The following is a 72,089-nucleotide window of genomic DNA, read 5'->3' on the forward strand; positions in this document are numbered from 1 at the left end:
AAAGAAAGAGAATCGGCACCACTATGAAACTTCATTTGATAACCATATTAGCAAGGCTCCACTATTGATAACAACTCGACAAGCCAGAGGAACTCACTTACCTTGATCAAAGTAGGGAAAATTTAGCAGAGAAAAGAATATATTTGGCTAACACTAAGATAAACCCGAATAAGATGAGAGGGAAAGAGTAAGCGGTATTCGAGCAAGGATCCAAAGAAAGAAACACAACAGAGTAATGGAGAAGGGGTCAGAAAGAAAGAAAAGAAGGGAAAGAGTTTCGGCACAGGCTAGAGAGTGAACTGAAAGAGTGTATTCGGCACAGAGCAAAAAACAAAAGGGAGAAATAGCAGGAAAGAATTTCGGCTTAACCTGAAAGATGCCAAAAGAAATCGGCACCAGAGGGAAAATGGTATTAAGAGAACAAAAATGCAAACATGAAATAGTCTAAGAACAATTCGGCACCTACACTCTTCCTAATTTCCGAAAACACACTTCCCAAAACCCTTTGGTCGAAATTGCACTCACAAGCACCCCTATTCGGCTCCAACTCCTTCCAATTCAAATCCCCAAAATCTCTCCCCTTATCACTCCTAAATTCATGCATTTGACTGATTCAAACTCTCTCCAACACTTACACGCCACTTTTTTTAGCTCCTTAGTGGCGTCACTTAACCACTTTGCCAGGGGCTCTCTTGTGTCACATTTTACCCACATCTTTTGATAAGGCCACCTATCCAATGCCCCTAACTCCTTAAGTCCAAACTTCAAAAATTCTACCAGGTTTTGGCCAACACATGGGACTTCCATAGGCCCATTTACACACTCCAATTATGAATTTCACAACCAAATACCAAATTTTAAAAATTTTACCACATTCTTGGGAATTACGAAAATCTTGAAAATTAGGGTGTTACAACTCTACCCTCCTTAAAGAAATTTTGGCCTCGAAATTTTACTTGATCCAAACAGTTGAGGGTATTGTTGACGCATCGCCTCCTTTGACTCCCAAGTAGCTTCTTCTTTTCCATGGTTTCTCCAAAGTACCTTCACCAATGGGACTGACTTTCTTCTCAACACCTTGATGTCACGATCAAGTATCTACACAGGTTCTTCTTCGAAGGTCAAATCTGACTGTACCTCAACTTTTGCCACTGGCACGATATGAGTAGGGTCAGAACGATATCGCCTTAGCATGGACACATGAAAGACATCATGAATATGATCCAGCTCTGGAGGTAACTCTAGCTGATAAGCCACCGGCCCTATCTGCTTAAGGATCCGATAAGGCCCAATGAACCATGGACTCAACTTGCCCTTCTTACCAAACTTCAATATAGGTGAAACCTTCAAAAAAACCATGTCCCCTACAGCATACTCAATATCCTTATGCCTCAGATCAGCATAAGACTTTTTTCGATCCGCTGCCTCCTTTAACCGATTCCTGATCACCTTAACTTTGTCTTTAGTATCCGCTACTAACTCCGGTCCAAGTACTTGCCCTTCCCCCAACTCTGCCCAACAAGTAGGCGAAGGACACCTTCACCCATACAGTTCCTCGTAAGGATCCATTTAAATAATTGCTTGATAACTGTTGTTATACGCAAACTTCGCCAACGGCAAGTAATCCTCCCAACTACCCCTAAAGTCGATAACACAACCCCTTAACATATCTTCTAGAATCTGAATGACCCTCTTTGACTGCCCATCTGACTGAGGATGAAAAGCCGTACTAAAATCCAATTGCGTTCCCAACGCCTCATACAACTTCTGCCAAAACTGAGATGTAAACCTTGGGTCTCGGTCAGAAATTATCGATACTGGTACCCCATGCAACCACACTATCTCTGCCACATACAACTTGGCCAACCTCTGAAGTGAGTAATCGGTTTAGACAGGTATGAGATTGGCAGATTTCGTCAGCCTATCCACAACCACCCAAACTGAGTCCTTCTTGGAAGGTGTCAATGGCAGACCATTCACAAAATCCATAGTTACCCTTTCCCATTTCCAAAGTGGTATCTTCACTAGCTGTAACAATCCTGAAGGCAGTTGATGCTCGGCCTTTACTTGTTGACACGTCAAACATTTTCCCACAAATTCAGACACTTCTCGCTTAAGCCCAGGCCACCAATATAGCTCTCGCAAGTCTCGATTCAACTTACTCCCTCCTAGATGCATAGCACAAGGTCCACCATGAGCCTCTCTCAAAATCATCAATCTCAAATCAGAGTCCTTCGGCATACAAATTCTTCCTCGAAAATAAAGAACCCCATCACCATTTAATTCAAAGTCTGCATTCTCCCTGTAACACCCCTATCCCGTATCCGTCACCAGAATAGGTAAAGGGGCATTATCGGACTTGAAACTCATATCAGAACAGTAAAAATTTCAAATATTTTTTTAATAAAGAACATTCCTTTAGGTAAATACTAAAGACAGTCAGGGATACAATTTAACTTCTATAATTACACATTCAAAAGATGCCATTTTCGCATGGCTTATATACATTAACCAAAATATTCTTTGGCCACTGGTCTATTCTTTACATGCCATAAAATAATTCAAAACATAACAGTAACAAGCAGTGGATAGTGATAGTGTGACTAGTTGCTGACGATCCCCGAGCCTGTAGCTTCCAAATGAGATCTATAAAACAGAGGAAACAAAGTAAATGGAGTAAGCATTACAATGCTTAGTAAGTTTTAAGCAGTGTCAACAGATAACAATCAAATTATAACATAGTTGTTCGTGCTTTTATTTCACTCTTCCTTCGGGCATACCATCCCTTTACCGAATATGCACATCTCATCATATATAATAGGCAGATAAACTTTCACATAAAAGTGAGCTCATGTGACATAGATATATTGTATAATTTCACATAACCCCTCACACTGATCCGATGTCACATAATCATAGGAATAGTCTCATAGATTGCTCACGTATGCATCACATAACTACCTTATGATTTAGTTCAAATCAAGCTCACATATAAACTTGGAGTACATACCTGTTCAACCTTTCGTATTGAATATATTTATAAGCAATTCTTATTGCGAAGTCTTATAGCTTTAAACTCTACTCGGATTATCGGCGAGACCTTTAGCTCAGATGAAATCTCCACACAAAGTCAGCGGGTCTTAACCCAGACATAATCACCACATATGGTCATCTGGTCTTTAATCCCGGGTTTACATCATAGAGTTTCATGCATATTTATTCACATGTTACAACATTCACATCGACTATCATATCTGTAATTCATTTACCTCATCAAATATCTAATAAAACACACATTCCGCCGTCTGTCATTTGGCCACAATATATATACACATCTCATACATATCTCACATTAGCCATTCGGCTTCGTCACATATATACACTTCCACGTTTATCACATTAGCCATTCTACCTTATCACACATATGCATGTTCACATTCATCACATTGGCCATTCGGCCTTATCACACATATGCATGTTCACATTCATTACATTGGCCATTAGGCCTTATCTCATTTATACACATTCACATTCATCTCATAAAATCCTAAATCAAAATATAAATTTTAATGTATTCACATCACAATTATCCAAATATACTTCACATACCACATATACTTTTATGTATACACTTTGTCTTGGCTGAATCTACATCTATCATTTTCCAATGAATAATTCAATTTCATGCCATACTATCATTTCATATTCGAATACTTATAAACTTACAATTTCACAAATTTTAATATCAAAGATCCATCTAACACTCATATATCATTTTACAATATCACAATTTAGAATTCACGTATGGGTTTAATCAATAGCTTATGAGCAACTAAAACAAGTTTTATCCATGTTTACAACATAACCACAAATTCTCTACAAGCTGTTTTCCTGAGCAACAGTCGTTAAATTATTTGTAACTGGGGCTACGAAATTCCAAACTATGTGCCGTTAATTTTCCATGAAAATAGACTCGTATACCCTCTATCCAAAAAATTTTCAGAATTTTTGGTTTGGCCAATCAATACCAGATTTTTCTTAAAGTTTCCCCTATTTTAATGCTTGACTACTCTAACTACTCTTCACTAAGAATTTAATTTCTCATTGTACCGAATTCAAAATATGTTTTCGTTTATTTTGTTTGAAACTATACTCATTAAGGAGTCTAAGCATATAATTTTATCGTATATTCATTTTTGTACGATTTATTATGATTTTCCAAATACTGAACAGGGGATTTCGGAGCCATTCTGACTCTGTCTCACACAACTTTGAAAATCTCATTATCGGCAACCCCTTTACTTACACGATTTCTTTTATACGAAACTAGACGCATCAAGCTTTAATTACATAATTTATTCAGCCTTTAACTCAACTCCCACAATTTATGGTAATTTTTCCAAAACACGCTACTGCTGCTGTCCCTAGCAGATTTATACAATTTACTCTGTAAAGTTCTCATTCACATATTTAAAACATAATATCATATATGTCGTCATTTGTAAAAGTCATTGACCTTAACGTATATACATAATTCATACTCATCCCGTTTTAAAACTTAAAACTTACAAAGGAATCAAACTCAATTACTTAAGAACTTACCTCGGAAATTGCCGAACGATTACAGATTGACTATTCGGTTAGGTAGCTTTTTCTCTTATCCGAATTAGACTCCCTAAGCTCTTGAGCTTGAATAAACAAATTGAATCTATTACAAACCAATTATACAAACTCATGGCCGAATATAACAAGAAGACTAACTAGATTCTACTAGCCACTCATTGCTCTATTATTAACCTTACTTAATTATAAACACATTCAGCAATTACCTCAACCTTATTTAATACAATTAACACCGAATTCCTCATGTAAAAAGTACCATTGCCGAATATCATTTAGTTCACCTTAATCCATCTCATGATCGAATGCCTTTAAGCTTAATATCATGGTATCGTAACTCAACATTTATCAATATGTCATTAACAAAATATGCTCATGTCAAATTTACTCCCAATTACATCTCAAAATTCAACAAGCTTATAACTCATTTAATAATTAAATTTCATTTCAAAGTATCAAAACATTATCAAATGTATGCTCATCCTAAATGACCGAATGCACATTAACTAAGCACTTAACAATTTTCTTTAGCCATTGAATTCATTCGGCAATGATAAGGACAAATTTAACAAACCTTAAATTTAACTTATAATTGTACATATCTCATTCAAAACATCCACACCAATTTATTATCCAATCAACCATATCCGAAAACCTATCATACAATTAAAACCCTTGTTCAAATTATTATTCACTATAATTCTATGGCCGAATCCCTCAATTAGTTAACATAGCCTCTTGTTTTCAATCTAAACACGTATATACAACCTAAATCCCTCTTTTAACACATAATTCACTATCTTGGAACTCATTTCCTAACTAATTTAACTTAGTCCAAAGCCGAATGCTATTTGAGCATTAAGCTCATGTTCTTTTCATTATTAAGCAAGTATTATAACTCAACTAACTTCATTAGCCGACTACTCAAGCTCATTTGAGCCACATATAGTAATTTAGTTTGTTTATACTCAATTAGAAACATTTCTCCTTACAAATTATAAAAACATACACAATGTAACCCATTGAGCTCATGATCGAATGCTTCATGCATCACAAACACAAAATCACATACATAGGTCATTTTAGGAGCTTTAGAACCAATTTAAATTTCTCAAAATCATTGACATCATATTTGGGACCGTGGCCCAACGCAGCTCCTGGTATAATGTAGACAAGATGGCAGATCTGCAGCTTAGCTTTTCGCATTGATTAAAGTCTACTAGATGTAGTATCCATCTTACTGCACCAAATTTCAAGATTTATCAAGAATTAAAATTCCCCCAATTAACCTCATGATGAATGCCCAGGCATATTGTTCTATGACCTCCTCTATTGGGTCTTTAAGAAGCTCTTCAAAATTATCCTCCAACTAGTTGGTCGATATCTGACCACCATCAAACTTGTTCGAGACCTTCCCCAACATTTCTCTGCAGAGGTCCACTTTCTCAGGGATGATCAATGATCCCATGAAAACTGGCCCATCCATTGGCAGATTGAGTTATAACACTACATCCTCGAGTGTAATTGTACATTTGCAGCGTGGAAGGTGGAAAGTGTGTGTTTATGTCCTCCATCTTTCCACCAACCCACTGATTAGTGTAGGATCTAGTTTGCAACCCCCTAGCATGTGAGACGTATGCAAGAATCTAGCCTATTGCAAGTAGCCACAAATGTTAGGGATCGGAGGCTTTCCCATATTATGTATGAACCCCTCTAAAACACGATCATCTATCTATTTATAACATAAAAAATTATTTCAATTTCTCAAAAATATATTAATTAAATTTAACATAATTGAAAATAACGAAATTTAAATTTTCATCTTATCACTATTGTTGGGGTAGCGAAAATATGCTTGTCGGCGAAACAAATTAGAGAGGTGGCCATTCGTGAGAAATTAATCCGAACAAATAAAATACGAGATAATTAAAATATATATATTTAAATGAGAATATTGATAAATTTAGAACAAAAAAGATTGTGAGAGTTTAAGAGAAGAATATGAATGAAAGAAATAAAATTTGGAGGGTATTTATAGGTTAAAAAGAATTGAGCGTTGGCCCCTCTTAATTTTTTTTACCGTTACAATGCCAACACTCAAAAATCCGTTATATATATATAAAGTAGAGTGCTATGGTAAGAGCATGAGAAAACGCTACATTACATCAAGTTCGTAAAGAAGCTAATTAAGCAAAAATAGCAAAAAAAAAATATTCTTCGTATGAACGTATCAGATCAGGAAATTAGCTATGCTGCCAATTCAGTTTTACAAGTCTTTTTCCGTCTTTCATTTATCTTTTTCTTTCAATATTATTCAATTTTCTGATATATGTGTTTTTTTGTTTCAAAAAGTATCGTGCTAATATGCTTGCATAAAAAAATAGTTTTGAAGGTAAGAATCCATCAAAATTATGTTCAACAAAACTATTCCAATATGTATGAAAATGATAGACTTAGGTTGTTCCTCGGGTCCTAACACATTCATGGCTATATGGCACATTATTGACGCTGTCCATAGGATATGTCAACAAGAACAGTTGAAGTTACACGAGTTTGAAGTGCTTCTAAATGATCGCCCAGAAAATGACTTCAATTTTGTGTTTAAGTCAATGCCATGATTCTATGATAGGCTTAAGAAATATTGAGGAGATACAATGCAGGAAAAGTGTTTTATAGGAGGAGTTGCAGGTTCTTTCTATCACAGACTCTTTCCAACCTGAAGCCTGCCTTTGTACATTCTTCCAGCGTACTTCATTGGCTATCAAAGGTTAGTCGTGATAGTCCACCTGCATATATATATATATATTTTTTCTTTCAATGAAAAACAAATGATATTCTCTTCAATACTTGTTATGGCTTTATTTTAATCTCATTCAATTTTGATCATATGCGTAGCTCCCAGTTGGGTTGGAGAACAATAAGGGGAACATATATGTGGCAAGATTAAGTCATCCTAATGTTATCAAAGCTTATGCAGACGAATTTCAAAAAGACTTGACAAGTTTTCTAAGCATGCACTCGAATGAAATAATACCCCAAAGCCGTATGGTGCTAACCTTTTTGGTTAGGAAAAACCCTCTGATGAAGATTATGGTTGGGAGCTTCTTGCTAAATCCCTTCTTGACTTGGTTGCATAGGCTATATGTTTTATTTATATTTTGGTCTCCTTATAATTCATTTAAATCTAAAAGTAATAAATTAACTTAAAGTGTTGTAGAGAGTTGTAAAAGAGAGAGATATGGATTCATTCAAACTTCCATTATATACATCTTGCAAAAAAGAAATAGCTGAGATCGTTGTAAAGGAAGGATCCTTCGAAATCAATGACTTACAAGTATTTGTAGCAGACAATGACCCTCTAAGTAGAGATAAGCAACTCTGTAACAAAGACTCGAGTTTCAACTTTTATACAAAAATGGGGGAAAACAATGCAAATACTGTAAGAGCTGGTTTAGAGACTATTCTCAATATTAGAGTATAGACTCTGTTAGTCTATTACTAATTTGTTATACAGGCTGGAATATTATTAATAAGTGGTTAGCAACAGTTAGTAGTAATAGCTAGCCATACAAGTATAAATACTATCCATGTATTGATCAAAGGCAAGCAAATAATACTAGTAAAAGATTTAGTGTGTTCATTCTATTTTCTTTGTTATTCATCCTAATACAGTTTTTAACATGGTATCAGTCGTCTGATTTCCTAGAGGTCGCTTCTGTTGTAGATCCATAGCCAATTCCACTGATTCTACTTCAACTGGTCGTAGTAGTCTCTCGTTTTCCAATTCTCATTTGGTTCAATTGTTTCCTCGTCACGACACTGTGAAGTTAGATAAAGGAATTTTGTGCAATGGCAACAGCATATCCGATTGATCATTGAAGGTTATGAATTGATAGGATTTTTATAAGGGACGTTACTTACTCCATCTCAATACTATTCTAATTCTAGCATCGTTCTCATCTGAAATTCTTCTATTGCAGAAAATTGTTAATATGCTTTTGGAGCTTGAAAGTCGTCAAACTCGCGTGATGCATGACATCCCCTTTCATGCCCATATGGTAGAAGTCACTTCGACTACATCGGTGGAGGACTTCATGCATGGTGGTCGTCCTTCCTTTAGTACTCGTGGGTGAGGTTTTAGGTCTCAACTTCAGTGCCAGATCTGTGGCTGCTATGGGCATCTGGTGCAACAATGTTATTATTGCTTCAACCATGACTACGGTGGTCTGTCTGCTCCGACCATGGCGCGCGCTTCTCCTATTCGTGCTAGTCAAGAGTCGTGCGACAAAGTGTTTGGTGCACTTGGTTAATCTAATGGCTGGTATACGTCAGCTCGCCCTGGCCCAGATCAGTTTAGTGGGCCTGGCCAGTTTGCTAGTGCTTTTGTAGCGGAATCGGTGCGTTTTCCCATGGCCCCTCGTGGGAAGGGTTGCCACATTTGTAAAACAACTTCTCATATGTGCCAAGTCTACTGCTTGCTAGGGTTTCAAACCCTTTTGCGCCTAATTTTCTTGATGGAGCAGGCCACGTCTTTGGGTCTGATGCTAGACCAGACCTGCATTATAGCCAAACCCGAAGTCAGCAATTGCAGCAGGAATTGGGCCAGAGCTTTGGGCCATTTTCTGGCGTTAATAAGCTGCGTGTTTCAGGCTAGAATTTTAGGTCGTCTGGTCTTGGTGGGCAAGTCAGTGCTGCTCCTAGTCTTGGACATGGTTCCCTTCGGTCGAATGCTAATTTTGTTGGCCTTGACGGCTCTCTTGGGCATGGCCAAGGGTTTGGGCCCACAAATGGCGATGGTTCTATGCAAAATAATGGCTCATGTGTTCTGTGGCAAACTAAACTGAGGGCACGTGTTATTGATTTTGATTCCTCCCCGTAAGTTGGGTTGCCCCGCATTCCTTATTTTCACGCATTTAATTTTTTGACCACTTCTGGGTCCAATGTCAATACGACTTAGTATGGGTCCAATTTTGATAGTGACAATTCCTACATTCCTATGTCTGTAGGGACCTCTCGTCCTGGTGTCCTGATTCGGGGGCTACGCATCATGTTAGGAGAGAGGCTTCTGCCTTAAACGAGTCCACGTCATACTCAAGTACATCTTCTCTTTTCATAGGTGATGGGACTCCTACGAATATTTCGTGAGTTGGGAATTCTATTTTGCCTACGAAGACTAAGTTGCTTTATCTATCTAATGTTTTATGCTTGTCGAATATATGGAAGAATCGGCTATCTATTTCTTAGTTTGCTAATGAAAATAATGTGTTCTTTGAATTTCACCTGTCTTATTGTGTTATTAAAGACATCTAGACTCAGGATATTTTACTGTAAGGCCACACTCACGATGGGCACTATTATTTTTCGCCGGTTACTCCTACTCTATCTGTTACTGTTCTTTCTATTCACAACACTAGGCTCTAGAATCGCAATGACGGTGATAATGTATTTGTGTTATGGCACCACAGACTTGGTCATCCGTCTCCTTCGGTTGTTAAACTTGTTCTTGATAAGTGTCAAGTTGTTTCAAATCAAACGTGTCTTGATAATATTTGTATTGCAAATCAAAAGGGGAAGTCTCATAAATTGCCTTTTCAAGTTCTACTACTGAAGATACAGATCTTTTTTATTTGATTGTCTCTGACTTATGAGGACCTGTGTTTGTTTTCTGTGGGAATAATATGTATTATGTTTCATTTATCAACATGTGTAGTTGTTTTACTTGGATTTATCTCATTCAGCGTAAGTCTTAGGCGGTTGACTGTTTTATTCAATTTCAAAAAATGGTCAAAACTTAGTTTGGGAAGGATATTAAAAAAATTCAAAGTGATTAGGGCGGTGAGTTTCCTACCTTCATGTCTGTTATGGCTAGTCATGGGATAATTCATTGCCTCTCCTAACTATATAAATCTGAGCAGAACAGTATAACTGAACGAAAACATAGACACATTGTTGAGATGGGCCTTACTCTCTTAGCCCAAGCAAATCTACCCATGGATTTCTAGGGTTACGCATTCTGCAGTGTCGTTCATCTCATTAATCATCTACCTACCTTGGTTTTAAAAGGTTAGTCTCCGTATCGGGTTTTTATGGCCATGAACCTACATGTGATCATTTACAGGTGTTTGGGTGTTGTTGTTTTCCATATCTCCGTCCATTTCTACATCACAAGTTGGATTTCCGTTCTTAGCCCTGCACATTTTTAGGGTATAGTTCTCAACATAAAGGATATCACTGTCTCACACCGGATGGTAAAGTCATTGTCTCTCATCACATTGTGTTTGATAAACATTGATTCTTATTTTCTTTGGATGATGCAGACACCATCCAGCCAAGTCAATATATCTCTACATATGTTCCTATTGTTCAATCTTCATCTCGTCGCTCCACGACATCTGCGTTTGTTCGACCCACTTAGTCTTCGCCTTCTGCTCCTAATTGTAGTTCCACGCCATCTGCTTCAGTTGACTCTTCGACTAAATTGGGATCTACTTGTAGGTGCACTGGCTCTCTACCTTGTCAAATGAATCTGGTCAATTCGGTCCGACTACAATTTCTTCGGCTGATTCGTCTATTCCTCTAGGGAATACTCATAACATAGTTACTCGGTCTAAGGCCGATATTTTTAAACCCAAGGCTCTGTCTATTGAAACTGTCGACTATGAACCTCGCACGATTGAGGAGGCGCTTGCTAGTAAGGATTGGCAATTAGCAGTCCAAGCTGAGTTTGATGCTCTAATGGCAAACTCAACCTGAGAACTTGTTCCTTTACCTCATGGTCAGAAAGTGATTAGGTGTAAGTGGCTTTTCAAAGTAAAAAAAAAATCCTGATGGGACTGCTGCTTGGCGTAAATCTCGGTTGGTAACAAAAGGTTGTTCTTAGGAACCTAGGTGTGATTTTAAGGAAATATTTAGTCTGGTGGTTGAACCTGCTACCATTCGAACCATATTGCCTGTTACTGTCTCCAATGGTTGGCAACTTCGTCAAGCTGTTGTGAACAATGCCTTTTTAAATGGTGATCTCACTAACGAAATGTTCATGCAGCAATCTCCGGGCTATGTTCAGTCTGGTCCAAATGCTGAGTCCTTGGTGTGTCGTCTGACAAAGGTATTATATGGATTACAACAAGCTCTACACACCTGGTTTGATAAATTTAAAACATTTTCTTGTTTCTACTGAATTTTTGTTATCCAAATCTGATGCATCCCTGTTTGTTCGAGTTACGACCGTATCCACTATTTATGTTTTGGTCTATGTGGATGATATTATTGTTACTAGAAGTACGACTGACGGTATAAATGACTTTATTCAATAGTTATATAAAGAGTTTTCTCTTAAAGACATGAGAGATCTTCACTACTTCTTAGGCATTGAAGTCACTAGATCTTCCAATGGGAGTCTTCACTTGTACCAACGTAAATACATTCGGGATCTGCTTGACAGGAGTTTCTTGGCTAATGCGAAGAGTGTTCACACACTGATGATCAATCCTGCTAATTTGTCTAAAGATGATAGAGATCGTCTCGTTAGTCCTACTAAATATAGAAGACTTGTCAGTGCATCACAATATGTGGTCTTGACTCGATCTGGTATTGCTTATGCAGTAAATCGTGTCTGTCAATTCATGCATGCGTATACTATAGTACATTTGGTGGCTTTGAAACGAATCTTGAAATATTTACGTGGCACTATTGATCATGGGTTAGTTCTCTGTCCATCCAACAGTGTAACGCCCCAATTTTCAGGAATTCTGTGAATGTTGGCATAAGTTTAATTATGTTAGTGGGCCTCTAGAAGGCCCAAGCTTAAGATAGAACCCAACAATTTTAGTTGATTTTTGTTCCATAAGAAAAAGGGGGCGAAATTATGAAATAAGACCTATGTGAAAATGTTTGAAAATGCTATAGGCTAATTTGTAGTGGCCAAATAAATAGGAGTGCAAAATAGGAGGATTTGCATGTCAAACCTCCCATTTTACATATAGTGGCTGGCCATCATGTTGTTGAAGACAATATGTGCACTTGATATCCATAATTTATGGTACAAATTGATAAAAATTGATAATATTAGGTAAATGTTTCATGATAATGGGTTAGGTAAATGTTCCATGATAATGGGTTAGGTAAATGTTCTATGATGGGCATTTCATGTCTTTTGTATTAAAGAATTAAATGGATGAAATATGAAATTTTATTAAAAGAAAACGGGGTGAAAAGAATAAAGTTTTGTCCATCTTTGTTCATCATAGCCGAAAGTTAGAGAAGAGAAAGGAGACACTACAGGAAAATAGGGCTTTAGCGACGTTTTTAGTGGCGTTTTATCAAAAAACGCCGCAAAAATTGTAAAACACAGAGCAATAGCGGCGTTTTACCAAAAACGCCGCTAAAAACAGAGCAATAGCGGCGCTTTAGTAAAAACGCCGCTAAAAACCAGAGCATTAACGGCGCTTTTGAAAAAACGCCGCTAAAAACCAGAGCATTAGCGGCGCTTTTAGAATAACGCCGCTAAAAACTAGAGCATTAGCGGCGCTTTTGGAAAAACAACGCTAAAAACCAGAGCATTAGCGGCGCTTTTGATAAAACGCCGCTAAAAACCAGAGCATTAGCGGCGCTTTTGGAAAAACGCCGCTAAAAGTCATATAACCCCAAAAAAATCATAAACACTAATCTATAACCCCTAAAGCAATAATTATTAAAATTTATGGTTATACAATATATTAAATATTTTCTTATATAATCGTAAAAGAGATAGTATTGAATTTAAAATATTGAATTAATTATCATTATAGTTTAAGGTTTATGGTTTAAGATGGTATAGGGTTTAAGGTTTATGAGTTAACTATGGTTTAAGATATATGGTTTAGGGTTTAAGGTTTAGGAGTTAACTAGTATTTGAAGGTTTATGATGAATTATAGGTTTAGGGATTATGATTTAGGGTTTAGGGGTTAGGGTTGGAATTTAAGGCGTAAGGGTTTGGTGTTAAGGATTAAGGGTTTAGTGTTTAGTGTTTATGGGATAGGGGTTGAGAGGTTTAGGGTTTAGATTAATTAGTATTTTTTTATTTATATATTAAATGATTTCTTATATAATTGTAAAAGAGATAATATTAATTTGAATATATTAAACTTATGATTATAGTTTTAAATTATTTAAGAGATAATAGATAAACTTTATATATATTAAATGGTTTAAGATTTAATCTAAAAATATTTTGATATATTAAAAATCATTCAATTCAAATTAATTCCTCTACACTTAATTTATTTAAGTGAAATTTAAACTTAAAATTTAGTCCTTATATTTTAATTTGATTAGTTTTAGTCCCTGTATTTTTCAAATCGATCAATTTTATCTTTTGTACTTTTCAAAATTTAAAATTTTAGTCATGATCACTCAAATGATAGCAATTATATATGTTTGGTTAAATTCTGCTATTAGTCTTGATATTGTGCATAAAGTTGTATGTTGAGTTCATGTTATCCAATTATACTTTATTATGTAATGTTTTAATCAAAAAGTTAATAATATTAACTATTTGGATAAATTAATAATATTATAAAAATATATAGACTAAATGATATTAAAAATTAAAGTATATGCAAAAAAATCTGAAATTTAAATATATTAGAGAGACCAAATTAAAATTTAACCATTTTAGTAAATAATAATAATAATAATAATAATAATAAAAGAGAAAAAAAGAAAGAAAAAATTATTGGGCTGCATACTTAGTGGCGTTTTTGAAAAACGCCGCAAAAGATATGAATTACCGTCGTTTTCATAAAAAACGCCACAAACATCCCCTTTACTTTCCCCAATTCAGATTATCCCCGAGCGTTGGTTCCTCAAACTTTGAATCTCCAAATCCCCTAAAATTTCCCCCAATTCGATATCCTCAAATCGGTTTCCCAAAATCCCCAAATCAAAATACCTTTGATTTTCGCCGAAGTCCCTTTGATTCTCTTTTTTTTTTATCATTTTCATTTTCTTTTATCATTGAAAGAAAATAAAAGAGGAAAAAAAAAGTTCTGATAAACTTGAATGAAGAATAGATGGCAAAATCGTTGAAGCCAGCGTCCTCCGATGAAGAACTGTACAATGGTTCGAGTTCATCGAAGAGGAGCGAATGAACGCTCATGTCAACGGCGAAGAAGACGATGAGGAGGAGATTGAAGCTGTTGCTCATTCCGCCGACGCCTCCGACAAAGATGATGACGCCATCCATGAAGAAAACGCCGATAATGCTGATGATGTAATTTTACGATTCTGACACTCTTTTATCTTTCTTCTTTTACTTTGGTTTCGATTTTTTACGATTTTAGCTTTCGGACTTAGCTATTTGGTTTTAGGGTTTGCTGTTGATCATAAAAAATTATTTGTTTCGGATTTATTTTTTCTATGTTCTTTATGTTTGCCAGAGCTTTATTGTTCAAAGAGGTGATAACTGGTACTACTATTGTGTATCAAATGCAGAGCTGTAAACATGAGAATTGGAATGTAGTCGCTAAGTACTTAACAGAAAATCTTCCCCTTTTGCTCACTTCCAAGAATCTAAAAGATGTTAATGATGTATTATGTATGGTATTTAGATCAACACCTTCTAGTTTGAGGGATTTCATCAAGTGGATTGCAGAGATTCAGAGACAAGATGATGGCAGTACCGTTTTAAGTAAAGAGGAGAAAGGAAGGGTTGCACTCAATGTATGATGGGCATATTTGTTTATCTTTCAGTAAACTACCATTTATCTTTTTAGTTAATTCCTTCTTTATGAGTTACATCTGCAGACTGTCTTCCAACTTTGCTCCAAGAGGAGGTAATGTCTGGTTTCTTATATATATTTTTCTTTGTTTTTTGTATCAAATTCTTCGTTCCTTTTAGGAATTGACTTTATGAGTTTTTCTTAAACACCAATTTCCAGACTCTTCTGGATATCACCCCCATTTTAGACAATTACTATAGCCACTTAAAGCTTTTCACATATCCTAACAAATAGTCCATAGGCTTTTGGCTAAGAATTCAATAATCTTTCATGGTCTTGCCTGTTTGATTCTTGTTATTCAGTTATGATATATATTTTTTCATTAGAAGTAAAAAAGTTTATCTCAGGATGTTTGCTTGACAGGATCTCAATATCTCTCCCTCATCTTCTTGATTTTTTCTTCTTAGAGAATCTTGTTGAAGAACAATACTGGACAAACTTCTGTATTGGATTCATTATGAAAATCATTTGTGTCATTTACTACTAATATTTATACATCAACCACATTTACAGGTCAGTTTCCTGTTTCTTTGTCATGGATGGATGTATTTACAGGACTGAGCAATGCCTCCCATACACAATTTAGCAATTTTGGAAGCTCTCATTCTTCTAATTCAGCTCAGCATCAGCCAGTCTCTGTGAATGAGCAGTTGGAAGAGAAGTGGTATGCTAGTCCAGAGGAAATCAATGAAGGTGTTTGCACAATTTTATCTAATATATACAGTTTGGGTGTGCTGCTTTTTGAGGCACAAAAACCAATTGTTCTTCTATCTTTTATTTGTTTTCTTATCTATTTTTTATCTGCGTGGAAGAGAGTGGATATTTGTATTCGTTCTAAAAAGCAATTTGATTGTTTCTTTCAGTTGCTTTGTCAATTTGAATCTGAGAGAGCACATGCTGCTGCAATGTTGGATCTATGCCATAGGATTTTTCCTCTAACTTTTCTATCAGAAAATCTCAAGGAAGCTGGATTTTGTCTTAGACTACTTCACCCAGAACCTTCTTTGCGCCCAACAACCAGGTACTACAAATTGTTCATCGGTGCTAAATGTGAAGCTCTAGAATCTTATAACTGATGTTGGATATGGAGACTTTGAAAAAGTAGCATGCCAATGTGTAGGCTAGAATTTTAAATGCCTTAGTGATTAGACTATGATAATTATATATATATATAGTAAGCTATATCTCTATGATAACCTATGTATCTTGCAAAAAGCATCAGTGAATTAGATGATGAATTGATTGGAGAATTATATTCCATTTATTATTGGTGGAAAGAACAAGAATAGAAAATTAACAAACTATAAAAAACAAAAATGTGAAGTAGTCATCTTGGAGATCTGCATGGAATTAAATTTCAGGTAGCGGTATGTTGATGAAACCATTTTCGGCTTTATTATTTTATGGCTAAGTCTTAAGCATTAATGCTTACGTTAGTATAAACTTGCTTTCTTTGTGCTTGTATTTGTAAATGTTAGGACCCTGATGTCCATTTATAATTCAATATAGGATTCTAAGTTTATAGTTGTTGATATTTATCAGGGATATCCTACAATCCAAAGTACTTAATAGATTCCAAGAAGTATTTGCAGAAGAACTGTCGTCATCCATTAACCGAGATGATACTGAATCAGAATTATTATTGCATTTCCGAGATGATACTGTCGTCATCTCATTTGGTACCTTTCTTTTATTCCTTTTATTTAAATTTGATTTCTTCAATAAAAAATTTCTTTTGATCTCTTACTGGGTTTTTGGGTTTCTGTTTACCTTTTGATTTATCTGCATGTTTCGATCTGGTGTTCATTGAGATCTTTATGGGTATTTGTGGTTTTGAGATTTATTTTTGATTGACTAAGCTAGATCTGTTGATGATGGTCGTGATGCTCAAGCTATGCGTGTAAAGGAATTCTTCGCCGATCCTTCTCATTTTCCTGTTGATCAGATCTCTCGCCACAAATCTCTTGGAGGTACTTTTGTGTTTCTTTAATTCCTTTTTCTTTTCAAGTATGAAATCGGGAATGACTTAGACATATAAATTTATTTCTTTTAATTTTTTTTTTTGGTTTAAATATGAACTGTGTTTTTAGTGTTACTTATTGTTAGATCAACATGTAGAGAAAATCTGATTCCAGCAGTGTTTTGTAAAAGTAATAACAGAATGGAACCTTATAAAAATTGTTGATGCCGGTTGTCAAGGTGACGGTGCTAAATGCAGGTTTCGGGGTGGCTCTGGGTAAGGGTAGAAAAGCGATAAGAAGGAAATTAGGAAATGTAACGGTAGGAGAGTGTTAGGAAGGATGTTAGGTAGGGTAAGGGTAAGAGGGAGACTGTATATGAACTAAGCTCACCAAAATCTCGATCCTGATCGGATATCAACAAAAGATAAGTAAAAAAAAAATCATCTTTTTTGGAAGAATGAAACTTATGATTTTATTTTTTATAATAAAGTAATTACATTGAAATTACTGTAGTATTTAGTTACTCTTTAAACTAGTTATATAAACTTCTTAGGAAGTGAAAGGTAATACAATTAATAACTAATGGAAGTTACATTTATGAGGTAAAGAAATTTAAATTTGTTCTCTTGGCAGTTGAGAGAAGGTAAAGAAATCAAGGTTCTGCTTGGTATTGAAATGTTTTCTTTTGTATATGAAATGGTTCCTCTCACAGCATACGTGTGTTGTATTGCATTCACTTGTCAAGGCATTTACCATCATTTTAGGCAATACATGTTCTATATATCAAAGAATTCTTATGCTGAGATGTAGCTACTTAATTAGTGATTATGATTACTGCATGAGCTTGTGGTTCCAGTAATGTTGGAACTACAACCAGAAAGTAGCATTTTATGTAAACTATTATGATTACCAAATGGATTTATAGGTTCCGGTGATATTAGAAGTACAAGCAGAAAATAGCAAATTATGAAAACTTCATCCAAGATAGGAGAAAAGGAAATGGTTCTTAATTCCAGTTGACATGGAAATCAAATTAAGCAATTAAATACAGAAATTAGATTGCACCTCTGATAGTTTGGGGGTTGGGGTGCTTAGAGCGTGAGATTAAAGTATCTGCTTAAAGAAATAATCGTTGGTTGCTGGTGTTGCATGTTTCTACCCATTTATCAATGCTCTAAGCCCTAGAGCAAAAGTCCATTTTCAATTTAGATCTGGAATAAGTGAATCTTACTGATGGTTTCATCTAATATAGTTCTTGAAATTCAGTTGTAGACCCTCAAAATTTGCTAGAAGAGAAAGAAGCAATAGAAGAAAAATTAGCACTTAGTGACTATGAATTACGGTTAGCTCGAGAAGATGTTATGAAACTGAAGACTGAGTTACAAAGGAAAGTAGATCTCCTTCGGGATAAATTGAGTAGTAAATTTTCTTATTTATTTGATATTTGAATGGATGCACTTGATCTCTGTTTGGTTGACACTTTTGATATTTGTCTCTTGTTTTCTGTTCATTTTTCTTTTTGTTTTCTTTTTACAGAAAAGAAAAAATGGAACAACTAGCAAAATAATCAACTAAACTCTTCTTCTTCTTCTTCCATTTTGTAAATGATATTTTAAGAGAAAATTTGATCTCCTTGTATGACCGAATTTTTAGCATGCTGTTCGATTGAAAGAGTCTCTATTTATGACTCTAAGAATCATTAGAAGCACCAAAATGGTCAAGACTGCTACCTGGTTATATAGGTTTACTATTGGTGAGGTTCTTGCGGTAAAGGTAAACACTGAGGAAATTTTTCTTTTTTTCTTTTCACATCCCATGAGAGATGTTCCCTTCTCTACTTTAGGCCCATTAAAGGCTAATTAACGTAAAGATCTGAATTGTGCAGTAAAGGAATATTTGCTGATAGATGGATATCGATTAACTGCAATGACATTTTGTGAAGAGGTATCTATAACATTCAGTAGTGTTTTCATCTTGTTACTGCTTTTTATTCTGTAAATCTGCACTAGCTAGCATTAAAGGACCTATATAGCTACAAGGGTTGATCGTCCTATGCTAAAAGCTTGATGCAAAATTCAATAAACTGAAAATTGTGGAAATTTTGAATTATTATTTGGGAACTGCAAGAAGAGAGTTCTTGCCCCACAACACCAGGGTTTATATTTTCTGAACATGAAGTTAGTTTGAAAAATAGAAAAGCCTGACTGGGAGTTATTTGCATTTGATGTTAGAACCCAAGTTATCTTCTTTCTTGATTTTCTGGCCGGAAGACAAGCTTTAACAATTTATAGAGTTCATAGAATCTGATTTTCATATTTTCTTTGTGGTATATCTTTATCTTTCTCTAGCACAAATACATTTTGAGGCCCCGAAGGGGTATGAAGCAGCTGCCTAAGCTGGTGAATGTGCATATTTCACAGCTAATTTGTTGTTTAACCTCAGGTTACAGATCAGAACCTTGATGTTTGGGCAAACTCGCTAGCATCTGTGCCTGATGCCTTGTGCCATTACTATTATCAGTACCTGTCTTCAAGTTCGGAAGCTGCTGAGGTAGGCAAGCTGTTTCTTACTATTCATACTGAATCATACTGAATATTTTCATGTTGGAATGTTCTAGCTGTTGTCCTTTATTATCATCTTTTTTTTTCTTTTTTTAAATTCTTGTATTTGCTCTAGTTTTGTTGCGTGATTGTTTGTCTATTTTGTATTTTTTTGTTGTTAGTTTTGTGTTATAATTTGTTCCAAAGTTAGATTTCAAATCTTTAGATTTATAATTAGGGCTTATTGGATTTACTGGTATTTTTAGTCAAATCTAACTGTTCATCAGACCTTGATATTGCTTTTGTGCTTGTAATTTTAGATATTAGAACTAAAGAATAATTTCTATATAACGTTAAACAACAGTAGGAGGTAAAATATAGTTTGGGGTGGAATTGAGCAAAGGCTTCAGAACTGTGATTTTGAGTTGAGTTTATGTTTACTCCTTGATTGTACTAATAATAATTTGTCAGGGAATCTTATGCATTGGCTTTCTCAAACGTTCTCGCCAGCAAAAGGAAATTACAAGGGAACAAGCAGTTCAAGATCTGGAGGTAAGCTATGAGAGTTGTTCAAAACTGGCATTTTGGTCTACATCTTGCCTTGATGATTTCTTATTTATGTATTCTTTTGTTTGATCAATTGGAGGTCCAGTCATACTCTGAATGCTTCTTTTTTATATTCAAACCTCTTTTACCACATTATAATCAAGTGTTCTTAAGTTGACAAATGAACTGTAAAAACCCATTCTTGTCGTGCGTTACAAGTGATTGTTGTTAAGATACTTCTTGTTAAGATATTGAACCCACAACCTTTCAGGAGTCTTGAACAGTTCATTTTAAGGATATTTTCTAACATTTAATACATTACTTACTTTAACTGAATTCAAGAAAAAAGTGATGCATTAATTACACGGCATTGGTTAACATTTCTCTTAAGAAATTTATCAATAAACACCTTAACATGATAAGAATATTGGAGATTTTACAATATGGTATTGATTTGTAGGGTATTTCAGGCCAATATTGTGAAAGTATCACAGCTATGAACTAATTTTCTCATCAAATACAGAGAATAAGAGAAGAACTTGAACAATTGCTGTTGGCAGAAAGGGTATGAGAGAATGTGGGTGATTAAGTCAAATGGAGAAAGGGACATCATGTCTTTGTTGTGTGCAAGTGTTTTCTCCCTGAGACAGGCAAGGAACCTGACATCAAGAATGGTTCAACTTAAAGATGCTTCCTTGTACTCATTCTCATCCTTTGTATATTTTTTGATCTTTCTTCAAGTAGGATATTAAGAATTTCCTGTACTATTCTTTCTGGTTGCTTATAAAATTGTTTGCTCATTAGAACCTTCATTTTCTCTTATCTTTTATTTATTTGTGTAAATCATTTTTCTATGTTTAGTGACGCAATGAATCTTTGAACATAATTTCTGTTGAGTTACATATAAATGATTTTTTAAAAATTGTGTATGGTTTAAAGTTCAAATTTAAAAAATAAAACATAATATAATATTTATTATAGAAAATAAATATTATTTAATTAAAATATATATTTTTAAAATTTATAATTTTTAGCGGCGTTTATGAAAAAAGCGTTGCTAAAGGTCTGTTATATAGCGGTATTTGTGAAAAAGCGCCGCTAAAGGCCATGGTCTCAAACAGGTGTGTAACTAACACCCTCTTTCTTAGTCTAGATCAGCAAAAGCCGAAAAGTTGAAATGCCGAAAATCGATATTTTGTAGATTTGCGAGTGTACGAATGCTCGTGAGGTAAATCGATTAATGTTTTTGGTAAGCTGCAATGTTTGGACTGCAAAGTGCATGGTTTCTGTGCCCTCGATATTTTTGGGCTTAATGCGCCAAAATTAGAATGATGGGCCAACGGGCCCAATTCGGTAAGAACCCTCGGTAGTGATTCTGTTAGTACGTGAAAGGTAGGAATATGCATGAAAAACCCTAAAATAGATAAATTATTAAAATACCTTTAAAAGTGAAAAATTTACAGTTTTACCCCTAGGAGATAAATTACTGAAATACCCCTAGGGTTAAATTGACGTAAATGCATGTTTGACTGTTGTTATTTACTGCATGCCATGTTGTTATTATCTGATGCATGGGACTGGGATATTGATGGAGGAAGTACTGAAAGTGGCTTGTCCACGTACTGGAGGCTTTGCCTCAATTTACTGTTAATTGAGCAGTAAGGCTGCAACTGTGGAGTGTTGGGCTGGGTGGGTTGAGCTATTCCCCACATGGAGTGTATGGCTGGTACGTGTGGAGTGTAGTGGTTGGTGGGTTGAGTAGTCTCCCCAAATGGGCTTGTATATGTTATTGATGTTGCATGTATTTTGAAATGGGCCTATGGGCCATACTGTTATCTGAATAAGGGGCTAAGGCCCAGTTTATTGTAATCTGAAAAAGGGCTCTGGCCCAGTATCACTGTTACCTGAATGGGCTTAGGCCCAATGGGCTTGAGCTGACTTGGGCTTTGAATGGGTTTTCCTTACACATTGAGTTTCCCCAAACTCACCCCTTCTTTAACCTTGCAGGTGAGCCTTGATGTGGGTGACTTGGAGCCGGAGGGGATTCAGAGTGGCCATTGTGAATACTTTTGGGTTTGAAAAAGAGACTGGTTTTCTTAAGTTATTTTTAATTACTATTTAATTTTTGGGTTGTAATAAGGCCATTTTAACTTTATTTTCTTCTTTGATTTTCTGGGATTATATTATTTTAAACAACTATAAATTGATGGATAATAATTCAAATGGGCTAGACTTAGGGCGCGATTTCAAAACAATACTTTTTTTTTAAATAACACGACGTCACGAATATTCGATTTACCAAAGATAATCACTCAAAGAAATTTCAACTTGTTATAACCAAGTGTGGCAGTGGATGTGGGCATGTCTAGGATTGGATCCAATCGGAGAGCTTGGTACTTAAGCAGCCTTCATGGCCCACCTTCTCTTTTCCGGTTTCCTACCTGGTGCCTAGCTTCCATTCACTTGGTTAGTTTGACAAAAGTCGGCTTTTAAAACACTGAAAAGGGAACACGAGTTTTTGACTTCAATGTGGCACGTCGGATTCGGGCTTAACGTCTGGGCCGGGTTTGGGGTGCTACAAACAGGCTGTCTTTAGTTGGTTATGCTGATGCCAACTGGGGACTAGATTTTGATGATCACCGGTCAAGAATAGGCTATTGTGTGTACTTTGGCCATACACTTGTCTTATGGTGTTCTAAGAAACAACAAGTTATTTCTTGCTCCACGGCTAAGACGGAATATCTGAGTCTAACTACAGCTACTAGTGATGTTATTTGATTAGTCTCCTTGCTAACAGAGTTACAGCTTCGTTCTGCAGATCCACCTGCTATTTGATGTGACAATTCTAGTGTAGTAATAGTCGCAGCTAATCCGATATTGCACTCCAAATTCAAACATGTTGAGCTTGATCTATTTTTTGTTCTCGAAAAGGTAGCTGATGGTTCTCTCATTGTCGGTGAGGTACCTGCTTGTGATCAAGTCGCTAACATTCTCACAAAACCACTGTATGTCTCCACTTTTGCTTGGTTTCATAGTCTGCTTCAAGTCTTACCTATTGAGAAGCTTAGTGAAGCTAGGTAAATATTAAAGTATAGACTCTGTTAGTCTATTACTAATTTGTTATACAGGCTGAAATATTGTTAGTAAGTGGTTAGCAGCAGCTAGCCATACAAGTATAAATACTATCCATGTACTGATCAAAGGCAAGTAAATAATACTAGTAAAAGATTTAGTGTCTTCATTCTATTTTCTTTGTTATTCATCTTAATACAGTTGTTAGCATTCAGCAATCATTTTAGAGATGCTATAATTGACGGGTTATTCACAAGGTTTGCAGCACATGTAGCAGATGCTCCAAATAACTCGATGCATAAAATAGTTATTCATAGGATGTGCTTTTAGCCACGCCAACAAAAAAACTCAGCTCTTTTGGTCAGATGGTTAAATGTTAGTATTTTTGTCCTTTAAGTCCCGGATTCAATTTCTCTCCTACTCACATTTGTATTTTTTAATCCATGTTGTTTTATGTTTTTTTTTGAAATAATTATTTGATTTTATAATATTAGAAATCACCATACCCCACAATATAGGTGGAGAAAATAAAAATTTGACATATAAATATTATATATAAAAAATATATATAAAAAGAATCGGTTGATGTTTTTAAAAAATAATTACATATTTATTATTTGATTTTATAAATAAAGGAGAGATGAAATAAAAATAAAAAAATGAAATAAAAATACATATTAAAATGCTTATAAGAGAAATCGAACTGAACTGACAGATGAAATCACAATTATCTAACCATCTAACCAAAAAAGGTAATGTGTTAAAAATATTTATTAGAAAAAGCTTAAAACAACATGAAATAGAAAATATAAATGTGAGTAAAAGAGAAATCGAATTTGAGACTAAAGGATAAAAATACTAACATTTAACTATCTGGCCAAAAGAATTGAGTTTTTTATGTGAACGCGCCCTATAAAACGTATTTTCACTAAACATTATTGAAAACACACCTTATCTAACGTGTTTTTCTTTCTCTCTTCAAAAATAGCATATATTGATAAATAAAAAAAAACCTATATTTTAGCATATTCTTAAAAATTAGCCAAATATTTGTGATCTCTTGGGCTTTTTTTTCCCAGACCCGTCCAAAAATATCCTCTCCAAACAGTCCCTTCTCTATAAGTATACCTCCCTTTCTCATTTACTCCCATAAGACATCCCTTCTTGTTTTTCCAACTTTTCTTTTGCATTTCTTTCTTTATTGTTTTGGTTTGCTGCTTTTTCTTTACAAGTGGTCAGGGTTCTTATTTTTCATTGCATAGGATGCTTAGTTCTGGTGGTGGAAGTGGCAGCTGTTCCAAGGACATGGCGGTGGAGTTAGGAGATGAGACGCATGTTTTAGTTGTGGATGATAGCCTCATTGATAGGAAACTGGTTGAGAGACTGCTCAAGAACTCCGCTTGCAAAGGTACAATCTTTCTTTTCTTTTCTAACCCTTTAGTTTTGGACCTTTTTTATTTCCAAGAATTTCATTTCTTTTGGTTGTGTTGTGTTGCAGTGACTACAGCAGAGAATGCACTGAGGGCTGTGGAATATTTGAGACTGGGAAATGATACATTGGAAGGCACTGTAAGTAAAACATAAAATAAAACTCCATCCCTTTCATCAAATCATAAAGATTGTGTCTTTATGTCTTTTCTTTGTTTTACAGGTTTCTGAGGTCAATATGATAATAACAGATTACTGCATGCCTGGAATGACCGGCTATGAACTGCTCAAGAAAATCAAGGTACTAAACATTTCATTACTCAAAAGTTGTTAATTAGTAACATTTGCAAGTACCCTTCTTTCATTTCACTCACCATTTTGAATTAAAACCAGGAATCATCCATTCTCAAGGAAGTCCCTGTTATAATCATGTCTTCCGAAAACATACCCACTCGTATCAGTCAGTAAGTTCTCGTGTCATTCATTGATGAATACGAATTATAATGTTAAAAAGATTGTAATGTATGTATATTGTATGTGGAAACAGGTGCTTGGAGGAAGGTGCAAAGATGTTCATGCTGAAGCCACTGAAGCGGTCTGATGTGAAGCAACTCAAATGGCACTTGATGAAATGCAGGAACTGAAGTTAGAGGCAAGAAAACAACAACTAGGATTCAAGAACAAGATTTGTAATGAGAAAAAGAAAAGAAGAAAAACTTTATAAACCCACATTTTTGTTTTTCTTAGTAGGGTGTAGTGAAAAAATGGGGGTGTCTATATTGTTTCCATTCTTCAATTTTTGTACGTCTTGACATTTCTGTTTTAAGCCAGATATTGGCATTGATACAAATATGATGATTCTATATACAATAATTGACTGAACGAGGTAACAAAGTCTTGTCAATGTTGGTAAAGAGAGATTCTATGTTTCAAATTCGGCTTTTACCTTTGCGGGTAACTATTCTGCTTATAATTTTATCATACGTGGCTTTATTAGGTAACTATTCTGGTTTGATTATAAATATCTTTTCATTCTGATTATAATTTATTTGGATTATATATTATTTGTAATTCTACTTTTATTTGGATATATATTTTTTAAAATTATACATTAATTTTAATCCATTCTTAAAATTTATGTATACAGTTATACATTAAATCATAATTTTTGTATTTATCCCTAAAATTTAAAATAATTTTTATTTTAAAAATAAATTTTAAAATATTTTTAATTTTAGAAACCATATATATCTAATACTTTTTAAATTTAGAAATAAAGTTTTAAATAATGTTAAAGCATAATTTGACTTAAGAAAAAAAAGGATCACTAAGGATAGTGTTGTAGGTAGAAGTAATGTTTTTTAAACCAAACTGATGATCAAATCAATGAGGTCATTTGTTCATCAATTTAATTAGTCTTATTAAAATTATTAAAAATATTAAAATTTTAATAAATTTAAAAAAAAACTCAGTCGGTTTTTTAACCAATTTAATCAATTTGTATTGATTCTTTCTCTAACTGATTCAAAGCTACTTTTAGGAACAATTCCCTAACTACTTTTCAATCCAACCAATCCAATGTAGGTCAAACAACGCTCGATAGAAGTGAAATAGTTAAAAATTATTACATAATATAAGTAAAATTATATAACAATCTTTTAAAAAATAAAAATTAATTTTGAACGGAAAAATAATTTAATTATTAGTAAATTTATTTTACATTAAATATAATTTAATGCAATATAGTAAATAAGAAATAAGAAGTTAATTTATTTTTTTGAAAAAATTAAGGGACTGGATATTTAAACCAAAAAAATTTAAATATAAAGAAAGTAATGATTTAATAACTATGGTTATGAAGTAAATATTAATAGCATAAAATGTGAAATGAGATGAGATGTAAATGTATATATATAGAGTAAAGATGAAAAATGATGAATGTAATTATAACTAGATATATTAAGTGAAAGGAATTAAATAGTATATGGAATGGTTAAGAAATTGTTAAGTTGAATGCAAATATAATGAGAAAGTAAGTGATATAGTTGTATACCTGCCTTGTGAAAATGGAAGTATTTTATATAGAATTGTATGGTATTAAAATTAGAATGGAATGCATGCATGTTTCATAACTTCACTTTCCTTATTTTGAATCATAGATTTACAACTCACAACAAATAAACAAATAATAACCCGCAACTAAGAATGGAAGCCAAAAGTTGGGCCTCCTGCGCATCATTGAACTACATCAGTTAATCCTACCCATCATGCTTACTTATCTTGCCATGTACCAAAAAATTTGAGAAAAAAGAGGTAAAACGATAAAGCTAATGAATATAAATTATCTATATAATAACAATGAATTTAGATTATCATTATCTCAATATATATATATATTTGTATTTTTAAAATTTAATTTAAAAATTATTAAGATAAAAAAATTTCAATATAGTTTGACAATTATTATATTTTTATATTTTTAATTTGAAATTTTATTAAATATTTAAAGATTAAGAAAGTAGATGTTATTTTTAAACTTAATATTTTAAAATGTTGGATGTTATGTTCATTTAGAATTTTTTTAATATTAAATGAATAAATAAATATAAATAAAGCTATTCGTATAAGTCTATCTTGTTATATATAATACTAATTTTATATCTCGTGCAATACACGGATTATTTGTGTGTTTTACAAAAATGTTATTATTTAAATAACAACACATTTTTTAAATTTATTCATGAAACAATATTTAAATAAGCTAAAAGTATGTTTAAGTTTTTGAAAGATAATATATTTATAATATTATGAATATATTTTATACAAAGAAAATTTGAAAGATAAAACTATTATAATAAAATTTAGAGATAAATCTGATAAATTATATATATGTTATAAATATCTTATTAAGTGGATGTCTATTATAATCAAGATAAAGTTTTGGTGTACTTTAAATTCTAGTAGTTATTAGAATTAGATTACTACTTCTATACTTCTTATACCTATAAATAGAGACTTTGATAAAGTATTGTAATACTCCTTTTGATCAATAAATTACATTCTCTATTACTTTCATATTTTATTTGTTCTTTATTCTCTCCATCTCTCTTTATTTTATAACACATTATCAACACGATGATTCTCTATTTTTTTCAAAATCTTTCGAAGTCGTCCCACAAATTAAATTCATTTTCACCTAAAACTTTCACCCTTACAACTTCATCTTCAGGATGCTGAAAGATTCAATCTTAGAATGGATGCTCGTGATAATAGTCAAGGTGATGACGATGATGTTAAAGATCTTCAAGTATATTTTACTATATTTTATTTATTCTATTATGTTTATTATAATTGAAGACTAATCATGACAACATTAATAAATAGATTTTGATTTGAAATCCACGCATGTTTTATGATGGTAATTATGAAATAAAGAATCAATGGAGGCATTTAGAAGTTTATCCTACTAGATTTATTGCATCCCCCAAATTGAATGTAAACATAAAGAAAATAAAAGATATAATTATGGACCACTAAAATTGGGAATATAGTAATAAATAAGAGAACAATGAGAGTTCTCAGGATAACTCTTCAAATGGTAAAGATAACTTATGTTATCAATGTGATACGAAAGATTATTGGCCACATGTGGCATATGCCCAAATATTTTGTTTTGTTAATATTCTTTAAGGAAGGATATGAGAATGTAGTAATAAATTCTATCATTATAGATAAAAGTATTTATCTTGTAACGCCCCAATTTTCGGGAATTCTGTGAATGTTGGCATAGGTTTAATTATGTTAGTGGGCCTCTAGAAGGCCCAAGCTTAAGATAGAACCCGACAATTTTAGTTAATTTTTGTTCTATAAGAAAAATGGGGTGAAATTATGAAATAGAACCTATGCGAAAATGTTTGAAAATGCTATAGGCTAAATTGAAGTGGCCAAATAAATAGGAGTGCAAAATAGGAGGATTTGCATGACAAACCTCCCATTTTACATGAAGTGGCCAGCCATCATGTTGCTGTAGACAAAATGTGCACTTGATATCCATAATTTATGGTACAAATTGATACAAATTGATAATGGGTTAGGTAAATGTTCCATGATAATGGGTTAGATAAATGTTCCATGATGGGAATTTCATGTCTTTTGTATTAAAGAATTAAATGGACGAAATATGAAATTTTATTAAAAAAAAGGGGTGAAAAGAACAAAGTTTTGTCCATATTTGTTCATCATAGCCTAAAGTTAGAGAAGAGAAAGGAGAGGAGAAAGCTCTTGAATGTTCGGTCACTTGGGGAAGAAAATTGAAGGTAAGTTCATGGTAGTTTGCTTTTATTTTGAGGTTCATGAGTTCTTCTTGATTCTACCTTAACTCTTGAAGCATATTTTGGTTTTTAGTTGTGTTGTGAGCATTTAGTCATGAATTAAAATGAAGGAAATGGTTGTTGTTTCATGTTCTTTTGATGAAAAATGGAAGATAGGTGAAGTTGAGCCAAACAAATGAGCATGCATGTGCCTTAGATGTTAAAGGGAAAAATCGGCTAACATGTTGTGCTTTAAAATGATGAAATGGAGATTATACTTAAGTAAAATCATAGATATGTGATGATTGATTGGTGATATACATGTTTATATAACATGCATGCAAGTTATGTGTGAAAGAGTGAATTTGGTAATAAATCTGCTTGGGACAGCAGCAATAACGTGACTTTGGAAAATCACCATAAATTGTGGGAGATGAATTAGAAGCTGAATAAATTATGTAATTAAAGCTTAATGAGTCTAGTTTCGAATGAAATAAACGAGAACATATTTTGAATTCTGTACAATGAGAAATTTGATTCATAATGAAGAGTGGTCAGATTAGTCAAACAGTGAAACATGGGAAACTTTGAGAAAAATATGGTATTGATTGGCTAAACCAAAAATTCTAAAAATTTTATGGATAGAAGATATATGAGTCTATTTTCAGGAAAAATTAACGGCACTTGATTTGGAGGTTCTTAGCTCCAGTTATAAATGATTTAGTGACTGTTACTCAGGAAGACAACTTGTAGTGAAATTATGATTATGTGGTAAACATTGACAAAAATTTGTTAATGAGTTGCTTATTGATTTCTTATAAGCTTACTAAGATCTGTAGGTGTGGTCGGCCGAATATTGTAAGGGGTTAATACGTAGTTTGTATTTGAATAGTTAGATTAACGTGTTAGTAATCCAATTGTAGGTGGTTCGCGTGTGGATCTCGTCAGCATATCATCGCAAACAGGTGTGTAACTGACACCCTCTCATAGACTAGATTGGCAAAAGCCGAAAAGCCGAAATGCCGAAAAGTCGGTATTTTGGGAATTTGCGAGTGTGTGAATGCTCGTAAGATAGTTGGGTTTGTATATTTGGTAATCTAAAGTAATAAACTGCAGTACGCGCGATTTCGTACATTTTGATAATTTGGGCTTAATGGGCCAAAGATCGGGTTCATGGGCCAACGGGCCCAATTTGGTAAGTATGCACGGTAAGTGTTCTGATAGACATAAATAGTTAGGATATGCATGAAAAACCTAAAAGTATCTAAATTACTATAATACCCCTATGTATGGAAAATTACTGTTATACCCTTAGGTGCAAAATTACCGTTATACCCCTAGGGTTAATTTTGACTGAAAAGCATGACGATCTGATTCTGTATGATGTATGCCATGATTATATATCTGTTGCATGGGGACATGGGTTATATTATGGAGGAAACGTCCTAGTGGCTATGCCACAATTATCTGATCTGGTGGCTCTGCCACATATATCTGTTCTGGTGGCTATGCCACAATTATCTGATCTGGTGGCTCTGCCACATATATCTGTTCTGGTGGTTCTGCCACAATATCTGTATCTGGTGACTTCGTCATAATATCTGGCAGCCTCGCTGCGATTTCTGTGGTGTGTAGCGGTTGAGTGGGTCGAGTAGTCTCCCCACATGGTGTAAGGCTGGTACGGGGGTGTTATGGATGAATCTGGGTTGGGTTTCTACATAAATATGTAATATCTGTTATGTTCTGTTATGGGCCTATGGGCTTTATTCTGAATTCTGTTCTGGGCTAAGGCCAACTTATTCTATTTCTGTGGTTTGAGCTGATATAGGCTATGGTTGGGTTAATTTACACACTGAGTTTCCCCAAACTCACCCCTTTTATTTTCATCCATGCAGGTAATCCCCAACCATAGTGGGCTTGGAGCTGTGAGGGAATTCGGAGTGGCCACCCGTTCTGAAAGTTTGATTTTCTTCTGGTGAACTGGACATCTTTTTATTTACGTTTGAAGTTTTGGGTTTTTAAATGTAATAAGGCCGCTTAATTATTTTTGATGGTTTTAATATGTATTACTAAGATAGGTATTACTTATTTTAACTGTTGAAATTGGATAGCTTTAGGGCGCATTTTCAAAAACAACAATTGATTTCAAAATAAACACGACAACAAGCAAAGCTTCCGCAATGAAAGTATTTTCCAAAATTAATCACTTTTCCTAAAAATGACTTAATCAAATCGGTTTCCTAGAAATATCCATGATGTTAAGGTGTGGCAATGGCGGTATGCATTCTAGGATTGGATCCAAAGGGAGCTTGGTACTTAAGCAATCCGATGGACTCACCTCCTCTTTTTCGATTTCCTACCTGGTGCGCAGCTTCCATTCACTTTAACCTATAATGAAATTATCTTTTAAAACACTAAGTAAGTTTTTCTGGATCAACAATATAAAATGTTTTGAACGCTTCGATGTGGCATGTCTGATCTGGCCATAACGTCTGGGCCGGGTTTGGGGTGCTACATTTAGTGGTATCAGAGCCTAGGTTGCAACAACTCGGCTGTGGAATGGGTTTACAAAAATAAAGATTTTCGAAAGCGAAAATTCTATAAAGAATGCGAAAAACTTGATTTTCAAAATTTAGATATTTAGAATGTGACATTCCGAATCTCCGGCCCAAGCCTGTAAGTATTACTCTGAACTCTTCTGAATATTTTTCTGACTTATCTGTCTGTACTGAAATCCTGCTAGGATACTCTAGATAGGATGATACTGAAACCATAGGAAAATCTGATAAGAGATTGAAACTGCAGCTAGACTTCGATTCTGCGAAAACAAACTCTGAACTACTGTCTGATTTATAAAACATCTGTAATAAACACTGGAATATTCATTGATGCATAAAAATTCGTAATCAAGATAATACGATATGAGTACAAGAGGCCGTGGACGGAGCCGAGGAAGTGCTCGAGCGAGATCTTCGTCTTCGAGACATATGCCGGCGGTGGATGCACTGGTACCACCGGAAACAGAGGTAGAGTCTCATGACCGCGGTACCGAGGATGATGCTTTGTCACAGGCAATGCTTTGTGTTCTGGAAAGGGTTGCCGATGCAAGTACGGGCAATGGAGTTCGGGGATCTATTTCTGAATGACTTCGAGCTAACAGAGCGAAGATCTTTAGGGGCGTGTCTGGTATAGCCCCGAATGTGGCGGAATATTGGTTGGAGGCGACAGAACGGATTATGGACAACTTGGACTGCTCTGAGGAGATTGTGAGTGGGGTATCTGTACTAAGTCCTTTGGGTCACTCGGTTAGGGTAGACAAACTGTATAGGGATGTACCCTTAGAAACTCAAGGTAGGATTTTCCCTGGAGATCTGATGAAGTTGCTGTTCGGAGAGTTTGATCTCATTTTGGGAATGGACTGGCTTGTTAAGCATAAGGCGACCCTGGATTGTGCTGCTAAACGAATGGTGTTAAGGACCACAAAGGATGAGGAGGTTATGGTGATAGGTGAGCGAAGGGATTATTTGTCCAATGTGGTGTCGGCATTGAGAGCCGAAAAGTGGATTCGAAAAGGTTGTGAGGTCTATTTGGCATTTGTAAGTCAATCGGAAGAGGAGGGACTGACAGTGGATAAGGTTAGGACCGTAAAAGATTTCCAAGATGTTTTTTCGGAGGAGCTTCCAAGATTGCCTCCGAACCAAGAAGTTGAGTTTGGGATAGATTTGTTGCCTAGAACGGCGCCCGTGTCCATCACACCGTATAGGATGGCACTGAAGGAGTTAGTGGAGTTAAAGGCTCAAATTCAAGAGTTGTTGGATAAGGGCTTCATCAGGCCAAGCGTGTCTCCATGGGGAGTACCGGTGCTATTCGTGAAAAAGAAGGATGGTACGATGCGGATGTGCATTGATTATCGCCAGTTGAACAAACTGACGATTAAGAATAAGTATCCACTGTCAATGATTGATGATCAGTTTGACCAGCTTAGAGGAGCTTCTGTATTTTCCAAGATCGACCTTCGATCTGGATATCATCAGTTAAGAGTCAATGAGGCAGATATCCATAAGACGGCATTCAGGACCCGGTATGGTCATTACGAGTTTCTGGTTATGCCATTTGGATTTGGACTGACGAACGCTCTTGCAGCATTTATGGATCTGATGAATCGTGTGTTCCAACCATTTTTTGATCAATTTGTAGTCATCTTTATTAACGATATCCTGGTATATTCTGAAACTGAAGTGAAACACGATGAGCATCTCCGTATAGTGCTGCAAGTGTTAAGGGAGAAGGAACTCTTTGTGAAGTTCAGCAAGTTTGAACTTTGGTTGAGGGAGGTAACCTTCTTAGGACATGCGGTCTCTGCTGAGGGGATTAAGGTGGACCCTCGAAAAATTGAAGCGATTTTGGAGTGGAAGTCACCTAGGTCAGTGTCGGAAATACGGAGTTCCTAGGACTGACAGGATACTACAGAAGGTTTGTGGAAGGTTTTTCTGTGATGGCAGCACCCCTGACAAAACTCATAAGGAAAGGAGTACCGTTTGTATGGAATGAGAAGCAGCAGGAAGCTTTTGAGAAGTTGAAGAAAGTTCTGACTGAAGCACATGTGTTAATTCAGCCGGAGTCTGGGAAGGATTTTAGTGTGTACAGTGACACATCACACGTGGGTTTGGGCTGCGTGTTAATGCAAGAGGGTAAGGTGGTTGGATATGTATCACGACAGCTTAAGCCTCATGAGGGGAATTATCCGACTCATGATTTAGAGTTGGCAGCAGTGATATTTGCACTTAAGATTTGGAGATATTACTTGTACGGAGAAAGGTGTATTATATACACTGACCATAAGAGTCTTAAGTATTTGTTGACTTAGAAGGAGCTGAACCTTAAGCAAAGGAGATGGATTGAGTTACTTAAGGATTATGACTGTTCGATCGAGTATCACCCAGGCAAGGCTAATGTGGAAGCCGATGCTCTAAGTCGTAGAGCTGTATCTGATCTGAGAGCAATGTTTGCTCGTCTGAGTCTGTATGATGATGGAAGTCTGTTGGCTGAGTTGCAAGTGAGGCCAACCTGGGTGGATCAGATTAAGGAAAAGCAGTTGAACGATGAGTCTTTGGTCGCTCGTTTCCAACAAGTTAAGGAAGGGGAAACTTCTGAGTTCGGTTTAAATGGTGATGGAGTTCTGTGTTTTCGAAGAAGAATTTGTGTTCCGAAGGACTCTGATTTAAGGCAGACAATATTGAAGGAAGCTCATGGGGGACTATGTGCCATGCATCCTGGAGGGAATAAGTTGTATCACGACTTAGGAAAATTGTACTGGTGGCCTGGACTTAAGCGAGAAGTAACGGAGTTTGTAGGAAAATGTCTGACATGCCAACAAGTGAAAGCTGAGCATCAATTACCTTCTGGACTGTTACAGCCGATGAAGATACCACTTTGGAAGTGGGAGAGGGTAACCATGGACTTTTTGAGTGGGTTGCCTTTGACACCATCAAAGAAAGACTCGGTGTGGGTGATTATGGATAGGTTGACCAAATCAGCCCATTTCATACCTGTACGTACTGACTTTTCGCTTCAAAAGTTAGCCAAGCTATATGTGGCGGAGATTGTACGACTTCATGGAGTCCCAGTTTCGATTGTCTCTGACCGGGATCCCAGATTCACATCTCGGTTTTGGCAAAAGTTGCATGAGGCGTTGGGGACGCGATTGAACTTTAGTACGGCTTTCTATCCCCAGACTGATGGTCAATCGGAAAGGGTTATTCAGATTCTGGAGGACATGTTGAGGGGATGCGTGATTGACTTTCGAGGTAGTTGGGAGGATTACTTGCCGTTGGCAGAATTTGCATACAATAACAATTACCAGGCGAGTATTCGAATGGCACCGTATGAAGCACTGTATGGACGAAGGTGTCGTACACCTAGTTGTTAGACCGAACTAGGAGAGCGACAAGTTCTTGGACCAGAGTTGGTAGCTGATACTGAGGATAAGGTCAGAATAATTAGGGACTGGTTAAAAGAAGCATCTGATAGGCAAAAGTCGTATGCAGATTTGAAGCGTAAGGAGATTGAGTACTCAGTAGGTGTTATGGTCTTCTTAAAGGTTTCTCCTTGGAAAAAGATATTAAGGTTCGGTAAGAAGGGAAAGTTGAGTCCGCGGTTCATTGGGCCTTATCGGGTTTTGAAGCGAGTAGGCCTAGGGGCTTATCAGTTGGAATTGCCTCCAAAGTTAGACAGGATTCACGATGTTTTTCACGTCTCCATGTTAAGGCGTTATCGTGCTGACCCTGCTCATGTCCTGCCAGTTGCAGAAATTGAAGTTCAGACTGATTTGACATTTGAGGAGGAGCCTGTGCAAATATTGGCTCAAGATGTTAAGGTTCTCAGAAGGAAATCTATCCCATTAGTGAAAGTACTTTAGCGTAATCATGGAATGGAAGAAGCTACTTGGGAATCAGAAGAGACTATGCGTCAACAATACCCTCAACTAGTTGGATCAGGTAAATTTCGAGGACGAAATTTCTTTAAGAAGGGTAGAGTTGTAACGCCCCAATTTTCGGGAATTCTGTGAATGTTGGTATAGGTTTAATTATGTTAGTAGGCCTCTAGAAGGCCCAAGCTTAAGATAGAACCCGGCAATTTTAGTTAATTTTTGTTCCATAAGAAAAAGGGGGTGAAATTATGAAATAGAACCTATGTGAAAATGTTTGAAAATGGTATAGGCTAAATTGAAGTGGCCAAATAAATAGGAGTGCAAAATAGGAGGATTTGCATGACAAACCTCCCATTTTACATGAAGTGGCCAGCCATCATGTTGTTGTAGACAAAATGTGCACTTGATATCCATAATTTATGGTACAAATTGATACAAATTGATAATGGGTTAGGTAAATGTTCCATGATAATGGGTTAGGTAAATGTTTCATGATAATGGGTTAGGTAAATGTTCCATGATAATGGGTTAGGTAAATGTTCCATGATGGGAATTTCATGTCTTTTGTATTAAAGAATTAAATGGACGAAATATGAAATTTTATTAAAAAAAAGGGGTGAAAAGAACAAAGTTTTGTCCATATTTGTTCATCATAGCCTAAAGTTAGAGAAGAGAAAGGAGAGGAGAAAGCTCTTGAATGTTCGGTCACTTGGGGAAGAAAATTGAAGGTAAGTTCATGGTAGTTTGCTTTTATTTTGAGGTTCATGAGTTCTTCTTGATTCTACCTTAACTCTTGAAGCATAGTTTGGTTTTTAGTTGTGTTGTGAGCATTTAGTCATGAATTAAAATGAAGGAAATGGTTGTTGTTTCATGTTCTTTTGATGAAAAATAGAAGATAGGTGAAGTTGAGCCAAACAAATGAGCATGCATGTGCCTTAGATGTTAAAGGGAAAAATCGGCTAAAATGTTGTGCTTTAAAATGATGAAATGGAGATTATACTTAAGTAAAATCATAGATATGTGATGATTGATTGGTGATATACATGTTTAAATAACAAGCATGCAAGTTAGGTGTGAAAGAGTGATTTGGTAATAAATCTGCTTGGGACAGCAGCAGTAACGTGACTTTGGAAAATCACCATAAATTGTGGGAGATGAGTTAGAAGCTGAATAAATTATGTAATTAAAGCTTAATGAGTCTAGTTTGAAATGGAATAAATGAGAACATATTTTGAATTCTGTACAATGAGAAATTTGATGTGGCAGTAACCTATAATGAAATTATCTTTTAAAACACTAAGTAAGTTTTTCTAGATCAACAATATAAAATGTTTTGAACGCTTCGATGTGGCATGTCGGATCTGGCCATAACGTCTGGGCCGGGTTTGGGGTGCTACATATCTTATTTGGTACTAAAAAAACAAATACTATTTCAATATTTGATAGCACAAAATTAGTCGAAAGCTCTAGAAAAGCTAATATATTAATATCTTGTGATGGTTAATCCATTGGTTTTAAAAGATATTTATAATGGATCTTATATTGAGATTTTGAATGAGGAGAATATTATATTTCATATGAATCACTATTGCTATAAATATCTATTTTTAAAGGATAAAAAAGGGAGGATTGAGTTTTGATTACTCTTGTTATTAAATTGAATTGATTGTGATTATCATTGTGATCTTCTTTTGTCATCATCTCCATTAAGGGGTTGGAAGCAAAATATTTGACTACAAAAAATCTATTTATGAGTAATAAAATATGATAATTCAATCTAAAGCTCGTTATGGTTGGATGCATGTAACACCTCAAACCCAACCTAGACATTATAGTCGAATCTAGAGATAACACATAGAATGGAAGTTGAAAATGACTTTGTCGGGTTAAAACCGTTCCAGTTAATTAGCCTTTATCTTAGTTCAAGGTAAAACGCATTTTCTTTATTTTATCTAAAATCATGCCTTTTTAGCAGAAGCTTTGGAATGCTTGATCAAAGAAAACCATTGTTTTAAACCAAATTGAGTTTTACCGTCTAGTCGTTCTAAAACCGTAAAGTAGTAAAAACCCAAAGTTTAAATCCAAAATAGTCCAAAGTCCCAAAAATTAAATCAACTCTAAATAAGTAAAAAAATTCTTAAAATTTACTAGAATAGTCTAGAATTTACGTGTGGCCACCGTTGAGTCATCCACTGCATTGATCCGTCAAGTTTGAGGGTTACCTGAACAGATTAAACAGAAAGGGTGAGCGCAAACTCAATGTATAATCCCCACAGAAATCATGCATACAGAATGCATAAGAATACAGTCATTTACAGTTCGGGCCTGAGCCCTTTATAGAATCAATTTGGACCTTAACCTAGTCAGATAAAGTCTCAAAATTATATTAGGGCCTTGGCCCATATCAGATACAGAATACAGATACAGTAAATCAGAATCCTACCCACCAACCTCTATACACCATGTGGGGATTTAATCAACCTACCCATCCCTACACACCATGTTGTATCGAGATGCGGCACATAATCAGAAATTTGCAGCAGAGCTGCTAGACAACAGGCTTAATAGTCTTTCAGACACTTCCTCCAAATATCATCAATAACCCACCCCGATGCAATACAACATACAAAAGATGTCATGCTATTATACAATTACAGTACATACATTCAGTTCAGTATAGATATCATGTTCAGTTAAAAATCATACAATCAGCTCACATAACTAGGGGTCTAAGTAAAGCTTACCAACCCTACAGCAGGTCCACAGTCAACTAGGGCGACCCGTGCAACCTTACAGAATATTTCAAAGAAATGGGCTCACACACCCATGTAGTCTGCCCGTGTGGGCCCACACGCCTGTGTGGCCCACACGATCCAAATTGGCCTTGGTCGTATGGATCACACGTCCTGGCCTAGAATCTCACACCCCCGTGTGGGCCACACGAGCCCACACGCTCGTGTGGCCCACACAGCCCAAATTACTGTAGCCCATGTCTCGCACACGGCCTTCTTGGCCATCACAAGGCCGTGTCATGCGCGCACGGCCTGGCTCGTCGATTGCACGCCCGTGTTCCATCACACGGCCTACCTACGGGCGACCACACACCAGTGTGACATCGATAGAAAGGTTTTCAGCTTTCACTAAAACCTCATTTTATGCATTTTCGGGTACACATCTGATATCGTTTTGTTGCGAAAATACTCCCGAGCCACACAACACCTAAAATTACCCAATATCACACGAAATTAGCTTTTAATAACGTTACCAAATCGAACTTTAACGAAAACAAAATGACTCTTAATCCTACCAAAATTCTTACTTCCAAACGATTAGCGAAGATTTCGTATACAAGGGCACTAATTAGTAGCCTCTAGCCCTTTGCACTTCTCCTAAGCTACAAAATGGAATTAACCATACTCACCACACTTACCGGTAACACACCCACATGCAGAATTAATGAAGTAGGGCAATTGATAGAATGTAAGAAGGAGAATAAAATCGATGATAAGATGAAAGGCTAGGAAAAATGACAGAGAACCGGAAAAGAAAAGTTCGCTTGAATTTTTGGGGAAAAAAGAAAAGAAAAAGGATTTGAAACAAACTAAAATCCCAATAGACAGCATATCCCCTCAATTTACTCCAACTAAACCCACTTTATCTCAACCAACTCAGAAACCTATTTGACTGAAACTCTTTCGATCAAACGAGCAAAAATAAACTCCTGCACTAGTGCAAGGATTCGAACTCCAAATCTTTCATACTCTAATACACACCTTAACCACCAGACTAGCAGGCCCATTCTGATTTAGCTCTGCAAACAATTAAACTTAAGCCTATTGCACAAGGTTAAAGCTTATATAAAAAAAATGCCAAAATTTGCCAAAGGCAAAGCTTGAACTCAAGACTTCTCACATACACCCAGAATACTTAACTACTGAAGTAGATACACAGTTGTGTTAATTAATAGCAACAACAAAACATAAAATTTTGGGGCGTTACAACTCTATCCCCTAAAAGAAAATTTCATCCTCGAAATTTACCTAATCAGAATAGATGAGGATACTACTGACGCATCGCATCCTCAGGTTCCCATGTAGCCTCCTCAGTGCTATAGTTCTGCCACAACACCTTCACTAAAGGAACGGATTTCCTTCTCAGAACCTTAACGTCACGATCCAAAATCTGAACCGGCTCTTCCTCGAAGGTCAGATCTGGTCGAACCTCAATCTCCTCAATAAGAACAATATGCGTGGCATCAGAGCAGTAACGGCTGAACATCAAGACGTGGAACAAATAGTGAATGTGGTCTAACCCTAAAGGTAACTCCAACTGATAAGCAACAGGTCTCACTCGTTTCAGAATTCAATACGGCTTAATAAACCTAGGGCTCAACTTGCCCTTGTGACTGAACCTCAGAACCTTCTTCCATGACGAGACCTTCATAAACACGAAGTCCCTCACAAAATACTCAATCTCACGCCTCTTCAGATTAGCATAAGACTTCTATCTGTCAGAAGTTGCCTTCAGACGATCCCTAATCAGTCGAACATTATCTTCAGTCTTGAAAACCAACTCAGGACCTAATACTTGATGTTCACCCAACTCAGTCCAACACAGAGGAGTACGACACTTACGACCATATAGAGCCTTGTAATGTGCCATTTGAATACTCGACTGAAAGTTGTTATTATAGACGAACTAAGCTAGCGGTAGATAATCCACCCAACTGCCTTAAAAATCAATCACACAGCTCCTCAACATGTCCTCCAATACTTGAATCACCCTCTCAGATTGACCACCGGTCTGAGGATGAAATCTAGTACTGAAGTCCAACCTTGAACCCAAAGCCTCATGTAGCTTTCCCCAAAATCGAGACATAAAACGAAGATTCCTATCAGAGACGATCAAAATCGGTACGCCGTGCAGTCTCACTATCTCAGAAATATAAAGCTTCGCCAACTTATGCAGAGAATAATCAGTATGAACTAGTATGAAGGCGCTGACTTGGTCAATCGGTCCACGATAACCCAAACAGAATTCTTCTTAGTGGGTGTCAAGGGTAACCCACTAATAAAGTCTATCGTCACACGCTTCCACTTCCAAAGGAGAATCTTAATTGGCTGTAGCAAACCCAAAGGCAACAGATGCTCAGCCTTAACCTGCTGGCATGTCAAATATCTAGCCACAAAATTAGTAACCTCTCGTTTCAACCCTAGAAACCAATACAATTCTCGAAGATCTCGGTACATCTTATTCCCACTAGGATACATAGTGTAAGGGATACTATGTGCCTCTCTCAGTATAGATTGCCTCAGATCGAAATCATTCGACATACATATCCGGCCTCAGAAACACAACACACCCTCGGAGTTTAACCCCAAATCCGTAGTGCCACCACTCTCAATCTGTCTAAACCGAAGACCCAACGACTCATCCTCCAACTATTTACTTTTAATTTACTCAATCCACGTCAGCTTAACCTGAAGCTCGGCTAATAAGCTACCATCATCAAATAGACTTAGATGAGCAAACATCGCCCTCAGATCAGTCATAGCTCTACGGCTCAAAGCATCGGCCACCACATTGGCCTTGCCAAGATGGTATTCAATAGTACAATCGTAATCTTTAAGCAGCTCGATCTATCTACACTACCTAAGATTTAGCTCCTTCTGAGTGAGGAGGAACTTGAGCCTTTTGTGATCAGTGTAGATGATACACTTCTCACCATACAGATAATGCCTTTAGATTTTTTGTGCAAAAACCATAGCAGCCAACTCCAAATCATGCATTGGGTAATTTTCCTCATGAGTCTTAAGCTGACGAGACACATATGCAACCACCTTACCATCCTGCATCAATATACAACCCAAACCGACATGTGACACATCATTATAAATGGTGAACTCTTTTCCAGACTCCGGCTGTATTAGAATAGGAGCTTGAGTTAGAACAATCTTGAACTTCTCAAAGTTCTCTTGTTGTACATCAGTCTACACAAAAAGAACTTCCTTACGCAGAAGCTTAGTCAACGGAGCCGCGATCAAGGAGAACCCTTCTACAAAATGCAGATAGTAACCCTCCAACCCCAAAAAGCTGCGGATCTCAGACACATTCTTCGGCCATTTTCAATCCAACACCGCATCGATCTTATGATGATCAACTCATATCCTCTCAACAGAAACTATATGTCCCAAAAATGTTACTTCTCGGAGCCAAAATTCACACTTGCTGAACTTCGCAAACAACTGTTTCTCACGAAGAATTTGTAGTACCATTCTCAGATGCTCATCGTACTCGTCTTCAGACTTAGAATACACCAAAATATCATCGATAAACACTACCATAAATAGATCTAGGTAGGGCAGGAACACTCAGTTCATCAAGTCCATAAATGCCGCTGGTGCATTAGTCAAACCAAAGGGCATCACTAAGAATTTGTAGTGGCCATAACGAGTCCTAAATGTCGTCTTATACACATCAGCCTCCTTAACCCTCAGTTGATGATAACCCAACCGTAGATCAATCTTGGAAAACACAGAAGCCCCTCTAAACTGATCGAACAAATCATTAATCCTCGGAAGTGGGTACTTATTCTTAATTGTTAGCTTGTTCAGCTTTCGGTAGTCGATATACATCCTCATTATCCCATCTTTCTTTTTTAAAAACAACACAAGTGCTCCCCACAGAGACACACTGGGACGAATGAACCCACAATCCAACAATTCCTGAATCTGAGCCTTAAGCTCTGTAAGCTCCTTCAGTGCCATTTGATTTGGGGCAATAGACACCAGAGCTGTACCCGGCAAAAGCTCAATCCCAAATTCCACTTCACAGCTCGGAGGCCACCCCAGTAGTTCCTTAAGAAAGACATCTAGAAAATTCCTTACAGTTCTGATGTCTTTGATCGAATAATCCCCAGAATCAAAAACACTTACATAGGCCAGATAATCCTCACAATCTTTTCGAACCAACTTTTCCGCTACCAATGCAGAAATCACATTAGTCAAAAAATCCTGATGTTCCCCAATCACAACTATCTCGTCGTTCCCCTCGGTTCTCAAAACAAGCCTCTTAGATGCACATTCTAGACTTACTCGGTGCTTGACCAACTAGTACATCCCTAAAATTAAATCGAACTCCTTGAACGGAAGCTCCATAAGATCAGCCAAAAATACTGTCCCCTGTACCTTTAACGGAATGTCTCTATACAATTTACTAACTCAGATAAATTACCCCAAAGGACTCACAACAGTCACCCCACAAGAAGTATTCTCAATCAGAATCTCTAAAGTTTCAAACTATAGGAGTGTGTAGAGCCTATGTCTATCAGTGCAAAATAAGGTATATTATAAATTAAAAAATACCCATAATGATATCTGAAGCATCTCGGTCCTGTCGGTGACGAGTAGCATAAGCAAGAGCAGGTTGTCTCGCTTTAGTATGTCCAGCACCACTACCTGGTGCTCTCTCTCCACAGCCCATACTGTTACTACCTGGTTGGCCCTTAGCAGACACTCTCGAACACGATGCTTAGTAGACCCACATCTCAAACATGCCCCATTCATCCTCCAACATTCACCCGGATGGCGTCTACCACAATGCCACAAGGCAAGATCCCAGTAGGTGCAACAGGGGGCCCAATTCTCACTGGCCCATCAGATCTGTCCTTTTTCTTAGGTCTCATCGCAGAACTCATGGGCTCTGAATCCCTCTTATTCTTACCCATCTATCTATCTTTGTTTTGGCGCTCAGCGTGCTTCACTTCCTTGGTGATCTTCGCCTTCTCTACCAATGCTGAAAAGTCACGCTCCCTCTGCGGAGTTATCAGAACCCTCAAATTTTCCCTGATTCCATCCTTGAAACGAACACAATGCTCATATTCGGTAGCTATCATGCTTTGCACATAACGGTCCAATCTCAGAAACTCGGCCTCATACTCAGCCACTGAACGGTGCCCTTGCGTGAGATTCAGAAACTCACATCTCCTAGCGTCAATGTAGCTTGCCCCCGCATATTTACCATGGAAAGTTTACTTATAGAAATCCCATTTCAGTCGTTCGGGTTGAGTGCCTTCCTTAATGGTCAGCCACCATTGGTATGCTTCGTCACGAAGTAAAGAGACAGCACCTTTTAGCTTCTGCTCGGGGGTAAAATCTAAGTCGTCTATGATTCTTTTCATGGCCTCCATCCAATACTCGACCATGTTGGGGGTGACCCTAGTGACACCCCAGAATAACTCAGCCCCGTTTGTCCGAAGTCGTTCTGTAACTGACCCCCGACCCCCAAATCTAGTATTGGGCCTAGTGACCCTCTCCAATATCCTGAGCATAGCTTGGGACAGTGCGTCGTCCCCAACCGTGTGGTCTTGAGACCCAGTCTCAGTCGCAGGTGACACCGGTGTCTCACTCGTGTCTAAATTAAACATGATGTCAGATGCCAAAGACTCAGCTCAAGCCCCTCTACGGCCTCTTCTACGGCCTCTAGTACCTCGTCTGCGGATACCTTATACACTCATCATAGATTCAAAGTTTATCTACATTAACAGTTTTATGAATTAGTTATAGTTTCGATATTTATTAAAAGATATTTTATGCAAAATAGTATCCGAAGTTTAAAGTTTGTTATCGTGAATCACAGTCTCTATCAGTCTTCCCTACAGTCTTAGAGCATACTAACTATAGCATTCTCACAGTATACTAATAGTATTTCCAGATAAAGCCTATCAAAGTTCAGAACACTTACAAGATCAGCGTCGGAGACTTGGTGTATCACATACTCAATCAAAATATTTCAAACCACTAACAAAAACATTTTTTTAAGACCAAATTTTAAAACCCAAATCCACAGCCGAGTTTTACAACCTGACTCTAATACCACTAAATGTAACACCCCAAACCCGGCCTAAACATTGTGGCTGAATCTGGTGATATCACATGGAATGGAAGTTCAAAATGACTTTATCAGGTTAAAATCATTCCAGTTAATTAGCCTTTATCTTAGTTCAAGAGAAAATGCATTTTCTCTATTTTATCTAAAATCATACCTTTTTAGCAGAAGTTTTAGAACGCTTGATCGAAGAAAATCATTGTTTTAAACCAAATTGAGTTTTACCGTCTAGCCGTTCTAAAACCGTAAAGTAGTAAAAATCCAAAGTTTAAATCCAAAACAGTCTAAAGTACCAAAAATTACATCAACTCCTAATAAGTAATAAATTCTGAAAGTTTATTAGAATAGTCCAGATTTTACGTGTGGCCACCGTCGAGTCCTCCGCTGCGCTGATCCGTCAAGTCTAGGGGTTACCTAAACATATTAAACAGAAAGGGTGAGTCTTCACAAACTCAGCGTGTAATCCCCACAAAAGTCATGCATACAGAACACATCAGAATACAGTCATTTACAGTCCAGGCCTAAGCCCTTTACAAAATCAATTTGGACCTTAGCCCAGTCAGATACAATCTCAGAAATATATTAGGGCCTTGGCCCATATCAAATACAGAATGCAGATACAGTAAATCAGAATCCTATCCACCAGCCTCTACACACCATCTCCGTGTAGCCCTACACACTATGTGGGGATTTAATCAACCCACCTATTCTTACACACCATGCTGTACCGAGATACGACATATAATCAGAAATTTGCGGCAGAGCTGCCAGACAATGGGCTTAATGGCCTTTTAGACACTTCTTTCAAATATCATCAATAACCCACCCTGATGCAATGCAACATATGAAAGATGTCATGCTATTATACAATTACAGTACATACATTCAATTCGGTACAGATATCATGTTCAGTCAAAAATCATACAATCAGCCTACATAACTAGGGGTTTAAGTAAAGCTTACCGACCCTACAACAGGTCCACAGTCAACTAGGGCGACCCATGCAACCTTACAGAATATTTCAAAGAAATGGGCTCACACGCCCATCTAGTCTACCCATGTGGGCCCACACGGCCTAAATTGGCCTTGGCCGTGTGGATCACACAGCCTGGCCCAGAATCTCACACGTCCGTGTAGCCCACACGACCCGAATCAGTGTAGTCTGTGTCTCGCACACGGCCTTCCTGGCCATCAGACGACCGTGTCATACGCGCACAGCCTAACTCGTCGATCACACGCCTGTGTTCCATTACACGACCTACCACACGGGTGACCACACGCTCGTGTGACGTCAATGGAAAGGTTTTCAAATTTCATCGAAACCTCATTTTCTATGTTTCCGGATACACACCTGGTATCGTTTTGCTACGAAAATACTCCCGAGCCATACAATACCTAAAATTACCCAATATCACACGAAATTAGCCTTTAATAACGTTACCAACCCGAACTTTAACGAAAACAAAACGACTCTTGATCCTACCAAAATCCTTACTTCCAAACGATTAGCGAAGATTTCATATACAAAGGCACTGATTAGCAGCCTCTAGCCCTTTGCACTTCTCCTATGCCACAAAATGAAACTAATCAATCAAGGGTTCATTAGTCAAAACACAAACCATACTCACCACACTTACCGATAACACACCCACACGCCGAATTAGTAAAGCAGGACAATTGATAGAATGTAGCAACTGCAGAACATAAAATTTTGGGGCGTTACAATGCACATGAAGTTGCAACAACTTTTTTTAGATATTTGAAGATTTTGGCATATTCCTTGAAGCGAATATTGCATATAATTGTTTAGAAATTATATTTATTTTGTTGACTTAGTGACATTAAAATATTCACATTGATTTGACATTTCCAATAGTAAATGTCATAATAGCACTTATATGTGGATACAAAGTAAAAGGAATGATAGTAATATCATTAATTTGTTTCAATTTAATACAATTGAAACACATGTTAAAGCAAACCAAAAGTTTACTGATACAAATGCATTTACTACTTGGCGTGACCAGTTAGACCATCCTAGATCATATATGATGCGAAAATTAATTAAAAATTCATATGTACATTCACTAAAGAACTAGAAGATCCTTTAATTTAAGAGAATTCTTATATGTTGCTTGTTCTCAGTGAAAATTGATTATTAGAAACTCACTAGCTAAAGTTGATATTTAATGTCTTGCATTTTTGAAATGAGTATAGGTCCATTCATCCACCATGTGGATGGTTATGATATTTTATGATTTTGGTAGATGCATCTATAAAATAACCACATATGTGTTATCAATTTGCAACCTGTCATCTGCAAGATTGATTGTTTAAATAATCAATTTCAGATCATACTATTAAGACAATTCATCTTTCTAATACTAATGAGTTTATATCTCAATATTTTATTGATTGAGTTTGAAAAACTTTTGTAAAAGTTTGTGCATAATAGTTTAGAGAAATTATTGATTGATATACATGTTGATTTATATATCAACATGAGATTGTGTTGATTTATGTGTTGTATGCATCAAGCCAATAAGTTATAGAACTCCCCATTACAATTGGTTTTTGATCAAGATCTAAATATTTCTCATCTTTGACTTTTTGTATGTGCATATATATTCCAATTGCTCCACCATAATGCACAAATATGGGTGAATCTTCAAAGAAAGTTGGGAATATATATTAATTACAAGTTTCTTTATATTATTAGATGTTTTGATTGTATTCGAGATTCAATTATGACATAATTTGTTATTACAATTTTGATTCGATAGTTTTCCCGACATTAGGGGGAGAGAAATAATAACTTGTAATGAGTTAGAGAGAGAGAGTAATTTAAACCAAAAGTTCAATAAGGATAACTCATTATAAGTTAACTATTAGATGTATTTACAAACTTAATAAGAATAACTAAGTGTTATATACCATCTAATATTTTTATTTGAATTAAAGTCTCACTAAGACAATCAGTTGGAATAAAATAATAGATTGATTGGTTCCAAATATGAAAATTCTTCTCGATGGTCATATAGTGGAGGCGGGTACTCCAGAAGAGACCTAAGACATAACTAATAAGTAAAACTTTAGAAGAGATTCAGGTACTTGAAACTGAATTTTAAAATAATGAAAATAAAAGATCTCGACAAGTTATGTCAATTCAAGAAAATGTGGAACCGATTAATAAAAGTAGTCGAAAATGATTTTGTATGCAATATTATTATTGAAATAATGAAATAAAAGGAAAATCTTGAATAAATCTATTGAGAAATATAGATATGAAATAAATTGATCAAAATAGAAAGACGCAACTCAAGTACAACTAAATTCGTGGAATTTTTAGACCAGTAGTCCAAATATCTAAAGGTATAGAGTCAGTGAAGATGCAAATAAAGTAGTTTTGCAAAAACGAAATAAAAATATAAAGTTTTTCACTAAGTACTGGTTTTGATTATGAAAAGATATAATATTCTTTTGTGGTGGATGCAATAACCTTTAGACATATTATTTTGACAATTTATAAAAGATTTAACTTGCATCTAATGGTGGTTGTTACAACCTTTATAAATCAATATATAGTAAAGTTTATATTAAAATCCTTGAAGGATTTAGAATGCTAGAAGCATATTGAAATTCTTGGGAAATTATTCATTTATATGAATTGAAGTTTGCTATGACTATTGTTGAAACTCCTAAAGAGATCAAAATATGTTTCCTCAAAAATTTCCCTCACTAATGATTTTCAAAAGAATGGTGATATAAATGCTTAACAATACATTCAAATAGTCATTTGAAAAACTAGTATTCAAAATTGAATACGTAAAATATGAGAAAGTATGTTATGTTTTTATGAAGGGAGTAAATAAGTGTTGTACTCTTTTTCCCTTAATCGAGGTTTTTTCTCATTAGGTTTTCCTAATAAGGTTTTTAATGAGGCAGCATATTATGCATATTATAGATTATGTACTCTTTTTCCTTCATTACGTTTTTATTCCACAAGGTTTTTCTTAATAAGGTTTTAATAGGACACATTATCTACCAATGAATATCCAAGGGGAAGTGTTAAGAATATCTTATTAAGTGGATGTCCATTATGATCAAGATAAAGTTTTAGTGTACTTTAAATTCTAATAGTTATTAAAATTAGATCTCTACTTTTTCTATACTTCTTATACCTATAAATAGAGACTCTGATAAAGCATTGTAATCACCCCTTTTGATCAATAAATTACATTCTCTTTTGCTTTCATAATTTCTTTATTATTTATTCTCTCCAACCCTCTTTACTTTATAACAATATAAATTTTTGAACGCTGCTTTTAGCTTCTCAATTATTTCTCATTTTCCCCCCAAATCAAATCAAAGATGACCCTAAAAAGATAAACAAATATTTGTAATCTCCTTGGGCTTTTTTTTTTCCATACCACATCTTCTCCAAATAGTCCCTTCTTTATAAGCATACCTCCCTTTCTCATTTACTCTCATAACACATCTATTCTAGTTTTTCCAACTTTTCTTTCTTTATTGTTTTGCTTTGCTTCTTTTTCTTTACAAGTGGTCAGGGTTATTATTTTTCATTGCATAGGATGCATAGTTCTGGTGGTGGAAGTGGCAGCTGTTCCAAAGGCATGGCGATGGAGTTAGGAGATGAGCCTCATGTTTTAGTTGTGGATGATAGCCTCATTGATAGGAAACTGGTTGAGAGACTGCTCAAGAACTCCTCTTGCAAAGGTACAACCTTTCTTTTCTTCTCTAACCCTTCAGTTTTAAGCCCTTTTTTCCCCAAGAATTTTATTTCTTTTGGTTGTGTTGTGTTGCAGTCATGGATTTAAATAGTGGACCGAAACCGCTATAGCGGCCGTTATATAGCGGTAGCGGCATCGTTCAAAATCGCAACGGCTAAAAATAACGGTGTAAAATGGAGTCACTCCGATAGCGGTGGGTCGCGGCCGCAATTTAACGGGTAACAGCCAGTCACGGCAATAACGGGCCGCTATTCCCATTATATCCCGTTATAGTAAATTTAAAAAAAATCCATCTCCCTCCTCTAAATAAAAATCAGCAGAAATAGTGAAACACAATAAAACAAAAGGGAATATATTCCCCTGCAAAATCAGTGTTTTCAATAAAAAAAAGTAAAAAGAAAGACGACCAAATAAACAACAAAAAAGCAATCAAAATTCAAAACTCCTTTCTCATATTTCGGTCCCTAAACTGAAACCCAAACGGCAAACAAAGCAAACTGATCACTTGCACATTCAAAGACTGATAATCTTCAAGTAAGTACCTGAAACTTTGTCTTGTTGATTCTTGCTTGTTTTTGCAGCATATTCCAAGAACTTGATAGAGCTTTGAGAGGATAATATGAGTTTTGAGAGGGTGATAGAGTTTAGATCACAAAGTGAATCAATTCCTTACTAATCGTAGTAAGATCGAGAAAAATGAAATCAATCCAGCAACGGAGATGAAAACGAGCAAGAGAAGCGAGATCTTGGAAGCTGGAACTTTAGGGCCTCTTCTTCAATTTTTCTTTCTAATATTTCTGCCGTTTGATTTCCTTTTTTCTTTATTTTTCTCAATTTTATTTTCCTTTACTACTAGCCAAAACCAAGGCACTGTTTAGGCTACCAATGTTTTCTTGACAAGTCACTCTTTAATGGGAGTAATATTTGACACTTTGACTTAAAGTTAATATGTTGTAAGACTTGAAATTAAAGCTCATAAATGGAATTCATTATAACTGTTAAACATATATATATATATATAATCATTTTTAAAATAAAACCACTATATATTATTTAATGAGAATGATATCCTCACTATGTTTATTAAAGTTAATATAAAAAATGAGATTTAATTTGAATGATAAAATTGAGGATTTGAAAGTTTTTAAATTTGATTATTGTTTGTATTTTTCTATATGTATTTTAGATTTAAATTGATTTTTTATGTGTTTTGTATAAAATGTAAAAACACTTTTATATTGTAATATTTGCTACTTTGTAAAAAGGTTATGTTTTTTAATTAATTTCCATTCAAGTTAGTGTTTAGTTGACTCTTGACATTAACTTATCGACAATTAAGTATAATATAAATATTTATATTCTATTTTTTTAATTTTTATTGATATAAATTTTTTCATATTAATAATTTATGAAATTAAATTTTTACATACACATATGGAGTTTTAATAATTTTCTTATGTAATTATATACTATGTTAATGCAACCATAAAAAATCATCTATACTATAAATTAAGGAGTTGATTGAGTTGATGTAACCTAATAACCGAGACCAAACTCAATTAGAAAATTATTATCCATTCATTTTATAAAATAACAAATATTATTTCGAGGTATTTATATATTTTTATATTTGATAAATTTAGAAAAAAATACATGCATATAAATGTAAATAATGACATTTGAAACCCAACATTAAAATCATCTTAACTTTATTATTTCATGCCCTTAATTTTCATAGCAATTTTTTTATAAATATATTACGTAAATGTTTTCACATGCTGTTTCTATAAACTAGTATAAACTAGTAAGTATTTAAAGTGGAAAAGAGTGAATCCCACCTCTCACACCCATCCTCTTTTAACTTGTTGAAGCAAAGTATATTTGGGTTAATTTATTAGAGTTTGGAGAGATTTTACAGAAAATGAAAATTACTTTGATAACAATCATATTATTATATTTTTTAATATGAAATCTTCAATCTTATCAGGTTTATAATTTTAGTTTATATGTTATTTTTTAATTAATATTGTAATTATAATTTATAATGATAATTATTTATTATTTATTATTTTAAAATTTCATAACTTTCATAATTTATTATTTATTATTATGTATGGATTATGCAATAAATTTAAATTTTCCATGTTAATGATGTTTACTTTTTTTTGTATTATATTGTTGATAATATAAGTAATGAGTTGCTTATATTTCTAAATATAATTTTATGTTTCTTATATATAAATAAAAACAAAGCATGCCACAACATGAAGAGTTCCCGACTAAAGGATTGGAGGGTGCACCAAGTAATGATATAGGTTGGCACTTTGGAACTCCAGTGCCAAATATGAAAGGAAATATCGTATGTAAACTTTGTGGTAAAGTTGTGAAATGAGGAATAACGTGATTTAAAGAGCACATTGCTCATAAAACTAGCAATGTTGCACCATGCCCTAATGTTACTGGTATGTGATACTTTATTATTATTTTTAAATGTTATTGTAAATTTTCTATAAAGATTATATATAATTGATAATAGTATGAAGCGTGAATTATTTTTATTTTATTAACAGGTGTCATTAGAGAAAGTATGATAAATATATTGAAAGAAAGCAAGACAAAGAAAATAGACAAAAAGAGGAGAAAAGATGAATTCTTATCTCAATTAAGAGAAGATGAGGATGAACACTAGGAATTCGTTGATGAGGTTTCTACTATAAGGCAAGCAACTCGAGAAAGTATCCAATCACAACACGAGTGGCATAGAAGGGAAGAATTCATACGAAGTACTGGTGGTTGGAATAACATTTATGAAGAAGGGCGATCTTCTCATGAATCAGCTAGAGAATATCATAGAGAAAGAACAAGTAAATCCATTTCAAGTGAGTCTGAGTTTACCTTAAGGGGAGCTATACCTGAATTGGCTAGAAGTAAAATTTCAAAGCAACCAAAGGCCAGTGACTCTATTTTAAAGACTTTTCGAAAGAAGATAGGTGAAGCGGTATCTAAATTATTAATATATGAAAGACTTCCTTTTCAATTAGCAAGCTCTCCATGATTGTATAACTTAATTCAAGTGTCGACAGAAGTTGGACAATGTGTAAAGCTCCCAACACCTTATGAGATTTCAAATGTGTATTTAGAGTCAGAGTATCAACGAGTTCGTGATTGGGTAAATGGACTAAAAACTCATTGGAAAGAATTGGGTGCAACTCTAATGTGTGATGGTTGGACCAACAGTTTGAATCAAATGCACATCATTAATTTCCTTGTTTATTGTAGTAAAGGAACCATTTTTTGGAAATCGGTAGATGCCTCAAGTGTTCGTAGTAGAGATGTTGAATTCTACTACAGTTTGCTAGATTCAGTTGTAGAAGAAATCGGAGAAAATTACATTGTCCAAATAGTGACTGATAATGAGGCAGCAATGAAAGCTGCTGGAAAAAAAATTAATGTTGAAAAGAAAACATCTATATTGGACCTTATATGCAACTCACTGTTTAGATTTATGCCTTGAAGATATTGGGAAGAAGCCCAGTGTAGCAAAAGTGTTAGATGAGGCAAAGAAAGTGACTTGCTTTTTATACAATCACTTGGACTGTTGATTTGATGAAGAAGTATACACAAGGGAAACAAATACTTCGACCCTCTCTTACTCGATTTGCAACTCATTTCATTCAACTTGAAGAGATAACAAGACAAAAGCAAGGTCTGAGAGAAATGTTTAATTCAAAGGTTAGTATTTTATAATTAGTTAATATAATTACTTAAATATAACAACCTTTAATGATTTTATTAGTTCCAAATAATTTAAATTATATTATTTTAAAATTTTTCTTATGAATATATAGGAATTTAAAAAATCAAAATGGGGACAACAAAAGTCAAGGCCTGCTTATGAAGCCAAAAAAATTGTTTTGGGAAAAGATTTTTGGAAAAAAGCCAACGACCTCATAAAAGTTTAAGAGCCCCTACTAAAAGTATTGAGACTTGTGGATAGCGATGAAAAACCAACAATGGGCTTTATTTATGAGGCTGTTGATAGAGCTAAATGAGCAATTCAACAAGATTGTCGATATTTCACCGAGTATGAAAAGATTATTGACAATAGATGGAATTTTATGCATTCCGACTTGCATTCAGCTGGTAAGATAAATGTTTCATATAATTAAGAACTATTTTTATATTTTATTATTTTAAGCTTTAGATTATTATTATTTGATGATATTCTTATAAATTATACTTAGGTTATTTTCTCAATCCTCAATTTCAATTTGGGGTGGAGCATTCTGAGAATGTACTAATAGAAACATTAGAAGGTACACGATCAGTAATTGAAATATTAGAACCTTCTCTTGATACTCAAGTCAGAATGGTTAATCAGGTTACATTCAAGTACTATTATTTGTTACTTAGTTACATAATTTGAAATAGAATTATTTTTTTTACTTTATCTTTTATTTATGCAGTTGTTACTATTTAGAGATAAACATGAGACATTCGGTACTCCACAAGCACAAAGAGCTTGGAAGCAAATGAATCCGGGTAAACTGTTAATTAAATTATTTAATTTAATTTATATTATTTAATTATATTGTACATTTTGAAGTTATTTTGAAATTTAAATAATATTATGCAGCTGAGTGGTGGATAATATACGGCACATGTGTTCCCGAGTTACAAAAATTACCAATTAAAGTGCTTAGTCAAACAACTTCAGGATCAAATTGCGAACGAAATTGGAGCACATTTAGTTATATTCACACCAAGGCAAGAAATAGATTAAAGTATAAAAAACTTGAGAAACTAATGTTTACCTATTATAATATGAGGCTTCAGATAAGGCATCAAAAAAGAATGAGCACTGATGATATAAACGCTAGTTTTAATCCTATCAGCCTTGATCATATCTTTGAAGATGTTGATCCACTATTAGAATGGCTTCATGAGAAAGAGAATCCGTTATTAGATGGTAAAAATGCCGGTGTGTTGCCTGTGGATACCTCTGATGATGAAATGGATGTCGATCAATCTCAACAACAAAATTTGTCTCATTCAAGTTCTAGTTCAACGCCAAGTCAAAGTGGCGATGGACCCGATGGTGGTGGTTTAAGTCCAATTGATGAGGATGATGGATATAGTGGTGATAGAGGTGAAATTATGTCTTCTAGTCAGTATGGAGGAGAATATGGGGTTGGTACTACTAGTGGACATTCCCGTGATAGATCAGAGTTTGATGGAAATATGTTTCCTGAACCTAAGAGAGATAGAAGTGAACCTAGAGCTCCATCAAAAGGAAAAGGCAAAAAGCATACTTCTATAGGCTCTTCATTTGGTAGGAGATCGAATTCTAGTAACCTTGGGTACAGTGATTCATCTACTAGCACTCAAGGTTTTTATCCACCAGAACAACCTTCATATTTTCAACCTTCACATGGTTATCCACAACCATATGGTTATTATCCACCATTTCCTAATTATGGTGTGCCATACCAGCCCCAAATGCATCCTCCACCACCAATGTATCACCCACCTCCACCTTTCATGTATCCTCCTCCTCAAATATATCCTCCATATCAATTATATGAAAACCAAGGTGAAAATGTCACTTTTTTTGGATATATTTTTGGACAAAGGTCAAGAGAATCAAGTCAAGAACGCTCTCAAAGTGAAGGTGAAGGATTTGATCTTCCTCATCATTCCACTAATTGGTGAAAACTAAATCATACCACTACCATTATTTGTAAGATATGTTTTTTTTAAAGAAAACTTTTGTTAATGTTCTTAATTTTGATGATATTAAAACATTTAAAATATATCTTTAGATAAATGAATGGAGTATATTTTATGAAAAGATAATTAAGAATCGAATCATGTTAAACTATATATGAAAGTAGAAAGAGAGTGAGAATAAGTGATAGGAGATAGGAATAATTAATGAGAATCTATACATTTATATATTCTTTTTTTCTTTTTGCAGCATAGAATGTTTATATCTTCACCATCTTCTAAGCTGTCAAGAAATATTAAAGACATCTCTCAGGTATGAATTTTCAATTATTTTATCTATAAAAAGTTTCAAGCTTATTAAATATGATAAATGTTTAATATTTCTTTCTTCTTTTTTACTTTGTTATTAGTTAATATAACATTCTTAGAAAATTCATAAATAAATATAAGAATAATTAATGATTATAAAAGTTGTGTTATCATATTATATTAATAAAAGTTCATAAGTGTTAGAAAACACTCTAAAAATCATTAAAAGTGACTTTTTATAATTATAATTATAATTATTATGTTTTACAATAGGTTGTGCGAATTTAAAAAAAATTCACGACCGCGATACCTACAGTGACCGCAATAGCATCCATTATGTCCGCAACCGCGATAAACGCAACGCAACCGAAAACGCGGCCGCGACCGCAATTTAAATCCTTGGTTGCATTGACTACAGCAGAGAATGCACTGAGGGCTGTGAATTATTTGAGACTGGGAAATGATACATTGGAAGGCACTGTAAGTAAAACATAAAATAAAACTCCATCCCTTTCATCAAATTCATAAAGATTGTGTCTTTATGTCTTTTCTTTGTTTTACAGGTTTCTGAGGTCAATATGATAATAACAGATTACTGCATGCCTGGAATGACCGGCTATGAACTGCTCAAGAAAATCAAGGTGCTAAACATTTCATTACTCAAAAGTTGTTAATTAGTAACATTTGCAAGCACCCTTTTTTCATTTCACTCACCATTTTGAAATTAAACCAGGAATCATCCGTTCTCAAGGAAGTCCCTGTTGTAATCATGTCATCCGAAAACATACCCACTCGTATCAGTCAGTAAGTTTTCGTGTCATTCATTGCTGAATACAAATTATAATGTTAAAAAGATTGTAATGTATGTATATTGTATGTGGAAACAGGTGCTTGGAGGAAGGTGCAAAGATGTTCATGCTAAAGCCACTGAAGCGGTCTGATGTGAAGCAACTCAAATGGCACTTGATGAAATGCAGGAACTGAAGTTAGAGGCAAGAAAACAACAACTAGGATTCAAGAACAAGATTTGTAATGAGAAAAAGAAAAGAAGAAAAACTTTATAAACCCACATTTTTGTTTTTCTTAGTAGGGTGTAGTGAAAAAATGAGGGTGTCTATATTGTTTCCATTCTTCAATTTTTGTGCGTCTGACATTTCTGTTTTAAGCCAGATATTGGCATTGATACAAATATGATGATTCCATATAAAATAATTGACTGAATGAGGTAACGAAGTCTTGTCAATGTTGGTAAAGAGAGATTCTATGTTTCAAGTTCGGCTTTTACCTTTGCGGGTAACTATTCCGCTTATAATTTTATCATACATGGTTTTATTAGGTAACTATTCTGGTTTGATTATCAATATCTTTTTTTTATTCTTATTATAATTTATTTGGATATATATTATTTGTAATTGTAGTTTTATTTAGATATATAAATTTTAAAATTATTCATGAATTTTTATTTAATTTCATTTATAAAATTGTACAAAATCAAAGTTTATGTATACAATTACACATTGAACCATAGTTTTGATAATTATCCCTAAATTTTAAAATAATTTTTAATTTTAAAAATAAAGTTTAAAATATTTTTAATTTTAGAAATCATAAATACCTAATACTTCAAATTAAGTTTTAAATAATGTTAAAGCATAATTTGACTTAAGAAAAAAAATCACTAAGGATAGTGATGTAGGTAGAAGTAATGTTTTTTAAATCAAATCGAGCCAGTTAGACCATCGTTCAATTAGTCCGATTAAAAAATATATTAAAAATTTTAAAAATCTAAAAAAACCTAGTTCAATCTGTTTTTTAACTAGTTAACTTGGTTTGTACTAATTCTTTGTCTAATTGATTTAAAATTACTTTTTGGAACAATTCATTGACTATTTCTCGATCTAATTGATCCTATCAATTCAAACAACATTTGATAGAAGTGAAATATTTAAAAATTATTACATAATATAAGTAAAATTACATAAATGTTATAAAATAAAGAGAGATGGGAAGAATAAAAAACAAAGAAAATATGAAAGCAATATAGAATATACTTTATTGATAAAAAAAGATAGCTACAATGCTTCATCAGAGTCTCTATTTATAAGCATAAGAAGTATAAAAGAAGTAGAGATCTAATTCTAATAACTATTAGAATTTAAAGTACATCAAATTTTATCTTAATCATGATGGACATCCATTTAATAAGATATTCATAACACTCCCCTTTGGATGTTCATTGGTAGATAATGTGCCTAATTAAAACCTTATTAAGAAAAATCCTGTGAGATAAAAACCTAATGAAGGAAAAAAAGTACACAATTTATACTACGCATAATATGCTGCCTCATTAAAAACCTTACCAGAAAAACCCAATGGGACAAAACCTCAATTAAGGGAAAAAGAGTACCACGCGAATTTACTCCCCCTCATGAAAACATCACATATTTTATCATATTCTACGTATTCAATCTTGAATACTAGTTTTTCAAATGATTATTTGAATGTATTTGCTAAGCATTTATATTACCATTCTTTTAAAAGTCATGAGTGAAGGAAATTTGGAGAAATATATTTTGATCTCTTCAGGAGATTCAACAATAATCATAACAAACTTTAATCATGATTCTTATATAAAAACACAAATAGGTATTTTGGATCATTTTATAATCCTCCTTCAACTACTCAAATTTACCACATATGTTCAAATTATTTCAATTCATATAAATGAATAATTTCTTGAGAATTTTAATATGCTTCTAGCATTCTAAATCCTTCAAGGATTTTAATATAAACTTTACTATATAGTGATTTATAAAGTTTGTAACAACAACCATTAAATGCAAGTTAAATGTTTTATGAATTGTCAATTTAATAATATATCTAAAGGTTATTGATCCACCACAAAAGAATATTATATCTTTTCATAATCAATACCAGTACTTAGCGAAAAATTTATATTTTTATTCTGCTTTTGCAAAACTACTTCATTTGCACCCTTATTGGCTTTATACCTTTATATATTTGGACTATTGATCCAAAAACTCCACGAATTTAATTGTACTTGAGTTGTGTTTTTCTATTTTGATCAATTTATTCCATATCTATATTTATCAATAGATTTATTCAAGATTCTCATTTTATTTCATTATTTCAATAATAATATTGCATGCAAAATCATTGTCGACCACTTTTATTAATCGGTTCCACATTTTCTCAAATTGACATAACTTATCGAGGTCTCTTATTTTCATTATTTTAAAATTCAGTTTCAGGTACCTGAATCTCTTCTGAAGTTTTACTTATTAATTATGTCTTGGGTCTCTTCTGGAGCACCCGCCTCCACTATATGACCATCTAGAATAATTTTCATCTTTGGAACCGTTCAATCTATTATTTATTCTAACTGATTGTCCTACTGGGACTTTGATTCAAATTAAAATATTAGATGTTATATAACATTTGGTTATTCTCATTAAAGTTGTAAATACATCTAACAGTTAACTTGTAATGAGTTATCCTTATTGAACTTCTGGTTCAATTACTCTCCCCCTAACTCATCACAAGTTATTGTTTCTCTCCCCCTGATGTTGGGAAAACAGACAACTCATGTTACAATTAAATCTTGAATTAATTGCTCAAGAATATTATAAGGAAACTCATATAAATATACATTCCCAATCTCTTATTATGATCTATGCGTTGGGGTGGAGTAATTGGAACATATACCGCACATCCAAAAATTGTAAGATGGGAATATTTGGCTATTGACCAAAAATCAATTGTAATGGGGAGTATTTATAATTTATTGGCTTGATGCGTACAACATGTAAATCAATACAAGCATGAATCTCATGTTGAAATAGAAAGTTTTGTTCTCATAAGTAATGGTTTAGCTATTAGTTGGAGGCATTTGATAAATAATTCAGCTAAACCATTTTGTGTGTGAACATAAGTTACAGGATGTTAAACTTTTATCCCAATTAACATGCAATAATCATTGAAAACTTGTGATGTAAACTCACTAACATCAGCAAGATGAATTGTTTTAGTTGCATAATCTGAAATTAATCATTTAAACAAGTAATCTCACAAACGACAGGTTGCGAGTTGATAGCACATGTGATTATTTTATAGATGCATATACCAAAATCATATAATATCAAAACCATCCACATGGTGGATGAATGAGCCCATATTCATTTTAGAAATGTAAAACATTAAATCTCAACTTTAACTAGTGAGTTTCTAATAATCAATTTTCATTAAGAACAAACAACAAATGAGAATTCTTTAAATTAAAGAATCTTCTGGTTCTTTAATTGAATGTCCATATGAATGCTCAATTAATTTTCGCATCATATACGATCCAGGATGGTTTAATTGGTCACGCCAAGTAGTAAGCACATTTGTATTAGTAAACTTCTAGCATGTGTTTCAATTGTACTAAATTGTAACAAATTGATAATTTTATTATCATTCCTTTTAATTTGTATCCACATATAAGTACTATTGTGACATTTACTACTAGAAATGTCTAAATCAATGTGAAGTCTATAATGCCACCAAGTCAATAAATATAATTTCTAAATAATTGTTTGCAATATTCGCTTTAGGGAATATGCCAAAATCTTCAAATGCCCAAAAATCTATTAATAGCAAAATTTGAGAGTGAATCTTATTTTTCACGTGTATAGCAGATACATAACCAATGACTTTTCATACATAAGTTTTATCTCTTGCAAGTTCTCATCGGTAATATTTTACCACGTAATTTTAATTGAGAACTTATTCTGAATATTGTAGAATTATACTCACAATTTTTAAAAAATACTTGCAACTTTAGATACACCCAACCATAATAAGCTTTAGATAGAATTATCATATTCTATTGCTCATAAGTAGATCTCTCGCAGTCAAATATTTTGCTTTCAACGATTTAATAGGGATGATGACAAAAGAATATCATAAATATTATAAATTAATAATTCAATCCCCTTTTTTATTCATATGAAATATAATCTTTTCCTCATTCACAATCTCAAATGAGATCCATTACAAATAACTTTTAAAAGTAATGCATTAACCAGCAGAAATTTTGTGCTTTTTAGATAGTGATACATTAGCTCTTCTGGAGCTTTCAACTAATTTTGTATTATCAAATATTGGAATAATATTTGTTTGTTTTAGTACCAAATAAGATAAATATTTTCTATCTGTAATGATTGAATTCTTTACTACATTTTCATATCATTCCTCAAAAAATATTAACAGAAATAAAATATTTGGGCATATGCCACATATGTGGCCAATAATTTTTCATATCATATTTATAACATAAGTTATCTTTACCCTTTGAAAAGTTAGCTTGAGAACTCTCATTGTTCTCTTATCCATTATTATGGTCCCACTTTTAGTGGTCCATGAGTATATCTTTTATTTTCTTTATGTTTACATTTACTTCGAGGAATGCAATAAATCTAGGAGGACAGACTTATAAACATCCCAATATATTCTTTATTTCATAATTACCATCACAAACATGCGTGAGATTCAAATCAAAATCTATCTATGCATGTTGTCATGATTAGTCTCCAATTATAATAAACAATATATAAAACATAGTAAAATATACCTGAAGATCTTTAATATCGTCGTCATCACTAGAACGTATGAGATAGTTTCAAAATATTCTTGATTTTATATGGATAATGATATCAAATCTTTCACCATCCTTAAGAACAAAAAGTAAAATAAGTTAATCAAACCAATGATAACATATAATGAAAGAAGAATGAAAAATAATAATCAAATATGAAACGTTAAATAAAAGAAACTTCCTGTATAAACTTTGCATCTTGCCATCAAAGAAATTGAAAATCATGGAGGATGAATTTAATCGTCAATAAAAGGAACTATCACTTTGAGCAAGATCGTGTTGATAACGTGTTATAAAATAAAGAGAGATGGAGAGAATAAATAACAAAGAAACTATGAAAGCAATATAGAATATACTTTATTGATCAAAAGGGTGATATAATGCTTCATCAGAGTCTCTATTTATAGGCATAAGAAATATAAAAAAAAGTAGAGATCTAATTCTAATAACTATTAGAATTTAAAGTACATCAAAATTTTATCTTAATCATGATGGAAATCCATTTAATAAGATATTCGTAAAAAAAATTAAAATTAATTTTGAAGGAAAAAAATAATTTTATTATTAGTAAATTTATTTTGCTTTAAACATATTTTAAATGCAGTATAGTTTTAAAATATAAATATAAATGAAGTAATCATTTAATAACTATAATTATGAATTAAATATTAAGATAAATAATATTGATATTTATGATAAAATTTAAATTTAAGATAAAAATCATTTAAATATTAAGATAAGTATTGTTTAAATTTATTTTAATTAAATTTTAATTTAATTTAATTTAATTTATCTTTTTGAGTAATAATATATATTTTTATTTTTGAATTTCTAACTTTAAACTAGAATTTTTTTAAGGATAAATAAAAATATATTATTTAAACTAATTTTTTATGAAAATTTTAAAATTAAACCAAATATTAAAACTAATAAATTAAAATTTATAAATTAAAATAAAAAATTTAAAATTAAAATTGTGTTAAGGATTTTTAATGAAAGGATGAATAAGTTTTAAATATTAAAATTAATAATATTTATCTTTATGATAATTAAATTCTAACTAACCAAAGATTCAAAATAGCAAATATACCATGTTTAAACATTAAGAAGTGGAGGACACAAACATGTTATCATTAAATTAATTAAACTTAATATTATATATTAAATTAAGGCTAATTACCTAATTAACTAAACTAATTAGATGTATATACATTGGAGTTAGGGGAGGAAAAATAAGAACTTCTTCTTCTTCCCCAAACACTGAAAGTGAAGAAAGAAAACCTAAGAAAGAGTTTGACTTTCGGCCCTAATTAGATAAGTGCAATTTAGTTCTTTTCTTGTAATTTCTATAAATTTGAGGTCATAGGAGTTTGATTTAGCGAACCTATGTACCAGTAGTTTTAGGAAGTTTCCATTGTTGAGTTCTTGAAGGTTTAGGTGTTAAATTGATAGATTTTAAGCTTAGATGTGAAAATGACTAAATTGTAAAGTTTAATTGATAGTTTCGTATATTAGGAAGCAAACTGAATAAAATATAAAATTGAATTTAGAAATAATAATTAAGAGGTCCCTAGTGGATAATAGTGAAATTAGATTTCAATTTGGAGCTTTAAATTTGAAACTTTAGCCATTCTTGGAGCAATTGGCTCATTGCGAGATGAAGTTCGAGGAATAGGTGTTCGAGTGTCTACGTTAGAGGAACATATAGCTTATCTTATGTCTCAATTTCCTCCCCCCGCAGCCTCAAGACGACTAGGAGACATTTTTCATATTGCATGCATTTTCATATCATGTAACGCCTCAATTTTCGAGAATTTTGTGAATGTTGGCATAGGTTTAATTATGTTAGTGGGCCTCTAGAAGACCCAAGATTAAGATAGAACCCGACAATTTTAGTTAATTTTTGTTCCATAAGAAAAATGGGGTGAAATTATAAAATAGGACCTATGTGAAAATGTTTGAAAATGCTATATGCTAATTTGTAGTGGCCAAACAAATAGGAGTGCAAAATAGGAGGATTTGCATGACAAACCTCCCATTTTACATGTAGTGGCTGGCCATCATGTTGTTGAAGACAATATGTGCACTTGATATCCATAATTTATGGTACAAATTGATAAAAATTGATAATGGGTTAGGTAAATGTTCCATGATAATGGGTTAGGTAAATGTTCCATGATGGGCATTTCATGTTTTTTGTATTAAAGAATTAAATGGATGAAATATGAAATTTTATTAAAAGAAGGGTGAAAAGAACAAAGTTTTGTCCATCTTTGTTCATCATAGCCGAAAGTTAGAGAAGAGAAAGGAGAGGAGAAAGCTCTTGAATGTTCGATCACTTGGGGAAGAAAATTGAAGATAAGTTCATGGTACTTTGCTTCTATCTTGATGTTCATGAGTTCTTCTTAATTCTACCTTAACTCTTGAAGCATATTTTGGTTTTTGGGTGTGTTGTGAGCATTTGGTCATGAATTAAAATGAAGGAAATGGTTGTTGTTTCATGTTCTTTTGATGAAAAATGGAAGATAGGTGAAGTTGAGCCAAACAAATGATCATGCATGTGCCTTAGATGCTAAAGGGAAAAATCGGCTAACATATTGTGCTTTAAAATGATGAAATGGAGATTATGCTTAAGTAAAATCATAGATATGTGATGATTGATTGGTGATATACATGTTTAAATAACATGCATGCAAGATAGGTGTGTGAAAGAGTGATTTGGTAATAAATCTGCTTGGGACAGCAGCAGTAATGTGACTTTGGAAAATTACCATAAATTGTGGGAGATAAATTAGAATCTGAATAAATTATGTAATTAAATCTTAATGAGTCTAGTTTCAAATGAAATAAATGAGAACATATTTTTAATTCTGTACAATGAGAAATTTGAGTCGTAATAAAGAGTGGTCAGATTAGTCAAACAGTGAAACATGGGAAATTTTTGAGAAAAATCTGGTATTGATTGGCTAAACCAAAAATTCTGAAAATTTTATGTATAGAAGATATATGAGTCTATTTTCAGGGAAAATTAACGGCACTTGATTTGGAGTTTCGTAGCTCCAGTTATAAATGATTTAGTGACTGTTGCTCAGGAAGACAGCTTGCAGTGAAATTATGATTATGTGGTAAACATTGACAAAAATTTGTTAATGAGTTGCTTATTGATTTCTTATAAGCTTACTAAGATCTGTAGGTGTGGTTGGCCGAATATTGTAAGGGGTTAATACGTAGTTCGTATTTGAATGTTAGATTAACGTGTTAGTAATCCAATTGTAGGCAGTTCGTGTGTGGATCTCGTCAGCATATCGTCGCAAACTAACACCCTCTTTCTTAGTCTAGATCGGCAAAAGCCGAAAAGCCGAAATGCTGAAAATCGGTATTTTGTAGATTTGGGAGTGTGCGAATGCTCGTGGGGTAAATCGATTAATGTTTTTGGTAAGCTGCAATGTTTGGACTGCAAAGTGCATGATTTCTGTGCCCTAGATATTTTTGGGCTTAATGGGCCAAAATTGGAATGATGGCCCAACGGGCCCAATTCGGTAAGAACCCTCGGTAGTGATTCTGTTAGTACGTGAAAGGTAGGAATATGCATGAAAAATCCTAAAATAGATAAATTATTGAAATACCTTCAAAAGTAAAAAATTTACAGTTTTACCCCTAGGAGATAAATTATCGAAATACCCCTAGGTTAAATTGACGTAAATGCATGTTTGACTGTTGTTATTTACTACATGCCATGTTGTTATTATCTGATGCATGGGACTAGGATATTGACGGAGGAAGTACTGAAAGTGGCTTGTCCACCTACTGGAGGCTTTGCCTCAATTTACTGTTAACTGAGCAGCAAGGCTGCAACTGTGGAGTGTTGGGCTGGGTGGGTTGAGCTATTCCCCACATGGAGTGTATGGCTGGTACGGGTGGAGTGTAGTGGTTGGTGGGTTGAGTAGTCTCCCCAAATGGGCTTGTATATGTTATTGATGTTGCATGTGTTTTGAAATGGGCCTATGGGCCATACTATTATCTGAATAAGGGGCTAAGGCCCAGTTTATTATAATCTGAAAAGGGCTTTGGCCGAGTATCACTGTTACCTGAATGGGCTTAAGCCCAATGGACTTGAGCTGACTTGGGCTTTGAATGGGTTTTCCTTACACACTGAATTTCCCCAAACTCACCCCTTCTTTAACCTTGCAGGTGAGCCTTGATGTGGGTGACTTGGAGCCGGAGGGGATTCAGAGTGGCCATGGTGAATACTTTTAGGTTTGAAAAAGAGACTGGTTTTCTTAAGTTATTTTTAATTACTGTTTAATTTTTGGGTTGTAATAAGGCCATTTTAACTTTATTTTCTTTTTTGATTTTCTGGGATTATATTATTTTAAACAACTTTAAATTGTTGGATAATAATTCAAATGGGCTAGACTTAGGGCGCGATTTCAAAACAATACTTATTTTTTTTTAAAATAACACGACGTCACGAATATTCGATTTACCAAAGATAATCACTCAAAGAAATTTCAACTTGTTATAACCAAGTGTGGCAGTGGATGTGGGCATGTCTAGGATTGGATCCAATCGGAGAGCTTGGTACTTAAGCAGCCTTCATGGCTCACCTCCTCTATTATGGATACTTACCTGGTGCCCAGCTTCCATTCACTTGGTTAGTTTAACAAAAGTCGGCTTTTAAAACACTAAAAAGGGAACACGGGTTTTTGACTTCAATGTGGCACGTCGGATTCGGCCTTAACGTCTGGGCCGGGTTTGGGGTGCAACATATCACATTTGACATTTTGCATTGTTTGAGTTTTTTTCATATTTCTTTGTTGTTAGATATTGTTGAACTTAAATGTTAGTTCCTTGATTTTTATTGTTCTATCTATCAATTTTTTTCTTTTTAAGCTTTATTTGTTCTTCATCCTTAACTTTATTTCAAATCACTATATCATAACGTAATTCCATGACAACTCAATTTGTTTTCTTGTTATATTCTTTAATTTTTAATATTGTCCTAATATTCGTATAAGTTTATATAAACTACTCAAAATAACATCTTAGGAAAAAATCTATCTTCTTCTTCATTTACACATACCTAAACATGGGTAATTGTAAACAATTAAAATAGCCATACACTACAAATTTTAAATCAAAGCATAAAAATCTTCAAGAAGTCATAAGGGCTTTCGGTTTTAAGCTTCTTCCTCAACAAACCCTGCTTCGATTTTTCTTCCCTCCCCCCCCCCTTTTTTTTTTCTTTTGGTTAGCCGAATGGAGAGAAAGCGGGTAAGGATTCCTCCACTAATTAAATCAAGGGTAAGGATTCCTTTATAACTCCATTAGTGGAAATAAATGGAGATTATTAATCTCCTCCACTTTAGTTTAGGCCTAGTTGCACCTAAGGCCTTGGCTAATTATCCATTTGAATCTCCCTTCATTTCCTTTATTAAGTCATTCCTTTCCACACATTTGAACTTACTACTTTTCACCTTTTACAATTAAGTTCATACCTCAATTTAACTATTCACTCAATCTCGATATTTTTTATGTCACATTTTATTAATTAAAATTAATACGATTGATACAATGCTCTTTCCTGGGGAGATTAATTGGTAGTTTCAAGGGAAAGTTGTTTTGTCATCTAAGATTCTATCTCTATTTGTGGATAGAGTTTGTTGCCTTTTTATATGCTATCCATGGTTGTTTAAATGGATTAGATAGAGAATCGATTGATATATCAATTTGTTACCTTTTTATATGTCTAATCATGATTGTTTAAATGAATTAGATCGAGAATTGATTGATATATCAGTTCGATAAGAGGGATTAAATCAACTAAACTGTAAACTGTTTTCAATAATGGTTGTAAGTCATGAATCAAGAATAGATTAAACTGAAAAAAATCCACAGAAATAATTTTTATGTTTTTGCCTTAAATTTCATTCTCTAATTTAGGGAAAAAAAAACTATTTCTAAACCAACCAGCCCAAATCCAAAAAGTTGAATAAAAAGGACAACCCAACTAAATAAATAAATAACAGAAACTAAAGCCTGGTTTAAGTAGTTAAGTTTGAATGTTTGGACTATAGTTGGGAATGTTTTATAATTAGTTAAATTTAAGTTGGAATTAAAGATTTTAGAATTGGATGGACGATGGAATCAATCATATAATCGAATTTTAGATTAATTGGTTGGAGTAATTCGATGGCTAGTCAGTTCACTGTTTAATAATATTAATAAAGCAATATTTTTAAAAAATAATAATTTAAAGAAAAAACTAATTTAAAATAAAATTGGGGTCAAATTATTAGTTTATATAAATCACAGCTAAGCCAGGCTCATCACCAAAAAATAAAATAAGAAAACCTAGATTTTCTCTTTCATATTACCCATTTCTTTTTTGTCGCCTAACTTTCAGACTTCTTTTTTCTTCTTTTTTGTCAGTTTCATCTTTTCATCTTTTAACTTTCTGCTTCACTGCTTTTGATTTGATTGTGAAGGTGGTGGCTGCAGCTTGAAATGGTAGCTGACCCATGGCAGCAAGAGAAGGCGTGGAGCAGCAGTAAAATGGTGAGGTGAGGGGCAGCCCCAAAAGGCCAAAAGCCTGCAACTACCAATTTTCTTTATGTCTTTGAGTAAATCATCAACCGCCTAACTTCTGGTATTTTTTCCTCGAAAACCTGCAATGAAGGCCATAGACCAGCTTTCATTTTTTGCTAAAGTGCACTCCACTTACTCATGTTCAGACTCAGAATCTCCACATATAGAAGTTCTTTTTGCAACTTTAGTATATTCAAAGAGGATAATATCAGTTTATGGGCACGACACGATCCAAAAAACTAGAATATTTTGCTAGTCAGCAGATAGTGACATTTGAGGGGACAGTTACTGGACAAGTATTTTAGAAGAAATCATGAATTTTATCTCACCAAACCATATGGTGAACTTAATTAAAAATGGAAGACGAAACAATGATTAAAAACGTAACAGTTCCAACATACTTGGCAGATGCATCCGCAGAGTGCTAAGGAAAGAGCCTGTGAAAACCCTATATTACATAAAGTTTGTAAACAAAGTAATTAAGCAGAATGGCAGAAGCAATGGTTGTTCGCATGAACGCAGCAGATCATGAAAGTAGCTATGCCGATAATTCAGATTTTCAAATCTCTTTACGTCTTTCACTTTTCTTTTTCTTTTTCTCATTAATATTAGTTAATTCTCCGTTATATGTGTTTTTCTTTTTCCAAAAAAACAAAACTATCATGTTCAGTTGCTAAATTCTTCTTTTCAGAAAGAAGTAATGCTGAAGTTAAGGCCAATAATTGAAGAATCCATCACACTTAAGTTCAGCAATACTGTTCCAACTTATATGAAAGTGGCAGACTTGGGTCGCTCTTCAGGTCCTAACACCTTCATGACCATATCACACATTATTGACATCGTCCATGGGATACGTCAACAAGAACATTTGAAGTTACCCAAGTTTAAAGTGCTTCTAAATGATCTCCCAGAAAATGACTTTAACGCTGTCTTTAAGTCAGTTCCTGGTTTCTTTGAAAGGCTGAAGAAAGAGAAACAAGATATAATGCAGAAAAGGTGTTTTATACGAGGAGTTGCAGGTTCTTTCTACCATAGAATGTTTCCTTCCAAAAGCCTGCACTTTGTACATTCTTCCTGTGCACTTCATTGGTTCTCAAAGGTCAGACATGGTCCACTTATATATATATTCTTTCAATGATTAACAACTTTTTAATCTCATTCACTTTTGATTTTGTGAGGAGGTCCCCTGTGGGTTGGAGAACAATAAGGGGAACATATATATGGCAAGATCAAGTCCTCCCAATGTTTTACAAGCTTATGTGGACCAATTTCAGAAACACTTTCACAAATTTTCTCAGCATGCGCTCAAAAGAAATAATACCCCAAGGCCGAATGGTGCTAACATTAATAGCTAGGAAAAATCCAAATCCCTATGATGAAGGTTATCGTTTGGAGCTTCTTGCTAAATCCCTTCTTGACTTGGTTGCACAGGTTATATACATGTATTTTTGTATTTTGTTTCTTTATAATTTATTTAAATCCAAAAGCAATAAATTAACTTTGTTAAAAATTGTATGGAGTTATAAAAGAAGCGGATGTGGATTCATTCAATCTTCACCTTGCAAAGAAGAAGTGGCTGAGCTTGTTAAGAGGGAAGTATCTTTTGAAATTAACGAGCTCCAAGTTTTCCACAGAGCAGCTCCATAACAAAGACTTGGGTTTCAACTTTTATATAAAAATGGGGAAAAACATTGCAAATACCATGAGAGCTATTTTGGAACCTATTCTCTACCGTCATTTTGGAGATGCTATAATTGAGGAAGGTTTGCAACAAATGCAGCAGATCCTCTAAGGTGCTCAATGCTTCAAAAGAAGGTTAATTGACTAAGAAGTAGTTAATAAAGGAATTTAGAAAATAGATAAGAGAATATGAATTACAATCCAATGATGGTTTATAAAGGCATTGGATAGTAGGGTTCTTAATTATAGCAATTAAATTTTATGTTGTGGGCGTGTAGTTTTGTGTTTCATACCATCTTTTTCCTTTTCTTTTTCTCATAAAAATATTATATTTAATTTTAGAAATTACTTTTATTATATTTTTATACATTCTTTATTAGTTTTTGTGTAATAGTAGGAATGCAGATTCGGATATCTAAAGGCTTATTCGCAGTGAATAGTAATTTTAACATCTAAATCCGAATATTATCTGAATCCGTAAAATTTAAATTAAATATCTACAGATATCTGATTACGCAATCTAAATTACCATCATTACTCCAAGTCGTCTCTAATGTTCGAATCTACATCCTCTTTTTAAGAGTGCAACACTATCTTAATAAAAAAAATTACTTTTTTTAACACTTTTGACTTTTACCATATTTTTTTATACTCAAATTAAAATTAATGATAAAAATATGAAATAAATTTTTTTTTAAAATCTAACATTTACATTTGTCAAATAATTTATTCATATTCAATTATTAATTTACAATAATAGATGAAACAATTTTTATAATTTAAATTCAATATTTAATAAATCAAATAGCATGGAGATTGCAAAGTATGGGGATATGAATGGTAATGCATGTTGTATATAATTGTTAAAATCGCAAAGCATTTCCAAAAACCAGAGCCGTAGGGGGGATTCATTCCAGAAACAAAGAATCCAAATTTAGTACATCTGTTTCCGGACATTCCCATAAGCTGCCCTTCTTCTTCCTTGTTATTTTAAACCCTACAATTGTACTTTAACTACCTACAGCTGTTTCTTTTCTTTCTTTCTTTCTGTTTTTCAGACCATGTTAACGATGCTCTCTGTTTCGGCCTCTTAATTTATCGCTTTTTCCAACACCAACTAATAATATTTTAATAATTTAATTAATTAATGCTGTTAAATTAACTAAATTAAATTCAAAAAATGTATAATAAAAAAAATATTTGAGAAATTAATTAATTGATAAACAAATCAGTATAAACTAATGTCCACATATTATATCTGTAGAATAATCTAAACAAAAAAAAAAGATAAATTGACAGTAATTGCAACACTAAGATAATTTAAAAATAAACTAGAGATGCATCAACTTGATCAAACTGAAATTTACAAAAAACTGTCAAAAGTCAAGAGACCCACTGCATCAATAATGCACAAAAAGACGAGTCTTTGATAACTTATCCTCCTCATCATTGTCTCGAATTTATCACAATCACTATAATTTATCATGATAACACTTTTCAAGAATGGTTCTTAATTGATCTTGCAGCACTTTTATATTGACAAATCTCATTCATATATATATATAGCCAAAACATGATTAAAAATTAAAAATAAAATAAAACTACATCTACGTTAAAAAAAAATACAAGACAAAACAAAAACCACAAAAAAAAAAGAGTAGACAATCATAAAAGTGTGGATAAAATAAAACCACCATAATGTACATAATGTAGATTGAAAATAAGAACAAAATAAAATTATGAACAAAACAATATTAAAGAAACCACAATTAACAATTAACTCAAAGGTGGACGCGACCATCAATAAATAAAGATTTAGTTTAAAAAAATTGGAGGGTAAGTTATTTTTACCCTTACTAGCTAGGGATTTGACTCAGCTTTGCATAGCATATAAAAATCTTGCCACTAATTATTAAATTAGATTTTATGATGGATAAGGTCACGATTATCATTTTGTGTAGGTGACTTTTTAGATCGATTTGAAAATCTAAAATTATCATTAATCATTTAATATTAAAATTTTAAAAAATATTTATATAATTTTAGCTTGATTCAAAAGTCATTAATTTTGCAGTCTGAAATCAGTTTACTTTGTCTAAACCCAATTCAAACGAAAGTAAACTTACCAAAATGAATAAATAATCTGATGCTTAAATAGTTATACACTAGATGCAAAAGGTTGTTACTAATATTGTATATATGGTAAAAGTATCGTAGCATTCATTTTACTTTATATTGAATTTAAAAAAATAGACAAATTAATTTTTGTATGTTAAATAAATAAATAAAATAATCATTTCATTATATTTATGTCTTAAATGTTTATTTTAATATTTTGTATATAAAATATAATAACAAATTTAATTCTTAATCTTTATATCTTTATTTAATCTGGTCTTTACTTTTTTTATTTAAAGCAAGCTAGACCTCAACTTTCACGGGCGATCTAACCAAATTAAATAAATGTATAAAGGAATAAGGAGAAGATTTTATAAAACAAATTGAGGAAAAAAAAGAGTAGGTGAGCAGGGGCGTAACTAGGGGTTGGTAGGGGTCCCAACCCCTCAAAATGATTTTTTTTATTTAGGCCTTTTAAAATTTTTAAAATTTTAAATTAGTAAAAGTAAAATTATACTTTGATAAAATTTTAAAATTTTAAATTAGTAAAAGTAAAATTATACTTTGATAAAATTTTAAAATTTTAAAGATATAAACTATTAAAATGATAAATTTATATTTTTATTATCGTAAAAATTACAATTTAATTAGAACTCCTAAAAAAATTTTGAATTCCCCGGTCGATGTGCTTCAATTTGGTGCAAAAATA

General features: G+C 33.9%; 4 protein-coding genes and 1 pseudogene across 32 annotated transcripts; all 5 read left to right on the forward strand.

Annotated features, from left to right (window-relative positions):
• Positions 1 to 7,031: 7,031 nt before the first annotated feature.
• LOC121208066 (probable methyltransferase TCM_000331) lies at positions 7,032 to 23,827 on the forward strand (annotated as a pseudogene).
• LOC107893446 (protein SPA1-RELATED 2) lies at positions 14,430 to 21,237 on the forward strand. 29 transcript variants are annotated; one of them, XM_041077879.1, is made up of 11 exons: positions 14,430 to 14,870; positions 15,092 to 15,432; positions 15,892 to 16,124; positions 16,242 to 16,399; positions 16,921 to 17,057; positions 17,238 to 17,348; positions 18,606 to 19,112; positions 19,225 to 19,283; positions 19,782 to 19,889; positions 20,351 to 20,431; positions 20,949 to 21,237. In XM_041077879.1, exons 2-7 carry the CDS (start codon positions 15,318 to 15,320, stop codon positions 18,785 to 18,787), a joined length of 936 nt encoding a protein of 311 aa, XP_040933813.1. In that variant the 5' UTR covers positions 14,430 to 14,870; positions 15,092 to 15,317; the 3' UTR covers positions 18,788 to 19,112; positions 19,225 to 19,283; positions 19,782 to 19,889; positions 20,351 to 20,431; positions 20,949 to 21,237. The 29 variants fall into 29 exon arrangements, 26 of the variants coding, with proteins under 26 accessions (XP_040933813.1, XP_040933824.1, XP_040933825.1 ...); XM_041077890.1 differs by having other exon boundaries at positions 18,876 to 19,112; positions 20,886 to 21,237; XM_041077891.1 differs by having other exon boundaries at positions 18,876 to 19,112; positions 20,896 to 21,237.
• Positions 23,828 to 24,643: 816 nt separating the features above from the next.
• On the forward strand, positions 24,644 to 25,775 carry LOC107916278 (two-component response regulator ARR17). Its single transcript, XM_016845458.2, has 5 exons — positions 24,644 to 24,905; positions 24,996 to 25,066; positions 25,149 to 25,226; positions 25,319 to 25,389; positions 25,473 to 25,775. Exons 1-5 carry the CDS (start codon positions 24,761 to 24,763, stop codon positions 25,567 to 25,569), a joined length of 462 nt encoding a protein of 153 aa, XP_016700947.2. The 5' UTR covers positions 24,644 to 24,760; the 3' UTR covers positions 25,570 to 25,775.
• A 23,368-nt stretch (positions 25,776 to 49,143) lies between these two features.
• Positions 49,144 to 56,424, forward strand: LOC121208067 (two-component response regulator ARR17). Its single transcript, XM_041078580.1, has 5 exons — positions 49,144 to 49,288; positions 55,748 to 55,818; positions 55,902 to 55,979; positions 56,072 to 56,142; positions 56,226 to 56,424. Exons 1-5 carry the CDS (start codon positions 49,144 to 49,146, stop codon positions 56,320 to 56,322), a joined length of 462 nt encoding a protein of 153 aa, XP_040934514.1. The 3' UTR covers positions 56,323 to 56,424.
• An 11,858-nt stretch (positions 56,425 to 68,282) lies between these two features.
• LOC121208068 (probable methyltransferase TCM_000331) lies at positions 68,283 to 69,374 on the forward strand. The gene is made up of 2 exons (XM_041078581.1): positions 68,283 to 68,601; positions 69,103 to 69,374. Exons 1-2 carry the CDS (start codon positions 68,283 to 68,285, stop codon positions 69,372 to 69,374), a joined length of 591 nt encoding a protein of 196 aa, XP_040934515.1.
• Positions 69,375 to 72,089: the final 2,715 nt, after the last annotated feature.

The sequence above is a fragment of the Gossypium hirsutum genome, chromosome A10 (assembly GCF_007990345.1).
Source record: "Gossypium hirsutum isolate 1008001.06 chromosome A10, Gossypium_hirsutum_v2.1, whole genome shotgun sequence".
Taxonomy (NCBI): Eukaryota; Viridiplantae; Streptophyta; class Magnoliopsida; order Malvales; family Malvaceae; genus Gossypium; species Gossypium hirsutum.

What these genes read in the sequence shown, in the direction of transcription:
- LOC121208068 (XM_041078581.1), top strand. Translation starts at nt 68,283, where the DNA reads ATGCTGAAGTTAAGGCCAATAATTGAAGAATCCATCACACTTAAGTTC. An exon ending in TTTTATACGAGGAGTTGCAG is followed by an intron (nt 68,602 to 69,102) that starts GTTCTTTCTACC and finishes AATTGTATGGAG; the next exon opens with TTATAAAAGAAGCGGATGTG.
- LOC121208067 (XM_041078580.1), top strand. Translation starts at nt 49,144, where the DNA reads ATGCATAGTTCTGGTGGTGGAAGTGGCAGCTGTTCCAAAGGCATGGCG. An exon ending in CAAGAACTCCTCTTGCAAAG is followed by an intron (nt 49,289 to 55,747) that starts GTACAACCTTTC and finishes CCTTGGTTGCAT; the next exon opens with TGACTACAGCAGAGAATGCA. An exon ending in AACTGCTCAAGAAAATCAAG is followed by an intron (nt 55,980 to 56,071) that starts GTGCTAAACATT and finishes AAATTAAACCAG; the next exon opens with GAATCATCCGTTCTCAAGGA.
- LOC107916278 (XM_016845458.2), top strand. Translation starts at nt 24,761, where the DNA reads ATGCTTAGTTCTGGTGGTGGAAGTGGCAGCTGTTCCAAGGACATGGCG. An exon ending in ATGATACATTGGAAGGCACT is followed by an intron (nt 25,067 to 25,148) that starts GTAAGTAAAACA and finishes TTTGTTTTACAG; the next exon opens with GTTTCTGAGGTCAATATGAT. An exon ending in ATACCCACTCGTATCAGTCA is followed by an intron (nt 25,390 to 25,472) that starts GTAAGTTCTCGT and finishes ATGTGGAAACAG; the next exon opens with GTGCTTGGAGGAAGGTGCAA.
- LOC107893446 (XM_041077877.1), top strand. Translation starts at nt 15,318, where the DNA reads ATGTATGATGGGCATATTTGTTTATCTTTCAGTAAACTACCATTTATC. An exon ending in CAACTTTGCTCCAAGAGGAG is followed by an intron (nt 15,433 to 15,891) that starts GTAATGTCTGGT and finishes CCACATTTACAG; the next exon opens with GTCAGTTTCCTGTTTCTTTG. An exon ending in TACTGTCGTCATCTCATTTG is followed by an intron (nt 17,058 to 17,237) that starts GTACCTTTCTTT and finishes TGATTGACTAAG; the next exon opens with CTAGATCTGTTGATGATGGT.